The 72,089-nt window shown below is 33.6% G+C and overlaps 3 protein-coding genes and 1 long non-coding RNA gene across 23 annotated transcripts in view; 2 read left to right on the top strand and 2 right to left on the bottom strand.

Annotated features, from left to right (window-relative positions):
- LOC143242423 (uncharacterized) overlaps positions 1-9,258 on the top strand; it is a 13,888-nt gene extending 4,630 nt beyond the window's left edge. For 2 of the 3 annotated variants that reach the window (XR_013022647.1, XR_013022648.1), the window contains exons 2-3: positions 3,277-3,484; positions 6,247-9,258. This is a non-coding gene — a long non-coding RNA (uncharacterized LOC143242423). Of the gene's footprint in view, positions 230-3,276; positions 3,485-6,246 lie in introns of all 3 variants that reach the window. The other variant, XR_013022649.1, reaches the window with a different exon arrangement.
- Positions 9,259-13,414: 4,156 nt separating this feature from the next.
- Positions 13,415-54,418, bottom strand: LOC143242417 (protein ABHD14A-like). 18 transcript variants are annotated; one of them, XR_013022634.1, is made up of 8 exons: positions 54,197-54,418; positions 53,969-54,062; positions 48,394-48,506; positions 39,560-39,619; positions 36,835-36,889; positions 30,652-30,819; positions 18,349-18,817; positions 13,415-15,997 (listed from the first exon to the last, which is right to left on the bottom strand). XR_013022634.1 is itself a non-coding variant. In XM_076485781.1 (7 exons), exons 5-7 carry the CDS (start codon positions 36,883-36,885, stop codon positions 15,653-15,655), a joined length of 564 nt encoding a protein of 187 aa, XP_076341896.1. In that variant the 5' UTR covers positions 36,886-36,889; positions 39,560-39,619; positions 48,394-48,506; positions 53,969-54,062; positions 54,197-54,418; the 3' UTR covers positions 13,415-15,652. The 18 variants fall into 18 exon arrangements, 14 of the variants coding, with proteins under 14 accessions (XP_076341896.1, XP_076341898.1, XP_076341899.1 ...); XR_013022631.1 differs by having other exon boundaries at positions 36,835-36,894; positions 53,966-54,062; positions 54,197-54,354; XR_013022633.1 differs by having other exon boundaries at positions 53,966-54,062; positions 54,197-54,354.
- A 7,336-nt stretch (positions 54,419-61,754) lies between these two features.
- Positions 61,755-72,089, bottom strand: part of LOC143242415 (proliferation-associated protein 2G4-like) — a 35,599-nt gene continuing 25,264 nt past the window's right edge. Inside the window, exon 5 of the transcript XR_013022629.1 lies at positions 61,755-62,512. The gene's annotated coding sequence lies outside the window, so the exon portion shown is untranslated. The remainder of the gene's footprint in view (positions 62,513-72,089) is intronic.
- LOC143242258 (uncharacterized) lies at positions 67,259-68,876 on the top strand. Its single transcript, XM_076485628.1, has 2 exons — positions 67,259-67,399; positions 68,271-68,876. The coding sequence occupies exons 1-2, from the start codon at positions 67,343-67,345 to the stop codon at positions 68,874-68,876; spliced, it is 663 nt and encodes a 220-aa protein (XP_076341743.1). The 5' UTR covers positions 67,259-67,342.

Raw genomic sequence — 72,089 nt, 5'->3', positions numbered from 1 at the left:
CTTTAAAGTAGAAAGCAAATAAATAGAAACCACCCCTAATATTTCTACCAATTATACCTTCAACCTTTCAAAATAAAAGATATTAATTTGAAATATACACCCTACTGTGATATTTGTGTATGATCTTTGATGATTATTCATGGCAACTAACTAGATTGACATCACTGTTTGGATTTTGACTGATAGATGGGATATTCTGAACACATTTCAGTGCTGTTCCATTATGGCAGTAAGTTGGCAGCATGGACTATTAACGACAGTGCAGTATTGATATATATATATATGTAAAGAAACTCAGGAAATAACCAAAATTACATAATAAAGCACATACCTGCACAAATAGAAGTCACACAAAAATAAAACCAGTGTGCAAGTGGTACACAAACACTTATCGTACTGTCACTGGCACCAAGTTGTACATACTTATGAATAATGGTGATTTTCAATTTTTTTATTATTTATATGTGGAAACATTCACAAGTCATGGGTTAACCCCACTGTAAGAGATAAAAGTTAACAATGGTAATTGTTTCAGCTATGTAGGTACATTTGATACAGTAGAGACATGTTTATCCCTATGTGTAAATATTTTCAACTTTTTCACAAACTTCTTCATAGTTTTTTGAAATTGTTTGAAAAATCAACTGAATAAACATTTTTATGTGCTTTTATGTTAACATACCATAACTAAATAGTTCTAGTTATCGTAAAGGTACGTGAATAAAAAAGTTTCATACTTAAAGTTAAACATCAGAAATGTATTTCTGGACAAAAGTATGAAAATTACATGATTATATATTTATAGGTTTTATTTATTACAGAAGCAGTTTTATGTTTATAAATTAGTTTCAGATGCTGATATATTTATATTCAGTCCAGTTATGTTTTAATCATAATATACGTGTAATTATCATCATATTTTGAACTTTTTTGTTAGTTTGTATAATAAAAAATAAAATGATTTATGACATTGTCAGTTCATCACTAGATTGATTTATAACATCTACAAACTAAAAGGTAAACAGAATGTATCTATGATTCACTCTGTTCCTGTGCAGGTACAGTGGTAAATTTATGAATTCTTTATGCTAAAATCGGGGGGTTCAGTTCCATTTGGTGGATACAATAGACAGCCTGATGTGGCTTTGCAATAAGAAAACACACACACTTGTCTCCTTAGTAATGCAATTCTGTGTTTCACCATCAACTATTTCTAGTTTATTCATATAACATTTAATTATTTTCAGGCATATTTTAGTGTTTTTAGTTTCAAATTTTATGCATATTATTTCGTAAAATTTGTGAAGTATAGTTATAATTTATAATGCTGAATTTGGATGTTCCCTTGATAAAAGAACAGATTTTAATTTAAACTTATCAAAACTCCTGTGAATCAGTATTAAGTTTATCAGTCAGAAAAGTCAAATAGCATGAATATTTTGAAGTACAAATGTTGTTTGTAGTAAAAGATCTGTTTATATGATTGCAATGCATGTGGAACTTGTACATGCTTGGTTTAGTTGTATTTTTATAAATGAAAGGTAAGCTATATTACCCACATTAAGCAAGAATAAATTTGTGTCTAAGAGAAATAATCTCAGATTTATAGAACAATGGAAAACATCCAAGAATCATTATAAATTTGTATCGGCACATCTGTCATTAGTAATGTAGTACAAATATTAAGAGTTGTATTTTAGTTATTAACCTTTTTTCTAAATTTGAATCAGGAACAGCAAGATAGTTGTACTATATTTTCTATCCATTTTCCTTGTCGTGTAGAAAATTAAATTTGATAACAGTGCATTAGCTTAGATGTTATGATTTTTATGATATGCATAGTTTATAGTGTACATTCGGTTAGATTTGATTGGTATGTAGCTTTCATAGTTGCAGCCAACAGTATGTAATATTCCACAGTTTTAAAATATATATGGATGAGTGCAAAGTGAATTGTTTTAATTTGACTGTATACATGAAAACCATGTACATACCTTTTCCTGAATTGTAATGACTACGTACACTACTGTACACAGTATTTTGCACGTGATTACATAGTTCAAACTGCATAACTTTAAAAATAAATTTCCAAGACAGACATGTATGCAGTCAAAGTTTAAAATCAACTGTATTATGGTTATCTATTTATTTTCATTTACCTCTACACAAACAAATTGTGTGTAAAACGTTCATCAGATATTTACAACAATGTTATAACAATAACTTGACACACATAAATGTACAGTTATAGTAATATTGTCTTACATGACATATTTTAAACTTGAAGTGACTGAAACAAATCATCTTATTTAAGTTATAATGAACATTAAAATTTTAGCACATACATAAGCTCTTATCATTAGGTTTAATTTAGTTTTACTCTGTTTAGCATTGTTTTGACCAGAATTGTATATTTCTTCTGAATAGGTTTGCCATATATTTTATGTACAATGAGCAGGCTTCATAAATGGTGACCTTCAAGTCATTTGTTAAAAATGGTATGGGGTATTATCCACATTAATGTTTAGAACTCTGTTGTTTTTTGTGTGTTTAACTGTTGGTTATTGTGGAGGACTGAATTTGAACTTGAGTACAAAAACAAAACAGGTTATTGCAGTATTCTAGATGTAAGAAATAGTGTGTTATAAGGAACTTTACAAAATAATACTGTTCACTAAGATTGTGGGAGTTTTAATATTTTCTTACAAAACAGTAAGAATGCTACTATATTTTTGTTTGAAATGTTTCCAGGGTTTTTTGCTCATAATACTGAACTGGTATCTCTCACTTTCTTTAAATGTTGGCTGTGATTAAGTTTTTGTTTGCTATTCTTTGTGTTACTTTCATATTGTTTTAATAATTTCATATTGTGCTTTTTGCTGTTTTTTTTTACCTCATGAATTGTTTGTTTTGTCTTACTGTATGGGTATTGTAGTTTGTAATTTAGTCTGCATATTGCTTGCTGCAGGTGAAGAAGTGCTTACTTCAAGTTTTTCCATTTAAGAACTTTATAAAGATTTATACTGAATACTATTCTGTTTTTTCTCAAAGTTTTTATTGTAACATTAAATGAATAGCAGTAAAACTTGTTAAACAGTTAACTTTCTTATAATTCTATATTTAACTGGAAAAGAAAAACTTGTGCAAATTTTACGTGACTTGAATTTTAATTGTCCAGGAATTAGTAAAACGTTGAAAATAAATTGGGACTAAATTGAGATTTTGTGTTCAGAACAAGATTTAGTGTGAACAAAACTGTATTTTTCTTCTTTACAGATCTATAACATTTTAATCCTTTTTCACTGTGTGAATGGCCTTCAAGTTCAACTTTCCAGCTCCTTGTAGTCATGTCAGTGATGCTGAACAAGGTAACTGTGAAGAAACCTGTGAAGGAAGAATCTGTTCATCAGGAAGAAAGGTACCAATAAACAGTGGAGGTGAAACTATGGGAGTAGAGGTTACAGTCACTCCACAGCACGTTCAGGTTTGTCCATTTCATTTTTTTTAGGTATGTTGCTTTGTTAATTTTAGTTTTGTTGAGGTTTAAAAAAATATTATTAAACATTAAATTTCTTTAAGTGAGCTAAACATATATAGTGTAGCTCCTACAGTAACATTATAAAGGCAGGGAACCATCAACAAAACGGGGGTCACAGAAGGCTGTGGGTTTCCTCTGCTACATAGGGGTTGATCGATGTAGATCTCTCATTCTCTTCAATCAGTCTTACAAACCCTTTTAAAATGTAAAATTGAGCAGCAATTTCTTGTATATCAACATTTGATATGTGTATTTGTGTCAATTATTTTAAAGCTGACATTTGTATTTCCAAGCTCACAGCAGGCAAGATCTAATTATGGACAATGTTTTATCACTAAGAAAAATAACACTTTTGGAGCACAAGAGGAGAAAGGCAGGTACTTTAGTCCATCCATTCACCCACATTTTTTGTATTATTGAGCTCTTATTAAAAACCAAACTGTCAAATGTCTTGTGATGACTGAAATTTCATTCTAGAAGGCTCTGTGACTTATTGTGAGAAAAGAACTAGAGTATTTTTTGTGATTATTCAGTGAGTTGGAAAAGGGGGCATGTTAATGCAGGGTTTGTAACTCCTCCACCCCCATTATTGCTGATATTGAACACTTTGATTAAGTTAGCATTAATTATATTTGTAGATGGTGTCTTGTTCTTCAACTAAAAAGTAAGACACGTTTATACAATTTTCTCTAATATGCATGCACACAGTGTGGGGGAAAGCACACAAACATTTAATATATACATCTCAGAGACTGTGCTGAGCTACCTTTGGAGGAATTAATGAATAAAAATGACCAATTTGTTGCAATAATGCATAAACTGAGATGAAGTTTCCATTTCAACAGCCACTATAAGGCTGGTATGAAAAGCTGTTGTTTGAGTTGTTATAATTTCTTACTTTGACCTGTCTGTAAGACACTTCTGTAGCCATTGGTTTTCTATTAAATAATCATTTAAAATGCTGTAAAAAGATGTGATGAGCTGGGTGTTGAAAGCAGGTAACAGAATGCACCCCTACTGACATTATAATTGATACTACCTCTTTCTACAGGGTCATAATGACCATTATAGAGTCTAGTAAATGAATGTTATAAATGAATTGTATGAAAATCAGGATTTTTCTCATTTATCATATCTTCCACCTCCAGATTTTAAGTTCATGTACAAATAAAAGACAGGTACCTCAGCTTGATAAATATGAAACATAAAATTCTGATTCTGGCTCAGAACTTCTTACTAGGGCATGTGCTAGTTGACTTCTAGGTGTTGCTGTACCTAACATGAGTCATCACAGATGGTATCTGCTGCTTCATGGGATAGTTCACCTGGTATCAACTTGAATGTGAATTTGTATTATTAATGGCACAAAAATAATATGTTCTTCTGAATTATTGCCATTTACGTTGATTGGCCAGCTACAAGGAGAACATAAATCATGTAATTAGTTTCTGTTTTGAAAGAATTGTGACCTGTAAAGTGCAGCATTTTTATCTTGGTATGTGTTGAGTCTGCAGTGCATATTTTAATAATAATTTTTCCTTTTGAGTCTGTTTTAATTTTCATTCCACTTGTCAATTTTATTTTGCAAAGTGGTAAACATGTGAAATAATTATAGATTATCAAAAAGTTAGAACTTGTGTTTGGTAAAGTCCATGTTCTATATAATGTAATATTTTCTCACACTAATCTTCCATCTCAATAAATCATCAAGTCTGTCAGTATGCAGGGTGTGGATTACACAAATGCCTCTATTTTTGTAAACTACAATAACTAATCTCATCAGTACTTCCAAAGTTTATTTTTCATACTATGGATCTCTGATAAATCTGTTTAAAGTTTATTTTATATAGCCTTGACAGAACTAATGGGGGTATTTAGTCAACTGTAAAAGTGTTATCAAAGTAGCCATTATTCTAAACCAAAACATATATGGTTAAGGTAGAATAGAATACTCTTCATCCCTACCATGTCTTGTATTGAGTGAATCATTATGGTCTGCATTTGAAAATAGGTCTTTGTGGTCATCTATTGCACTGTTTCAAGTTATGTTGTTCCTTCAGACTCTCCATTGTGTTTTACTTTTCTTCTAATGAAGATTGATAGCCCTCATTACATTCCAGTTTTCCCATAAGTACCACATCTTTCTTATCTGGGTGAAATGTATACCTGACTCAGTCTCCCACATCAGTTTTCCAAATTTGACTTTCTTGTCTTCAGGTGTGTCCTCTGGATGGCTTTGGAGGATGCTTCTTTCCTTCCCTAAAACTGTTTCTTCCACCTATTCAATGTAAGATTCTCGCTATCTGTTGATATGACATAATGTACTGTATTGGAAGTTGTAACTCACCTAAACTGTAAATGTATTTCTGGAAGGTTCTTACCTCATTTCACACTTTCCATCTTACCTCTTCATTAAAACCTGATACTTCCAAATTCTAAGAGAACTCAAAGTGATATCTGGTAGAATTGAACAGAGGAAGTCATAAGCATGATGAGAATACCTTGCACTATTACTGATGGAGGGTTGTTACATGATAATTTTAATGAATAATTTGCAATCAAGAGGAGACAGAAACTTATGAGATGCTTGAAAACAAGTTTTACAAGTAGATGGCAGCATTGAATGAGAATATCTGTTGATGTAAAAGGATTGTTTGTTTATTTTTTAATTTTGTGAAAGCTACATGAGGTCTATCTGTCTCCACTAGCCATCCTTAATTTAGCAGTGTAAGACAAGAGAGAAGACAGCTAGTCATCACCACCCACTGCCAGCTCTTGGGCTACTTCTCTTCCAGTAAATGTTTGGATTGACTGTAACATTAGAATAGCTCTTACAACTGAAAGCGTGAGCATATTTGGTGTGATGGGGATTGATACTAGCAATCTTCAAATTATGAGTTGAGGGTTTAAACTGCCTGGTTATTCCAGGCCTGTGTAAAAGGAGGTAAGTATTTATTGGAAGTACATTTTTAGTACAGAAAATGATAAATATCACAACAATATTATAGAATACGTGATGCAGATTGAAAATAAATATGCAGGTTAATCATTTGGGTTAGTGTTGTTAATGTTACATTTTAGTTAATTTTTTATTTTTAATCGTACCTGTTATAGAGTGTACACTAACATATTGTCTTACAGTCTTACACTCTCACAGGTTTGCTTTGTTTAAATTGTAGTTGTGAGAAATACGTGACAGTTTTAGTGTGGGAGGTTGCAGCCACATTTGGTTCTCACACAATGACTTTTTTCATTCATTCCATATATAAATAACTTTGAAATAACTTTATACATTTCTATTCTAAGTTTCTACCAGTATGTTATCTCTAACCAGCACTCTTTCATTTTTATCATGCTTGATTCAACTTCATTGTATGTTTCACACACACAGTGTTATGTACATGGTTGTTGAAATTATTTTATTCAAGAAAGGTTGAATTTGTTAAATTATTTGCAGCTTATACAGTTCTCTCAAATGTAGCGTTATTTACAAAACTGTGAACATTGTTTAGTGTGTAATACAATAATTATTAAATTTTCAGTCTCTTTCACACAATCCAATCCAATGTAATCTTTTATAATTGTTGAGAATCAGATTACAGCATTAGTTACCAATATATAAAAAGAGTGTACTTCAAAAAATGAAAAACATCTTTTGAGGTAGGAAAATAAAAGTTATAAATTGAAGAAGTAACTAAAAGTAGAAAAGTGGTATTTGTTAATTCACACTTTCTTAACACTTGAAATTGAGTTTGTAATATTTTTATGAACCACAAATCTTTCTAGATAATAAAAATCTTACATTTAAATAATGTTAAACGACTGTTGTTACCTCAGTTCTAACTTCATGAACAATTGTTTGAAAAACTTCTCTGTTTTTATTAGATATATGATTATTTAGAATATTCTTAAAAGAGGAAAATAAATTATTTTGTTTCGTTATTATGTATAATTTTATTAAATAATAAAATTTAAGTGAAATTTTAAACTTTGTTTTGGTAACAATGGAATATTTAGCAGTTAGCTATATGACTGATGTTCTTGCCCAAACCTGTGTTTATGAAAATGAAATAGCAGCAGTTTATAAAGAAGTAGGTTATATTGATTGTTATTAGTAACTATTATGAGGTTTTTTTAAAGAAGAGATCTTCTTACCAAACTTCTGAATACTTACATAAACTTTTATTTCTCTAGTGATGATAAAAATTTTAAATAACATTAGAGATAGTAATAATGAATTTACATCCAAATGAGAATTTACATCTACAGCAATGAGATGAAGAGTCCAACTAGCATCACATAAAGCTTTTAAGCAAAGTCTCTGATATACTGACAGTTCTCTCTTTCTTTTTGGGCTGTGAAATGATAATGTCATATGTGTGTTATTACTATTTTTATCAAGATTTATTTGTGGATGGCTATTAAATATATTCCTTCTAGCATATACTTGTTCAATATGCTAGATTTTTTCTACACAGTTAAAACATTGTGTGTAGTACAATGACATTTATTTCAGGCCCTAAATTTTATCACTATATTCATTCAAACAGAACCATCATGACATGCCCAAGGTACAAGTGTAGGGAATTCTAAAAACTGAGTGTTCTCACCCCAGCTCATTTAATTGTTAAAAAGTGATCAGTGAATCACTACCATGGTGTTGAAATTTACAATCAGTAATAACATGGAAGAATTAGCCCATAAAATGGAAAGAATGACAAAATATTCTTTTACCCTTACACTTTCACACAGTACTGTATAAAGAAACTAATTAAACAAACTGTATGTGATGCACAGGGTGTTCAGAAAATCACTGTGCAGTTTTGTAATCATATGTCTATTTAGTCTATTTCTAGCCAGCAACTGATAGCGGTATTTAGAAACAAAATAAGATAGGATCTAAGCCTGTATTGATGCCAACAGGGGTCACTTTCAACATTGTTTATAATTGTCGCTCATATTTACCTCCTGCATTCTGTATTGAAACACATCTGTTAATAAATATATAAGTGCACAGTGACTTTCTGAATACCATGTGTAATAAGTACTTTTGTAAAACAAATGTTTTTTATTATTTAACACGGCATCTGTTCATTGAAGTAGCTGACCAGTGAAAACAATACAGGACTCTACAGTGATAACTAGATACACATTAATAGCTCAAAAACCAAATATCCCAATATACATGTTAAAATATATTGGCCATGAAGACTGGCATCATTTTAGGACAAGAAAATTAACAGACTGTATTTTTGAGATTTCTCCAAGAGCAGTAGTATATTGGGTGTCATGACTTCCTATTATTCAGCTTCTTAGATTTTGAAAATAACATCCATTTCTCCTCTATGTAAGAATGTTGTTACGAAATAGGAATAAATAAAACTCTTGCTTAGATCAAATTATTATTTTATTTGCCTCAATGAACATTTTTTTAAAGTTTTTTGATAAAAATGAATAAATGAGAGGAAAGTTGATGTCAAACAGATATGCATTCAGATACATCCTGATATATTTGTGAAATCTACATCATTTAGTGTCAAAACTATGTGTTATGATCTTACATATTGCAATTTCAACTTGCAGTGTGAATTGTGGGTTGAATCCTCGTCCAAACAAACATGGTTGTTTTTTTCAGCCAAGTAATCATCATAATATTATAATCAACCCTACTTTTCTTCAATAAAAAGTAACCCAAAAGTTGACAGTGGGTATTGATGACTAACTGCATTTTCGTTAATTTTTCCTAAGCTAATTTTGGGATACCTTTTGTGTGGCTTGATGAAAAATTTCAAATAAACAAACAGACTTAGATATGTTCATTTTAAGTTAGTTTCCTAATCTGACGCTAAACAAAATCCCTTTAAGTGTTGCTTCTGAAATTGCTGGGAATTCCTCATACAGATACTTGAAACAGTCACCATCTTTGTTTAAGATCATTACAAACTGATCTATCAAGCCCAGTTTTATGCGAAATGAAGGTAATAGGACATTCTTTTGTCAACCAAACTTTCATATTTAATGTTTTTAATTCTGGTATCTGGCTGACTTTGTGTAACCATTACTTCTTATCCAGCATTGATTTTGTGTCATTTATCCCATTTCACACACAAAATGTGAAAACTTTGTCTGACTGGGTGTTTAATACAACAACATTCAAAGGACTTTAAACTTTCCACAAAATAGCCAGCCATGTTCTATGTATTAGACCTTATTAACAAGAATTTTGATAATTTTGTATGTTTCCTTCAAGTGAATCGATTGACTAATAGGAACAGATGCATATATGTTACTGTTTTGAAGGACAACATATTCTGGACCTATATTGAAGGTATCAGTGAACAATATCCACTCTTCATTCACAGGCTGCAACTTGTAGTATTCATCAATATTGTTTCAATAAAGCAGTGAACATTCTTGCTAAATGTACAAAATAAATTGTTTTTTTTTATTTCTAGAAGCTTCGGTCTGGAGTTATTTGGCATTATGGCCATTTTTTTAGAAAGTAAAATTAGAAGTTTTAAAAGACTTGTAGCAACATTTTAATAATTATAACTCACCAGGATGAATAATGAGTAGTTCAAACAGCACAGCATTAGACACTTGAAGTTGGCCTTTCCAGTTCTGGTTTTGAGCTATTTGATGTATTGGCCATTTTTTAATTTCAAATCAAACTACATGGACTTTGATTCTTAAAAGAAAATTACATTAAAAACATGTAATGTATTAATTAAAAATTTAAATGGCATTAAAAAGATTAATGGTCTTTAAAAAACTAAAAATATTTGTAATGTTACTGATAGACCATGGGACAAAACATGTTTAAATTGGTGCCATCATTGAGAGCCGTAAACGACAGCAAGACAGTAAAATGTGGCTTGTTGTGACCTGAATGTTACAGAGACAACACAGTGGTGCATCAGTGCCAGATAAAAGAAAACAGTGAGTTAAAAAACTGTGACCAATGCATAGTCTAATTAAGAAAACTTCCTCTTTTTTGATCCTTATGGAAGCAAGACGGCCAAAGTTCAATAGAGGGTTTTATTTGGAAAAGCTTGTTTTCACGTTGCTCACTCTTAAGCCAACTGGCACAGAGCCGAGTCTTGAATACAGGACCATAGTCCATGTATGGAATGGACACAGTAGTGATAGTGCCAGAGCAGACAGATTTAGCTGCAGTATCAGCAAGCTCATTCCTGTAAATACCAACATGGCCTGGCATCTAGAAAAACTTGATAGAAGTAGATATTAAAAGAGAAATAGGCCAGTTGCTTTTGAATATTGGTGAGAACTGATGTGAAGCAATTCCAGAGTCAGTAGAGAACAAAGCGAGTCAGTACAAATAGTGCAATTTAAGTCCTGCTTTGCTTCTATGTGATCCAGGGCAAGAGAACTGGCATACAGTTCAGCAGAGAACACAGAAAATGTTGAGGGGATTCTGTGTGCAACCACCAAACCACAACAAACTATGGCAGTGCCCATACAGTCACCTGATTTTGAACCATCCTTTTATTCCTATTTATATGGATGGTTTGAAATCAGGTGACTCTGAGAAATATATGTAATAATTTTACAATCTTAGAGTATGTGATGTTACACGTGTTAAGGCACTGATTGTCAGACCAAAATGACAATAAAAGTTGTGCACTTTGAAAACGGAGGAAAACATCGGATTTTTCGCCAAAACGCATGCGTGTCCAATAAATGTATTTGAAAGATCTGCATGTTCTGCAAGTGCAACATGTGCAAAATTCCTATAAAAGTGATGGGTTCTCGGTTTTCATAGCTCAGTGTTAAGCCACCGACACGCAATACAATTATGCCAAGACTGACTGAAGCACAACGCAGCAACGCCATTGGTCGCTTGGAAGCAGGCGAATCTCGATCAGATGTTGCCACAGCTGTGAATGTCCACCAAAGCACCATCACAAGGCTATGGAATCGTCACCAACGACATGGATCAACTCGTGACCGTCCACGATCTGGCAGACCTCGTGTAACCATGCCCGCACAAGATCGCTACATCCGGTTACGTCACCTTCGGAATAGGACTACCACTGCGACGTCTACTGCCTCAAGAGACCTTTTGCACATTCGAGGGAATCTTACGGCTCAACGATACGTCGACGAGATTCTTAGGCCCCATGTGCAACCCATCATGGTGAACGTCAACGACGTTTTTCAACATGACAACGCCCGGCCTCACACAGCCCGACTCACCACTGTCTTCTTGAGACAGGTCACCAGATTTAAACCCCATCGAACATCTTTGGACCGACGTCTGCAACGGCGACAACCTCAACTACAGACTCTACCTCAGCTTGCAGCAGCTTTGCAGGCTAAGTGGACAGCCATTCCACAGGATGTGATTTGTCATCTCATCGCTTCCATGGGCAGGAGATGCCAAGCAGTTATTGATGCTCACGGGGGGCATACTCGTTATTGACATTGAGTGGCGTTAAACTTTAACTAGTGAGCGTGGACTTCGTCTTTGCAGACTTTGGATGTTCAGCAGTGAATGTGCAAAGTTTTACACATGTCATACAGAACTACCCGAAATAAACTTGTTAACAATATGTTTCATATTTTGCCTTTTGCGTTTCTTTTTTGGAAGAATATATATAAAGAATGTGTTTGGCGACTTTGTGAAGACCTAAAGTCTTTTGAATGTTGTTGGATTAACAATACTGTTATACAAAGTTTCTGCGTTTGTGTGAAATGGGACAAGCAAAGTACTAAATCAGCACCGGATAAAGAAGTAATGGCCACCCAGAGTCAGCCTGATAGCAGGATAGAAAACATTGAACGTAAATGTTTGGTTGACACAAAGAAAGTCCTATTAGCTCCACTTCAAATTAAAGTGTTAACTCTTTCAAGTCTCTGTATGGACAATTTCCAACTTTTCCGATACGACACTTAAAGAAAGGACTTTGTTTGACCTCGGATTAGAAAATTGACTTTTGGCATTGTTTCACTTCAAGTATCTATGTGTGTATAAATAGCTTACATACTGTAGAATACATTTATTGTTAATAGGCGATTAAATGAGCAATATAAAAGAATAATGAATTAAATAATTCATTACGATTATTTGTCCAAGTTTTCAAATTATTGTCACAATTGTTAATACCACCCGAATGTACTGGGTATATCCCATCATTCAGAAATAATCCAAAAAACCAATGTCAGTCTAGTCGAACATCATGGAAAATCGTAAAAAAGAAATTAAATTTAGTAATGGTACAAAGCTTAGTGTTCACACTAACAACGATTCAACTTCTACTGTCTTTCACTGTCTAAACCTCGTTTTAGAAACACAGTTACAATTAAATACATTATAAAAGAAAGCAAATGGATAGAAGCCTGCACCTAATATTTCGACTAATTGTACTCCCAACCTCCACCGTTCCAAAACAAAAGATATGTAAAAATGTTTACCCTACCATAATATGTGTGTGTGATTTTTATTTTATCATTATTCATGACAGCTGACTGGATTGACATCACTGTTTGGATTTTGACTGATAGTTGGGATATCCCATAGGCATTATCCATTATGACAATAAGTTGGTAACATGGACCAATAAAATCAATGTGATACTGATATATATAAATAAATTTGGAAATTAACCGAAATTATATAGTAAAGCACATACATACTCAAATAGAAGTTATACAAAAACAAACAAAACCAATACGTAAGTGGTACGCAAACACTAACCATGCTCTTACTAACACCATGTTAAACATAATAATGGATATTTTAATTCTTTTTGTTTATATGTGGAGACATTATTAAATCCTGCGTAACTCCAATGTAAAAGGTAACACTGGCTATGTCGGTATATTTGATATAGTAGAGACACTTTCACCACTATCTGTAAACATTTCAATTTTTTTATTCATATGTGGGGACATTATTAAATCCTGGGTGGCTCCACTGTGAGAGGTAAAATTTAACACTGGTCGTTGTTCCAGCTATGTGGATATATTTGATACAGTAAACACATGGTCACCACTATCTGTATATATTTTCAATTTTTTCACAAGCTTCATAATTTTTCTAATTATTTGAAAAATCAACAGAATAAGCTTTTATGTGCTTTTTCTCAACATATCATAAAGGAATAAAAATGTTTCATACTTTAAATTAAATGTCAGAAATATATTTCCATACATAAGCATAAAAATTACGTGACAATATGTTTATACTTTTATATTATCACAGAACCAGTTTTATGTTTATAATTTAATATAATGTGCTGAAGTATTTACTTACAGCCCAGTTATGTTTTAATCATAATATATATATGTAATTATCATCATATTTTGAACTTTCTCTGTTAATTTGTATAAAAACAAAATTATTTATGGCATTGTCAGTTCATCACTAGATTAATTTATGACGTCTACAAACTAAACGGTAAAAGAATGTTTTTATTATTCGCTCTGCTCCCCGATGGTACAGAGGCGAGCTTACACATTTACATCGCTAAAATCACAGGTTTGATTCTACTTGGTAGACAGTGTAGATAGCCTGATGCGGCTTTGCTATAAGAAAATACATTACAATTCACTTACAAAATCCTTCTTAACTGTATAGATAGCTTTTCTCCAGAGTTACACTATTCACTTCCAATATTCACAAATCTTTTTGAAACAATAAATTTCTTAATTCTACAAATTTTCGTTAAAAGAATAGATAAGCAAACAACTAACTGTAAGCATAAAAAGTGTTTTATTCATGGTGGAACATATTACATGTTTCAAGAATACATTGGTCTGTCTTCTTAAGAAACAGAAAACATATGTTCACTATTTCTTACCATCAGTAAAACACTTCTTTATGTTTATAAATCGTTGTTTGTCAACCTACTGTTATAATTACATGATGTTCTTCACAAATAATGTGTTCAGTTAAAATGTTATTGATCAACTTAAGGTATTATTCAATACTTCCTACCAGTAGTCATATCCAGTTACAGTTTTAACGTCTTTACTTAAACCTAGTTTTTTTTTTAGTTCTTGTTCAACATTTTCAAGTATTTATCTTCATCAATCACCGTTGTTGTACATTTAACTTTTCAAACAGCACTCGAACTACAAGTGTAAAGTTATCTCTTTTTCCCTTTCCTTAAGTTTCTGATAAAACATGAAAATAAGTTAAAAATGATATAATATCGTAATGAAAATAAATGAATTAATGGGGAGTCTGTAAAATATTTTAAATGGAGATTTCATTATATCATACCTTTATCATTAAAGTTAAGTACTTCTAAGTTTATATCGTAAATTCATAATAATATAAACATTTACAATTAAACAATTTCAGCAGGTCAGGGTAATAATCAGGGACTCAAAACTTGTAAAACTATTCACAAACCAAAAGAAGGAACTGTGTCGGCAGAAATGTTTATCAGATTAGGATAAACTTGAGTTTTGTTCTTTGTTCATTGTCTTCATCAGATTTAGAAGTGTTGGTTCCTTCAAACACTAGAACGTTTCTCCAGAGACTCTGTGCACCCAATGTAGCTAGGTAATTACTTTGTGGCACAAGAACTATTTTGATTATAGCTCTTTTGCTTCTTCAAGAAACTAATCAATTCTCCCCTTGTCGTCAGAGATGTATGATGGGAGGTAACTGGTTGCTTTTATTGTTCATCCATTGTCACCAAGAAGAAAAAATTGACAATTTGGTGAAATGTACACTTTTATCGACTAGTGTAGCAAGAGCGGCTCTTTAGAGGTGTCACATAAAGATATTCTATGTTGGGTGAGAAGCTTAAGAAGTATTGTGTTGTTTATGAGAAACATCTTTGTTATAACTTTTAACTGATAACTTTCAGACATTTTCACATTGTAATTGTAGACAGTGCTTGAGATACTAACTCGTCAGCAATGGAAGATGAACCACAAGTGCATCAATTTTAATGTTTACTTGCTTTCAGCGACCCTTTCTTGTTGGTGAAATATAGATAGTTTATACTGTCTCGTCCTTTCAGGCTATAGTTCAACAGAAGTGACCGACATGTTGAGGAACTAGTTTCAAAGCTGAATCAAGTTATGTATAGATAGAGTCGATAATTGGTGTGTCCCTTTAGTAGAATTTGGCATCAGCTAGGAGTATTGTAGTTGTCTGTTGATGTGTGCTTCCCAGTGTGCATGTCGCAGTAGAAATCTAGATTCGTCAGTCCAAACGACGTTTTTCCAATCTTCAATCATCCAGTTTTGGTGATCCCCTGTAGCCTCATCTTCCTGTTCTAAGCTAACAAGAGTAAAACCCGGTGTGGCTTCTTGCTGATGCAGCCCAATATGCTTCTGCACATCATTGCTATAAAGATTGGTTATTGTGGTCTTCCTGTCAGCTTGAACGAGTCTGGCCTTTCTCACTGACAGTGTTATTCCCACCAAACTGTTGCTCACTGAATTTTTTTTATCACCATTCTCTGTAAACTCCGGAGACTGTAATGAGTTAAAATCCCATACTTTTCATATGCAATTAAAATCAACGCTCTGAAACAATAATATATATTGTATAAACCAATAATTTAAAAATATATCTGGAAATGTATTTTAATAGATTTTAATTTCTGAAGAAAGAAAATTGTAACCAGTCATTTAATTTATTACTTGGTTGATCTATTAACGTTTTTAATAAAACTTTGATGTTTCAAATGACTTTATTACAACGTAAACTAATTTTAATTTGCTGATTTGTTGTTCGCCTGCATTGTATCGTGAATAAACTGTTAGGGCCATCTGATCAATGCTTTGAGTATTACTTAGAAACACAATTTGATTTGCTGTATATGTCCAAATTTATATATATATAAGTATGACAGAGAGATGAATTTATTGGTAATAGTAAATTTGAGAAATATTTTCACAAAAGTATCTTTTCTATTTTGAAATAAACTTAATATTAAAGGTAAAATATTTATTAATATTAAGTCTTAGCATATACTAGGGCCGGGCATGGCCAGTTGGTTCAGGCGCTCGACATGTCTCTCTTTCAGCCGTGTGGGCGTCATTATACGATAGTTACTCACTCTATTTCTTGGTAAAAGAGTAGCCCAGGAGATGGCGGTGGGTGGTAATGACTAGCTGGCTTCTCTGTAGCCTTACACTGCTAAATTAAGTACGGCCAACGCAGATAGCCCTTTAAGAGTTTTGCTCGAAAATCCAAAAAACAAACAAACTGTATATTAGAGATTAAAATATTGTGTAAGTTTTGAGTCACACTATTACTACTTCTTGTAAGAAGTAAGAATTATTTTCATTAAACTTGTATAGTTTATATGGTATTTGAATTATTATTGTCAATAACAACTCGGTGAAAATGAATTGAACCGACTATGTATGACAAATATGTAAAAGGCCCCCATTGGCACAGCGGTATGTCTGCAGACTTATATTGCTAAAGACCGTGTTTCAATGGTCGTGATGGGTGGAGCACAAATATCCTTTTGGCTTCTTCCTTACCACGAGTGCGGCGGTAAGTCTATAGATTCACAATGCCAAAAGCAGGGGTTCAATTTCCCTCGGTAGGCTTAACAGATAGCCAGATGTGGCTTTACTATAAAAAACAAACTTTTTGGCCCAGCATGGCTAAGTGTGTTAAGGCATTCGACTCGTAATCCGAGAGTTGCGGATTCGAATCCCGGTCGCAACAAAATGTTCGCCCTTTCAGCCATGGGAGCATTATAATGTGACACTCAATCCCACTATTCGTTAGTAAAAGAGTAGTCCAAAAGTTGGCGGTGGGTGGTGATGACTCGCTATCTTCCCTCTTGTCTTACACTACTAAATTACGGACGGCTAGCGCAGATAGCCTTCGCGTAGCTTTGCGCGAGATTCAAAAGAAACAAAATTCCTTTGTTTTACCCATGTAGGTTAAATTGCACGTGTCACGACGTTTGACGCGTTATTTTCAAAATTTTATGAACTAACATTTTTAACCACTCACGTCAATGAGATTAGCATCAAAACGTAGTTCATAATCTAAATTTTAAAATTATATATGTTTTAATTTCTTAATTTAAGAGGAAATGTAAAGACAAAAGTTAAGTATCTGTTACTGTATGTCACATAATACGTCCAGCTGTCTTGTTACTCAGTTTCTATTTCATCACGCCCACTATTCAACATGTACAAATACATAAAGAATTAGAAACTCGAATTTGAGATTCAGACCTGATAAATATAAAATAAGAACCTCCCTCTTCTATGATTTGTCGAGATAACAATACATTTAGCAAATCAACTTGAGTAACTCCGCCCTTCAAACCAATCATTTGAAAGTTCTTAAGTACTATGACCAATAGAAAGAGTAAGTAGTAAGAACTACGTAAACCTGCTTAGTCAGTTCCCAGTATACAAAAATCATACTTTCACATCGTATCCCCGCTTCAACAGAATTACACATATCTGTTATTATTATTTAAGAACATTTCTGTTACTACGGGTTGCCGTACTTCTCGTATTGTTATGTATTGTGTTTACGTTAATCGTGTTACCAATAGTGCACTGTGTACATGCCACAGTGGAACGTATTGAAGTCAAATACGTATTCCAATTTCATTCAACTACAACTAAAGTTCTCGTAAGTTGTAGATTTACAAATGATTCACAAAGTTTTCACCGGAATTACTGATAAATCAGAACTGAACAGTCAAGATTTAGTTTAAGGTTGTTTTTTTTTATGTAATACTCTGACTGCGACTCTGATAGTGAGATAGGTACCAATAAAACATACGAATACAATTCAAAGTCGATTAGCACCAGACGTATCAAAAAGTGGTTGTTTTACTTACCTTTTAGCCGTTTATTCCTTTCTGTTAGCGCCAGTCGATTAATTAACAGATGTTTCCAGCTTGGTCTTCGTCAAGATATCTCCCAGCATTGTTTGCTTTTTATCTACAGTATTATTATGCCTTCTCTATTATCATTATGATAGCGTTATAAACCTGTCTAACTGAGGCAAGAACGGTTTATGTACAATCATACCAATTATAGAGTTCTCATGCTGTTTGGAAATGGAGCACATGTTACAGCTCAGAGCTTGTCCTCGAATGTTTAGTCAATTACATAAGGTTAACACCCTTAATCCAAACGCTTTTCTAGACTAAAACACTGTAACAGTAACTTGTCTCAAACTCGAGGTAACATACAGTGAGTGAGTGCCAACCGATATTTCAAGAGACATGACGTCATACAGAATAAGGGCCAATGGGATGAGTTTGTTTTTCGGCACGTAGGACGATCGTGACTTCAGAAAGTTATCTGTTAAAGGAAAAAAAAAGTAAGTGCTATTAATGTTCAATTAATACATAATTTTGACGATGTGTTAATATTGACTGAAAATTAATTATGTGTAATGACTAAACATCAGTGACGTGTAGGTGATCACATCGCGCGAACACTTCTTATTTAGTTCCTCATGAAGTGGAAGAATAAACAGTCGTTAATATTAATAATAATGTAATTCCTTGTGTTTGATAAAAATACTATTTGTTGGTCCGTTTCTAGTTTATGAGTGGTACAACGTGATTACCAATTAATTAGTCATATATTCCTTGACTCTTGGTGATGTCACGTGCCCTTATATTAATCGGTCATTGTTCCTAAATGTCAGGTGATTAACCATTAACTGGTGAATTTTTCTTGACACTTTATGGTGTCGGATGAATAAAAATAAACTGATCGCTCGTTTATAGACACTTCGTAGTTTCAGAGGAATGCACATTAATTGGTAATTTGTTCATGGACACTTGGTGGTATCAGTTGAATAAGTGCTAACCGATCATATGTTCCTGGACACTTGGTGGTATCAAGTAATTAACCATTAAATGGTAATGTTTCCTTGGCACTTGATGGTTTCACGTAAAGAAACATTAACTGACCATTTGTTCTTGGACACTTGGTGATACCAGTTGAATGAGTATCAACTGGTATTATATTTCTGGGTATTCGGTGATGTCATCTGATTAAACGTTAACTTATCATATTTTAATGAGTAATATTTCATGATGTTTGACTACATTCGTAAAGTCGTTTGATGAAAAAAGGAACAGTTAATGATGTTTACCCGGATACTTTCTGGTATGGGATGATGAACATCCATTCATCTTGTGACGGATCTTTTCTGGTAAGCAGAGCCTTTACTGAACTAACAGGTTTAATTAAGGTGAAGATTTCCTATATTAAACCGAAAGTTAAAATTCTTAAGTGAAATTTATCAACTTTCCAAATCAAATGTCTCCTATTGGATATATTTGTTCATTGATGAGTCGATTCTGAACAAGTTCATTTGCATAATTAATGATAGCAAACTTTAACAGCTTTGTATATTAAATAATAATAATAAAGACGTTTCTTCCAAATGAAACTTCGTTTTGTTTTCTTTCAAATTAAGTAATACTGTCGTTTTTTATATTTGTTTTTTGAATTTCTCGCAAAGCTATTCGAGGGCTAGCGCAGATAACCCTTCCCAATTTAACAATGTAAAACCAGGGAGAAGGCAATTAATCGTCACCACCTAAAGCCAACTCTTGGGCTACTCTTTTACCAACGAATAGTAGGATTGACCATTACATTATAACGCCCCACGACTTAAAGGGCGAGCATGTTTAGTGCGACGGGGATTTGAATTCGCGATCATAAGATTGCGAGTCAATCGTTCTAACCGCTTGGCTCTGACTGGCCTACATCAATGAGTACAATATGTTGGAAGCACACAACAGAAGTACAATTTTCTGTTAAGTTTAATTGTCTGTTTGTTTGTTTTTGAAAGCTACTCGAGGGCTATCTGTGCTAGCCGTCCCTAATTTAACAGTGTAAGACTAGAGGGAAGGAAGCTAGCCATCACCACCCACCGCCAACTCTTGGGCTACTCTTTTACCAACGAATAGTGAGATTGACCGTTACTAATAACGCACCCACGGTTGAAAAGGCGAGCATGTTTGGCGCGATGGGGATACGAACCCGCGACCCTCAGATTACGAGTCGCATGCCTTAACACGCTTGGCCATGCCGGGCCCGTAGGGTGAGATAACATTATGTTTTGTCTGAGAAACAAAGCAAAAAAAAAACAAAAAACGCCTAATTTTGTTTGGAATAACGCTTTGTTTTAGATATTGTAAAATTCCATTAAAACTATAAAATGTGATAAGAAGTGGTAAATCGAGTGTCAGACTTGTCTTTACGTTAATTATTAATTGTCCGAAATGGCCAGGTGGTTAGGGCGCTCGACTAGTAGTGTCAGAGGCGTGGGTTCGAATTCCTGTCACACCAAACATGCCATTTCAGCCGTGGGAGCATTATTATGTAACAATCAATTTCACTCTACGTTGGTAACAGAGTAGCCCAAGAATTGGCGGTGGGTGGTGATAACTACCTGCCTTCTATCTAGTTTACATTGCCAAATTAAGGACAGCCAGCACAGATAGCCCTCGTGTGGCTTTGCACGAAATTGAAAAGAAACAACCAATAAACAAAATCTTTAACGGTTTTTTGTTAACGGTGATTTTTATTAGAAAGAGAAGTAACGAAAAACTAGAGGTTTTTCAAGTGAGGAAAAAAAACAACAAAAACTAACATTACAATTCAGAACTTACTTATACAAAGTCATGATTTTATATACTGACCAACAAAATTACAAGGCATGCTTGTACTCGTTTAGAATCGGCAATAAAAAAATAGAATGGCCCAGCATGGCCAGATAGTTCAGGCGCTCTACTAGCAATCTGAGGATTACAGGTTCGCATCCCCGTCACACCAAACATGATTGTCATTTCAGCCATGAGGACGTTATTATGTTACGGTCAATTCCACTATTCATTGGTAAAAGAGTAGCCCAAGAGTTGGCGGTGGATGGTAATAACTAACTGTCTTTCCTCTAGTCTTACACTGGAATATTAGGGACGGTTAACGCAGATAGCCCTCGTGTAGCTTTGCGCAAAACAAACAAACAAACAAACCATAACAAAATTAAGTAAAGCTTTTGTGAAGTCAGTTTAGATTTTTTCAGTCAATCCATTCCATAAAATCATAATTCAGAACTTTGCCTTTGATTTTCCACCCACCACAGCTGATCAGCGATAAGTTTATGTGCTTACAGTGCTGAAATCTGCGATTCGATTCCAGCAATAGACAGAGTGCAAACAGTTCATTGTGCAGCTTTGCGCTATAAAACACCACCAGCAACAACGCCTTTGGTCTCGAATACTAGAAAATTACACAGAATTGAGTGTACTGTTCGATATTTAATTTAAACTGTATCATAATACAGTTTTGATACCCCATTCTTCCTGAAACTAATTCTGTAAGCAGACATATTTTGTTCTATTACAAATATTGAAGCATTTCTCTTGGCATAAGAAATAATCCTGACTTTAAAAACTAGTTGTAAACAGACTCTGTTACGTTCACTTTTTATTTGTTTGACTATTAGCTAATAGAACAATGACAAGTATGTTTTTTTCCTATTTCTAGTTTTTATTTTAACGTGAATATCTTACAACTAAGATAACAGATATTATTATAAAACTTCTACTAAACACTTAGATAGAGCAGAATCTTAGTTTTCAGTATATGCTGACAGCTATTTTGTTATTGTATTCTCAAGACACTGGTATAGCTATTAAAACGTAATTAAAATAAAATGCAGAACAACGTTTTGACCTGTTAACCAGAATATCACTTAAGAAGGTCGTAACGTTGTTCAGTATTTCATTTTAATTAAAGTTTTAATACCCATACCAGCTATCTTAAGATACATTTTTACTTCATGTGGGTTGTTGTTCGTGCTCAGTATCAAAACATAATCCTTACTTCAAATTAATTTGTTTAAAAATAGACAACAAAAAACCTCGATATTCCTTCTCTAAATATGAAACTTATTTTATAATGGAGTTGTGACAGTTTATAACGTATATGAACGTTCATATTATTTGCCTATATACTTACTTAGTTTCAACTGTTAGCTTTACATGGCAGGTTATCTACTGTTCAAGTGATGATGTCAGAGTAGTGACAAGATGGCTGTTAATCTTTACTTGAAATAGTACATTTTCTTTTGTTACACAAAAATTAACCAACTACATCATATACTTAACTGAAGCTGCGATAAGTTCCAAGTTCTTTTACATGATTTATTTCAAATTATGTTCCAAACAGATGTTCCGAAACCACAACCTGTAATCATAACCAGTTTTTAACCACATTGTTATAAAATTTTAGATTTTTTGCAATTTAAGCAGTTTAGATTAGCACCATCTATTTTGTCCTGTATTCGTAATGATGCCAATAGGTTTGACAATTATCAACTTACCGGCTGTAATGGTTTTTAACAAGTATAGCTAAAGGATTTTACTAACGGAAACAAGTTTTGGTTTTTGTGTAAAAGTTTAACAAGTTGTAATCAGTCAGTGAAATTCAAGTTATTTATTCAGCATTACAGATTTATTTCCTTCAGACAAATTATTTAAACCCCAGTATTACCGACATACAGTATTGTGCAAAATTGTAAGGACAAAATCAGGGATTAGGTTTTAGGTTTCTGTCAAGGAACATTGGAAGGTAAATCACAGGTGAAACATCAAAATGTTATTAATGTTCCTATTTATTACAACGGAAACTCAGTGAAAGTGTTGAGTTTAGTAAACATAGTTCAACAGAAACTCAGTGGAAGTGTTGAGTTCAGTAAACATAGTTTAACAGAAACTCAGTGGAAGTGTTGAGTTCAGTAAACATAGTTTAACAGAAACTCAGTGGAAGTGTTGAGTTCAGTAAACATAGTTTAACAGAAACTCAGTGGAAGTGTTGAGTTCAGTAAACATCGTACAATAGAAACTCAGTCGAAGTGTTGAGTTCAGTAAACATAGTACAATAGAAACTCAGTGGAAGTGTTGAGTTCAGTAAACATAGTTTAACAGAAACTCAGTAGAAGTGTTGAGTTCGGTAAACATAATACAACAGAAACTCAGTGGAAGTGTTGAGTTCGGTAAACATAGTTCAACAGAAACTCAATGGAAGTGTTGAGTTCAGTAAATAGCTAATATTTTGTGTCCCCCTTTTGGTTTAATAATTGCAGACAGTCTTTCAATCATCGTTACAACACATCTAATAAAAGTGTTTTTTTGGGAATTTACTTCAAATGTCTGTAATACACTTCCATAAAGTTTCTTTAGAAGTAATTTTTGACATGTCAAGTTTTTGATCCATCATGTTCCAGATCTACTTAAGCTGGTTGAGATCGGGGCTCTATGGGGGCCATTGTATCATTAAAATAACTTCAGCAGTTTCTTTCTTAATGTTTGAAAGAGGGTAGTTATTTTCTAGATAGTGGAATTCTTAAACAATTATACACCAACCACTGGATATACCATGGCGGATCAGTATCTGATGGTATCTGTACTGGTTCATTTTTCCATTTATTTTGCAAGTATCTCTTGTTGCATTAACAGAAAAACACCTCCATACCATTATACTGACTCCACCTATATTTCATGGTTGGTGCTATGTACTGAGGTAAGTATCTTTCACCTTTCCTCCGTCGGACGTACGACCTACATTTTGAACCAAATATTTCAAAATTGGACTTATCCACTCATAAAGCCATTTACCAATCATTAGCCGTCCAGCTTTTGTATTTTTTAACAGATTTCAGTCTTTTCATGATGATTGGAGGTTATAAGTAAAAGTTTTCTAACTGCTTCACAACCAAATATTTCATTCTCATTGAGTATTCTTGACACTGTATATCAGGACACTTTTCTGTCATTAGGTTCATGGCTGTTTATCTCGTGTAGTCTTCTTTCTGTCCTGAAAGCTGCATGAACAAAGATACTTAACATCAGTATAACTGAGTTCCTCTTCCTTTCCTATTTTCTAATTTACCTGTCTCAGTCTCATGATCTAGGGTGTACTTGACAGTTCTAGGAGAACATTTCCATTCTGAAAAAACTTTACGTTGAGACTCCAATCAGCAAATTGTTTTCAGAATGGAAATGTTCTCCTAGACAATTCTCTAAGCTTTTGGGCAATGAAAATAAAACTTAATATAATGTGTTAAACACACTCTGTATGAAGGTTTATTTGTGAAGTTTTATGAAATTTATTTCTAACATACACCGGTACCATATGTTAATTCCTTACTAGCTTCTTTCTATATAGTTAACACACTGCATCGGGCACCATGACAGTTATTTCAGACCTTAAATTTAATCAGTATGTTCATTCAAGCAAAACCCTTATGATATGTCCTTGGTACAAGTTTACGGAAATTCTAAAGAATGACAAGTATTCTCATACTGATTCATCGGTTGTCAACAGTAAAGTATTACCATGTTGATTTTGGTATAAAATATTTGAGTTTTCTTACGTGGTGACATGGAAGAATTAGCCCCACAAAATGGAAAGAATGACAAAATATTTTCTCGTCTTAACACTTTTGTGTTTGTGTTTTATTATAGCAAAGCTACATCGGACTATCTGTTGAGTCCACCGAGGGGAATCGAACCCCTGATTTCAGCATTGTAACTCCGTAGACTTTCCACTGTAACAGCGGGAGACAACACTTTTGTTCAGTAGTGTAATTGAATACTTGTTAGATATGATTTTGGTTTGTTTTGTTTTAAATTTCACGCAAAGCTACTCGAGGGCTCTCTGCACTAGCCATCCTTAATTTAGCAGTGCAAAAATAGAGGGAAGGCAGCTAGTCACCACTAACCACCGCCAACTCTTGGGCTACTCTTTTAATAACGAATAGTGTGATTGGTCGGTCACATTATAACGTACCCACGACTGAAAGGGCGAGCATGTTTGGTGTGATGGGGGGTTCGAACCCAAGATTTTCAGATTGCGAGTCGAGTGCCTTAACCGCCTGGCCATGCTGGGCTCACTCGGGAGTTACAAATTTACTTAAAATTTAGAGATTTATAGAAATATCTGAGACAAAACAGAAACAACGATAACACCCAGAACAATATTTATTAGAAATACAGGGTATTCGGAAAGTCACTGTGCACTTGTATATTTATTAACAGACATGTTTCAGTATCGAATAGGAGGTAAATATGAATGATAATTGCAAAAAATGTTGAAAGTCACTCCAGTTGGCATCAATACAGGCTTGGATCCTTCTTATTTTGTTTCTAAACACCGCTATCAGTTGCTGGCTTGAAATAGACTGAATGAATGCTGTTATCGCTGTTTTCAAAACTACACAGTGACTTTCCGAATACCCTGTATAATCTCACAAAAAAAGCAGATTACAATTGTAGTGTGTTATAAAATAGAAGGACAGATAGTTTCACTTGATAACGAACCAGTAGACAGTGGAGATCAAACTTTAACAGAAACTGAAGGGCGGTCTTTAACAGGATAATTACAATGTGGTTGGCACAGAGAAATAGCAAGCTTTTCGTGGAACTGTTAACAGTTTAATCCACACTGAAATACAAGGATGAAGGTAATATTGACAACAGTAAGATACACATTTAGAACGAAGTAATCCAAATGGGTGTATAGCCACTACAAAACTACCACTGACAACAGGTGACAGGATGAAAGGTTTTAAGTGACAATGAAATACACACAACGAGATGACCAAAGTTAGAAACGTGTACTTTTAGCAGGTGCATTCTATATCGCATTATCTGGTAAGGATGAAAGACATTTTGTTTGATGGGATAGAGAAAAATGGATCAATGGAATATTCACAACAATGGTTTGGATTTCACAATTAACATGTTTTACGCTGAATAGTCTTATATAAAAACTGAGAAAGTTAATTAAAAGGCTTAGCTGAACTGTGGAGAGAAATACGGGACATTTGTTACGATAATCCACAATTACATATTGACAAACGGTAGAGCAGCATGAGTCAGTTCATCAGCACCATGGGCCATTCTTTAAGTAGTTTATTTACGTCAGCAGTTCATTGACCTCGGACAATGACACCGCCTTAAGGTAAAACGCTTGACACCAGCTGTTTCAACATCTGGTTTACATCTGGTAACTTCCGCTGCTTGTTGCGGTTGATTATATGTGCCAGGCTCGCCTCAATAATAATAGAATATTTGGGTGTTTTGTTTTAAGTGGTGTATTTTTTGGTTGTGTAGTTTCATTTTGTAATGAATTTCAACTTTTTTTTTCGACACTACCAGAGTAAACTCTTGGTTTTCATTTGTTTGTTCTAGATTTTTTCTTCTTCATTAGTTTCTGCGTTATCAACATCCAAGGCTTTGTTTAAGTTAGTAACATAATCCGTATTATTTTTAGTGTAGGAAGGAACTATCTCCACCTCTGTATGAGAAGTTTCTTCACCTTCATCTTCAGAATTTTCACTTGAATTACGTAACTCTCTTCTCATTCAACTGGTGCTGTTTCTTACAGTAATTAGTTTTATCCAAGTGAGTATAGTAATTTATCTTTGTTCAGATAACTGAAGGTGGTTGTCGCTGGTTATAAGTTTTTCCTTCACTATTCATATAAACTCAAGAGTTTGCAGAAAACTCTCCTATATCTCAGCTCACACTCGCTAAAAGTCCCCGGCGTTCGACTCGTAAACTTTGTGCCGCGAGTTCGAATCCTGGTCGTACCAAACATACTTTGACTGGAAACGTATTGACCTCTTTTTTTTTTTTTACTTCAGGGTTACATAGTGTATAACTTGTTGTTGTTAATCTATCCACATTCATTTGTTAAAACACGCTGTGCAGAAATCTGTACAAATTGGCTTGTGATAATACACGTACTTAGAAGGCTCGGCATGGCCAGGTGGGTTGAAGGGTTCGACTCGTAATCTAAGGGTCGCAGGTTGAATTATGGTCGCACCAAACATGCTCGCACTTTCGGCCGTGATGGCGTTATAATTTTCGGTCAACCGCATTATTCGCTGGTAAAAGAATCGCCCAAGAGTTGGCGGTGGGTGGTGATGACTGCCTGCCGTCTCTCCAGTCTTAAACTGCAAAATTAGGGACGGCTAGCGCAGATAGTCCTCATGTAGCTTTGCTCGAAATTCAAAAATAAACAAACTTGCTTTGAACCTGAACTGAGGAATATGTAATGAAAATACAGCCGAAGTAAACAACCAGCACTTACATGCGGTATTGGCAAAATGCCTGAAATTCAAACGATACGCCAACAAGGAAGTGTAAAAATAATACAGAAAATCATAATTGCGAAGAATTTTCACAAATATCAAGGCAAGTATTTAATAACAATGATAAACATTATTTTGTTTCATCACATATAAAAACAAAACACGTTTATTTCAAAAGTGTTTCAGTAAATAACCATACGTTAATTGCAAATGCTTTGTTACATCACAAGTGTTTTAGAAAATTACCTCACGTTTATTACAAGTACGGTTTTATGTCATAAATGTTTCAATTAAATATTGTTGCTCTTTGCTTGCCCTTCAAGAAGAGAAACTATCTTAGAATTATAGCGTTTTGTGTTACAGTTTAGAAAAAGGTTCAGAGAGACTGTATCATAGATTAAATCTCTGATAGATTTTATCCCAGTATGGAAATTGAAGTCCAGTCATGTTATGTGCTGTTACAGTACGTATAGATACCGTACACCGCAGTTCAGAAACAGTTGAATTTTGTACCAGTAAAGAATATTCAGATACATTTTATCCCAGTACAGAAAGTTCAGAGATATTGTACTACTATATAAGAAACGTGAATTAAGACACACGTTAGTTAGTCTTGCAGACAAAACAAGCTCTATGGTGCGTCCAATAATTATTTCTTATTTACTTAATGTTCTATGTTTCACAATTAAGACAACTGATCCAGTGGTGGACTCAGCAGATAGCTCGATGTGGCTTTGCCATCGTGAAAACTCACATACAACTGAATATAAATAAACTTACCGAACGCTATTTTCTACAGCCACATACTTGTATCGTAACAATATTTTCTCAGTTGGCACTTCATGTATGCTTAACAACTCATGTTCTCATGAAATAAGTTCCTTTACCCACTTTATTTTTTCAATTAACAGCTCTTGAAGAATGTATAAATAAATCTCAAATCAATTCAAGTGTTTGATATATTTTACTATCATGTTACTGAGCATAGGTGTGTTCTTCTAATATATGTTTCAATTTTTTTAAGGTTACTTTAAGTAACTTTATTGATTAAAATGTCTGTAATATATTTAATTTATAATATGTATAATGTATGTTGTATTAAATAGCTAACTTAAATAGCATTCCGCAAACTATGTTTGCCGTATATAAGACTGTATATATAGAAACTTGCTTAGAGTGTGGTTGTAATAATATTATGATGAACACTTCTACTTGTTCAAAATCTTTAAAGAACTATTTGGAATATGTAACGGTTTACAATGTAATAGATCAAACATTAATGTCTCATGTGAAGTGTAAATCTATGTTATTATGTTTATCAGTTTTTCGTTTTATTCACTTTTTCATTATGATTATTCAACAATATAAGTTTGATATCTTGTTTGGAAACAACCTAAATTTTATGGGAAATTGTCGACATTATGACTGATAATAACTATAAAAGTTATTCTCAATTACCTTTATTAGTCACTCAATTAATTATCAAATTCTTATCCCCATTGGTTGATAAGATCAGAAGCTACTGAATATAACAAACTGCTATACTTTTAACAGTTTTGATGAATCTTATTAAACTCGACAATAAAGTGTGGTATTGTTTTCCTATATCACAATAAAACATTAAAAATGCAGAAAACCTGGAAATGTTACGTAAAGTAAAGCCAGTGAGTTCGTTCCTCCATACTGTTTCAAATAACTAATAAAAAGGAAACGATGAAAATAGATCAATGAATCAATAGATAAATAATCTGAAACCATGATTTAATTTGATAAATGTAAGTTTCCTATCAAAAATTTTCTGGAATATAGCGTCATGTAGTTTTACTCAAACAGTATGTGCCTGTCGATTAATGAGATTTTAAATTAAAATTATGATAACATCACATCTAATAATGGTTTCTGACTGTAGATATAGTAAAGCATCAATTGTGAACTTTATTAGACTGACAACTGCTGCTTTCATTTGTTGAAATAAAAATAGGTTGTTAGATATTATAGTATCCAATAAAAAAGCTGTATTATGAAAGAGAGCTTTTACTCTAATTAATCTTACTTCATATCCCGTAAAAGAACTTGGGGAATTGGTTAATTACCTAACAAAATTCATCTGTTAGTGTCACGTGATAATGTGACCCAATAATATCATTGCATAAGGAGTTTTGAATACTGTTCCTGAGATCTTTTGCAATATTACTTTGACCTAATAACTTAAATTCCATACAAGTTATTTTGCTTTTACAAATAGATTTTCCATAAGATACGCAGACTTCGAAATTAATATTCATTTTTTTTCTATCACATAGAAATTGTTTACAAATTGGTAAAAAAACAAATTCTTACTTAGTTTAATTTATTATTTCCTTTATCACAATGAATACTTTTTATTGTAATGTTTCTGAAGAAAAATATAAACTGATGAAAAGAGAATAGCATTAATAACAAATAAATTTATATCTTTATTCATCTAGAATTTTTTTGGAAATACTCGTTTCTTGTTTTTAAAACTATATGTTGTCATGAAACCTACCTCTAAATGTTGTAATGTTAAGTTAGTAATGAACTGACGCCTACCTCTAAATGTTGTAATGTTAAATCAGTAATGAACTGACGCCTACCTCTAAATGTTGTAATGTTAAGTCAGTAATGAACTGACGCCTACCTCTAAATGTTGTAATGTTAAGTCAGTAATGAACTGACGCCTACCTCTAAATGTTGTTATGTCAAGTTAGTAATGAACTGACATCTACCTCTAAATGTTCTAATGTTAAGTTAGTAATAAACTGACGCCTACCTCTAAATGTTGTAATGTTAAGTTAGTAATGAACGACGTTTACCTCTAAATTTTGTAATGTTAAGTTCGTAATGAACGACGTTTACCTCTAAATTTTGTAATGTTAAGTTCGTAATGAACTGACGCCTACCTCAAAATGTTGTAATGTTAAGTTGGTAATGTAATGACACCTATCTCTAAATGTTGTAATGTTATGTTAGTAATGAACAGAAAGCCCACCAGGTACACCATTGCCACAGTCCGGTAGCCCATTGCAGCCAGTACTTGTATTGTGCCCAGGTCCAGCCAGGTTTTGGAAGAAAACGCTGCTCCGTTCAGTAGAAGGATGGAGATGTGGAAATTGGAAGTGTCCTTAGGTAAAGCTTCACGGTAGAAAACTTTGACATTCTGGTTACAGTTATGAAAAAAACATGATTACAAAAAATAAAACAATAACGGAATATTAACCACAAACACGTTTCGTTTTTTTCTTTTTTAGAAAATCGTAACAAAACGTCAAATTGATACGATTACCAACTACTGTTTCCTTTTAAATATAAATATTATATGTAAATTACACACTATGTATATATTATATACGGTGGTTTATAATTTCTAACAATATTTTAGTGGTTCTAACAAATGTAAAACTTGAGGCAAAATGTTAATTCTAAAAACATTTTCCGGTTCAACTTGAACCAGAAATAAAAATAACTGTGTGAATAATGTATTAATTTTTACATATTGACAAGTAGTTTCTAAGTAACAACAGGTCTATACAAATTGACAAGTAAAGTTGTAATTTCTAATTAACAAAAGAAATTCACATCTCACGAAAATTTATTACACATACCTATCCATGCAGTAATGAATGATGAGGCTACATAATATATTCATAAACAAAATACAATACTCACTTAGAATCTCAGGTTTAATTCAGTTTTCAATTCACACAATAAAAATAAATAAATGTTGTGTTTCAAATTATTTTATTAAAGAGTATATTTGTTTGAAGTGAAGACCAAAGTTCAATAAGATGTCTGTGTTCTGTTCACTACGGGTGTTGAAACCTGGTTTCTGACGTTGTGAGTCCGCAGAGGTACCGCTGTGTCACCCAGTCATAAAAAAGTAAAGATCTATAATTTATTTTGCAAATGTTCCTTGCAACGGGGCGTAAGCAGTGGGGGGGGAATTGTCTCTAGCTGTGGGGGGTAAGCAGAGAGAGATATGTTCCTAAGAACGGGTGGTAAACAGTGTTCGAAATGTACATAGCAACAGGGGTTAGGCAGTGTGCGAAATGTTCCTAGCAACGGGAGATTCAGTGGGGAAAATTTCCCTAGCAACGGGGGGTAAGTAGTGAGGGAAATTACCCAAGCAACGAGGGGTAAACAGTAGGGGAAATGTCCCTAGAAACGGGGGATAAGCAGTGGGGGAAATGTCCCTAGCAACTAGGATTGCTGGGAATTCCTCATACAGATACTTGAAACAGTCACCATCTTTCCATTCTTCTATTCCTATTTATGTGGATGGTTTGAAATCAGGTGACTGTGGGCTCTGCCATGGTTTGTTGTGGCTCAGTTGTTGCACGTAGAATCCGCTCAACATTTTATGTGTTCACTGCTGAACTGTACGCCATTTTTCTTGTCCTGGAGTACATGCTTTTCTCAAATGATTTAAAGAAAGACCACATTTGGGGACTGTAATAAGCCATGGTGAGATCTGCTGACAGTAAATACTGCTATGTTATCCAAAAACAAACCCAATGCTTTTTGTAGCTCTATAACCATTGTAGCACTGGCATCTTTTGATTCAGTTGTATGGTGGAAATGCATATATATGGATGTGAAGTTTGTAATTTTCCTGATGCTTGGTGCTAAGCTGTTGCGCTCCCTTTTCTTAAACCTGGGAAGGATACAAAGATTCCTTCGAATTAACGTCCCATTACTTTGACGAGTTGTCTCAGTAAGACCTTAGAGAGGATGATTAATGCTTGTCTTGTTTGGTTCCTTGAATCAAAGAACTTTCTCTCACCCACTCAATGCAGTTTCTGAAGGTAATGCTCCATGATAGACCACTTAATTTGACTTGAAACATCAGTTAGAGAAGCGTTTTTGAAGTGACAAAATCTTGTTTTTATTTTCTTTGATTTAGAGAAAGCTTATGATACAACATGGAGATATGGCATCGTGCAAGACCTTCACTCATAGAAATTGTATGGCAACTTGCCACATTTTATTAAGCATTTTTAATGAACAGCCGATTCCAGGTCGGTGTGGGCTCAACACTTTCCAGTTTTTTCCCACAAAAACTTGGAGTCCCTCAGAGCTGTGTTCTGTGTGCCACTCTTTTCATTACAAAGATTAATGCCATCAGTGAACAGCTACCCCTACACTTGCAAATGGTGTTTTTGTTGATGACTTTCACATCTTATGTCAGTCATCAAACATGAGGTTTATCGAGTGGCAGCTACAAACTGCAATCAATCATGTAATCAGTTATGTCGAGAAAACCCAGTTGTAGGGAAATATATATGCAAAAACGGCTCGTTTGGGTTGAGAAAATCAATCAACTTAATCATAAAGCCTTAATGGCCAGTTTCGATGTTATATCCTTCTTTACAGAAGTCCCAACCACTGAAGCTTGCAAGATAGCCTTAGAACTCTATATCCGAGACCCTAACCCAACTATAGACATTCACAGCAATCAATTGGCAACCCTCCTAGAATTCACCACGATAAAGACAAACTTCATGTTCAACAACCACAACTATGTAGAAACAAATGGCCTGAGCATGGGCATCCCAGTATCACCAGTTCTGGCCAATATTTTCATGACACAAGTTGAAATACAAGCAATTAACACAGCATTACATCCACCACTATACTGGAACAGATATGTAGATGACACGGTTGCAGGATTCAGATCTATAGAACACATACTTATTTTTTTCAATCACATTAAATCTATACATCCCAACATTAACTTCACGTGTGAACAGGGAAAAAAAAATCAAATATCATTTCTTAACCTCAAAATTACAAGAACCGACACACAATTTAAAACAGAAATCCACCAAAAAATCACCCATACTGGACTATACGTTCCTTGGGACTCAACACATGAAACAAAACAAAAACTCAATATACTAAGAAACCAAATAAACACAGCCATAAAACTATGCTCACCAGATAAAATTAACGATGAATTAGACAAAATAAAACAATACTTCATCAACATCAATAAGTTTCCTCCACAAACCGAAGAAAACATTATACGCACACACCTAGACAGAAAGCAAAATTAACCAACAAAAGTAAATATATCTCGCGAATCAAAAAATCACGAAACCATATACTGCTGCATTCCATATATTCCTAACATCAGCAGATAAATAACCAACATTTGGCAAAAACTAGTAACAAAATATGACATTCCAGCTAATACCAAATTTATTCAAAAACCAGGCACAATACTGAGGTCTGTACTATGTAAAAACTACACTGACAAGCACCACACCAACATTATTTATAAAGTACAATGTGATAACTGCCATGACTTCTATATTGGAGAAACAAGTAGAAAAATGGAAACAAGATTCAAAGTCACCTTCACACGTTTTCGAACACTGCAAGTCAAATAAACACAATATAACCATAGAAAACACTCTAATACTAAATAAAGAAACAAACATAAACAAATGCAAAATTAAAGAAGCTTTACTTATACAATAACTTAAACCCAAAATAAACCAATACAAAGGAACGCCTTTATATTTATATTAAATATAATAAAATAAAATTATATATTCAAACATCTAACACCCCCTCTACATTCCAACACTCAGTCACACAACCCCTTCCAAACATGTGGTCAGCTTCTGGTCAGTTACCTCTTTCTTTCTTTGTTAACCTGATGATGACCAAAGAAGGTTGAAATGTTGTTCGCTCTTTTACGTAAAATATTTTCTCAACCCAAACAAGCCGTTTTTGCGTATGTAATCAATCATATACTTAAGTAGACCACAGCAAATAGTTTTCAACTTTCTCTCTCTAAAACTGTTTGTGTACGTTTCGGCCACCAATCAGATCCAGAACTTTGTATTGATGATGATGTACTTCATGTCATTCATGATGCAAAGCTCTTAGGTTTTATATTTGACTGTAAATTAAACTTTATTTCCCATATCAAGCCACTTTGTGTAAAATGTATCAGAGCATTGAACATCCTCTGTGTCCTCTCTTTCACCTCTTGGAGAGCAGATCGATAATTCATGCTTAAAATTTAGTGTGCCCTTATCCGATCCAAACTTGACCATGGGTCTGTGGTTTATGGTTCTGCCATAACCTCAGCACTGAAATGCTGGATCCTATCCACCATCAGGGGCTTTGGCTTTGCACTGGGGCCTTTCATACTTTTTCAGTCCAAAGTTTGTATGTGAAGTCCCATGAACCCCATCTGTATATTTGCTGTTTGCAACTTTCTCTTATGTATGCTTCCAAACTTTGCTCTTTACCACAGCATCCTACTTGGGGTTGTGTTTTCCATTCTCAGTGGGACACATTTTTTTATAATAAAAAATCTGCTGTTGTTCCTTTTGGCCGTTGTATTTTGGCACAATAAGAAAAATATGATATCTTTAAATAACATTGCACTATCAACAGTTTAGGTTTTTTCACCATGGCTAATTACTACCCCCAACTGTGACCTATCTTTGAGTTATCTGAAGAAGGCCAGTGCTCCTGATTGGAAATATCACTTTTTATACGTTGAACATTTTTCAAACAATCCATCCATTGTCATATATACAGATGGCTCAAAATCAGGTGACTGTAGGTTCTGCCCTGGGTTGTTACAGTTTGGTTGTAGTACACAGAGTCCCCTCTACACTTTCTGTGTTCACTGCTGAATTGTATGCCATTTCTCTTGCCCTGAATCATATTGAAACTATGCAATATACAAATTGTATGATCTATACTGATTCATTCAGCTGGCTATTGGCCCTGACATCATTCCACGACAGTTTCATCCTATTCTTAACAATATCCAAAACAAACTGGCCCATCTCTCTCTATCATCTATCTCTGTCCAGTTTTTTGGATAATGGGTCATGTTGGTATTCATGAGAATAAACTAGCTGACAGAATGGCAAAGTCCATCTGCTCTGGCTCTATCACCACTGTCCCTGTTCCATACATGGACTATGATCCAGTTATCAAAACCAGACTATATACCAGTTGGCAGTTGACCTGGAGTGAGCAACAAAATAATGAGCTTTTTCAAATCAAGCTTTCTTTAGCTCTTTGGCCATCTTGTTTCTGTAAAGATTGAAGGGAGGAAGTTGTTTTCACTTGGCGACACATTGGTCACAGTTTTATAACTTACCACTTCCTTTTATCTGGTACTGATGCACCAATGTGTGGTCTGTGTGGCACTCAGGTCACAGACATACATATTTTATTATCATGCCATCTTTACAACCAAGGATGGTGATGCCATTTTAAACATTTTTAAGGTCGGTTCACCCTTGACATTAGCTAATGTCATACATGATACTGGCTGTCTCACTCATGTTTTTACATTTTTAAGGTAGGTTCACCCTTGACATTAGCTAATGTCATACATGATACTGGCTGTCTCACTCATGTTTTTACATTTTTAAGGTAGGTTCACCCTTAACATTAGCTTATGTCATATGTGATACTGGCTGTCTCAATCATGTTTTTACATTTTTAAGAACCATTGGCATTTTTAACTTAATTTGAGGTTTTTCTTGGACTATATACTGTTTTAGCATGATATCTTTCACACATTTTAATTTTATTTTGACCTGAACCCAGGACTGGAAAGGCCAACTTCAGGTGACTGACAGCAAGTTTGAACTTCATGCTTCAGTCTTCCTGGCAGGTCTTAATTTTACACATTTTTACCTTAATTTCCATATACCATTATGGTGCACTTCACCTTGTTTGACACAGTAGCTTTGTGCCAATAAACATGAAATATCTACCCACTGTGTTCATCAAAATAAAAAGTTGGGTTTAAACCAGGTTTTTAAAAGGCCATTTCCAAGTATGTTTCAAGACACTATTCAGAAACTGCTTCTTCATACAGTAAAGGTATATATTTGGTGTATCTGGATTTTCAGCAAACATTTGACAAGGTACCATGCAAAAAAATATCTCTGTGTCAAGGATAAGTTAGCTTATTGGGTAAAAGAGTGGCTGGATTGAAGAAGGCAGTGTTTTTATATTTGAAATTCAGTCAAACTGGATTAATGTCACAAATGGGGTATCTCAAGGTACAGTCTTAAGACCTGTATTCATTTTTATTTAATAAAATAAATACTTTTATGTTAGTTATTTTTATTAAAACATAGAAAAGTAAATGGAAAATATTTTAAGAACAATTATTTTTAATGCTTACGATTCTGTGAAGTCCATTTTTCACTCCTGAGTCATACCTGCTAACCCTCATTCAACTTCACTTGTGGAAATGAAAAAAAAACCTTTTGTAGACTTTATATATATTGAAATACCAAAAAGTTATAACTGACATAATTCTATATTAATACTCGAAAAATCTACTGTAATTTAGCAAGCCTCCTAACTAAACTGTATTTAGATCTAAAAATATTTACTTTCTGTTTATTAAATAGCATTGATAATAATTCTTCAAACTTTCCTATGATATAAGAGACTTTCTCTTCTAAATAACTTAGGAAAAGGGACAGAATTATGTATTGCTTTCAGTTGGTTATGAAGTTATTGATATACAAAAGTAGTCATTGTCTTCTCCAATGGTGAAGTCAATCCAGTGTTAGTGGATATATTGTGATATCTCAGCAGATAGAAAATATAGGAAATTCTAATATTATATACTCTTGCTTGCTAGTTTTGAAGATTTGAGTGTCTTATGGATAAGAAACCATAGACATATCATGGGTACCATAAAATGTAATATAACTAAACCCATCAGGTGGTGTACCATGTGACACACAAAAATTCATATTTAACTCTCTTCTTTTTTTACTTTCAAATTAAGAAATTCTCTAATGTATAATATTTAAATCAGAATTATAATTTATAGTTTGATGCAAATGTTAATAACATGTATTTATAAAATAATAAATAACATACATGGTGACGTGCCCTCTAAGTCTTATCCATGTCGGCAGTATAAAATAATAAATAATAAACATGGTGATGTGCTCTCTAAGTCTTATCCATGTCAACAGTATAAAATAATAAATAACAAACATGGTGATGTGCCCTCTAAGTCTTATCCATGTCAACAGTATAAAATAATAAATAACAAACATGGTGACATGCCCTCTAAGTCTTATCCATGTCGACAGTATAAAATAATAAATAACAAACATGGTGACGTGCCATCTAAGTCTTATCCATGTCGACAGTATAAAATAATAAATAACAAACATGGTGACGTGCCATCTAAGTCTTATCCATTTTGACAGTATAAAATAATAAATAACAAACATGGTGACGTGCCCTCTAAGTCTTATCCATGTTGACAGTGCTAAGATTGTTAATGAAATTGATAATTTTGATGCAACTCCCCTTTTTTTTTTACATTTAATGGTGGGACTAGAGGATACAGTTACAAATATTGGTAAGGTGGGAGTTGTCTTAAGCTAAGACAGTTTTATTTTTCTTACAGGGTCATTAGCCTTTGGAAAGGTTTATCTTTGGATGTTGTAGAGACAGTAAATGTAAGAAAGCTTTATAACTATATAAGTGATAATAGCTGGCTTTGAAGTTTGCTTTATGTTTAAGTTCTCTCATAGTATAGAGAATAAGACAGCATAAAAGGACAAATCAATCTCTTGTTGTCCTTAAATGTTATATGACTTGAAATGATTTCAGATATCCAGCCTGTGCTATATATATATATTAGTGCATATATATTATTTGTCCCTTTAAAGTGGATTACAGATTCGAAATTTTCAAAACAGTTCATAAACCAGGATTAGAACTTCAAAGAATATGGATGATTTGCTCATTTAGAAAGTCAATGGATGCACGGAAAATAGCCAGTGACAGTAAGCTGTTGCATCTGGGTTTGAAAAGTTTAGTTATTTTCTTACTAATAGTATGGTTTTTTGAAATCACCCATTCACAAAGGCCATTATCCTGAACATATTCTGTTGACAATCTCCTTTGTTGATTTTACTTTGATAGCTGAATCAGTTACTTTGTCATGTACAGGAGATTGTACTTAGACTCTACAAGACCATCGTGTATGCAGGATGCTCAGTGGTGTGCATTCCACTCATTTGAAACAAAACAACTCTTCTGTGATGGTGTCAAAAACATACGAGTGGTATTCTTTGTGTAGATATGTCACATTTTGCCCTGCTTTTTGCCATTTTTGTGTTAAATATCTGGTCTTGTAATAATAAAACATTTTAAATAATAACCAAGAAACCTATAATAATTATCTAAGAAAGTAAAATAAGAATAAGTTGATTCAATCACTGTCCAACAAAATCTTGACTTGTGTATTGACTGATGTTGGAAAACAACAAGCATATGTAATTGTGTTTGTCTATACTCCATCTACAAGTCACAGAGATGCTAATGATCAATCAGTTTGTTGCACTACTGCAGGATCTGCAAATAGTAATAAATATTTCATGAGATTTTTCCAAAGAAAACACAAGTGGTGTTAGTATGACAGAAGCTGTTTTGAGTAAGTTTGAAGAAGTGGTTTTATCCCCAAAAGGCTTGTAAGGCTAAGAATATGGCAATGGAACCAATATGAAAGGTAAAAATAATAGCCTTAAAAATTGAAGTCTTAATTTCAAGAGCTTTTTTTTTTATGTCATGCAATGCAACAAGTACTCAATGAAAGCAAAAAAAGTTAAATTTCTGAAACTAAAATATTGGATTAAACACAAGCAACTATCAAAGAACTTCACCCACAGTGATGTTTAAATGCTTGTTTTCAAATAACTCTGTGTTAAACTATATACACATCAATACTAATTTTATAAAAATATTAGAATTATTTAGTTTTACATTAAAGTACTCACAATCATAAATAATTTTAAAAAGACAAGTAGCTTAAAATCCTATGAACATATAGAATATAAGACAGACAAAAAAAATAATGAAAAATAACAAACTACCTTTTCCTCCAGCACCTGGTTGTTTGGCAACTTCATATTCTCTACTCACTAGTTTCCAAGCTGTAATGATTATAAAGTGGATTAGGTAATTTTTTTTAAGCAGCTAAAATCACACAAATAATTCAAGTTATGAAAATAAAAACAAATGGACAACATAGTCAACTCATATACTGTTCTTCACTCACACACACAAAAAAACTACAGTAAAATAATATGATTTTAAATTAGCCATTCTCCACAATGTTTTGTGCTAAACCTACCCTTTAAACATTAAAAAAAGGTTTAAAACTAAGCCTTTCCTTCACCTGTAAATAAAAAAAGTTTTGATACCAAATCTGCTCTTCACTTGAAAACGTCTCATATTAAATATTCATTTACATTTTTTTAAACCTACTTTACAGAAAAGTTTCAGAGTAGAAAATCAAGGATGGTTTTGTTCTAATATCAAAAAGTGTTAGGGTAATAAAGAAAGATCTCTCCAATGCAAAAATAAGACACTTGGAAAACCACCATTAAAAAAGTTATTTATAAAAATTTTATTATTCCATTGCCCTTTGACCCATGCCTAACTAATAGTCTCACCACACAAGATGTAATCACTCAGTGAAAATGTAGCTCAAACCACCATATTAAAATAAGTACACAAGCAGCACACAAGCATACCTCATAAAGAATTAATTTTATTTCATTTTCACCTACTCTAACCTAATAAAATTTTCTAATTTTTACACTTTAGTTAGTTTTATAATACAAAATAAAGAATATACACAATAAACAAGAAATATAGTACATACCTGTGTCATTTTTTTGTTGTTGATTGTCAATGAAAGTTAAGCCTACTTTTTATTTTCTTTATACTAACAATACCAGTATACTAAATTTTTATTTAATTAAATAATGCAAATGAAAACACAGGATAATAACATGAACAAAGGGAACAATACTCCATAATTATAAATTACCTGGGTTTCTAACTACATGATAAGAGTTTAAAAATAAATAAAACATTAAATTTACCAAAAAAGAGAATGACACAAATATTATGAAAACAATTCAAACCACATATGCACAAAATCATATTCTGTTTCAAATAATAGTTTTTTTTATAATTTTCTGCTCATAAATTTTGTCCTTCATAAGCAGCTTTTTTGTGTGTCACTATTTTAATATTTATATCAAATATGTTTTGGAACTCAAACCATAATATTATTTATTATCTCCTCTTGAAAAAACAATGTACATGAAAAACTTTTAAATCCTGTTGTGTTAGTATGTTATAACAGCAAAATTACCTTACTTCTCCAACATTAATAAAGGAATACAACAGAATACAGAATTTTCTTTGTATAATTTACAATGATAACTCCTAATGTGAAAATTCTGTTTTAAAAGTGCTGTGAGTAAGGCATTGGCACAAGAACAAGTCAAGATATTCAATTGTAAAATCATCATTAAAATGTCAAATTAATACAGTGGTATCTCACTTCTCAAACAATTTGTTTTTCAAACATATTGTTTGAGAAAAAAAATATCTCGGTTGTTGAACATAAACTCTGTTCCCAAATTAAGCTGTTGTGGCCCGAACTCCTGAAATAACCCGACTGATGACCCAAACGACCCTTCAATCATTTTTGGCCCATGCCAAGCTTGCCCAAAACATTTTACCAGCACCTGTCACTCAGTCCACACCCCTGCTAAAATCTGCTGTGAATGTTCTCATTTTTCTTTTTGTTTTCCTAAATATTCTGATTAAATTAGCCACCATGAGGTCAAAGAGGGATAATGAAAGCAACAAACCAAAAAGAAAAGTTGTTAGAGCCACAATAGAGGTGAAAAAATATCTCATAGCGAAGTACGAGAGTGGTGTTCGCAAGTCTGACCTTGTTACACAGTTTAGTATGGCGAAGTCTACAGTCTGTACCATACTGAAAAATAAAAAGGTCATCAAAGGAGCTGATGTTGCAAAAGGAGTAGCAGTGCTTATGAAACAAAGATCACAAACAATGGAAGAGGTAGAAAAACTGTTGTTGATTTGGATAAACAAAAAACAGTTAGCTGTTGATAGCATTTCTGAGACCATCATTTGTGAGAAAGCAAAGCAGTTGCATGCTGACCTCCTGAAAAACATCCCTGGAATGAGTGCTGATACAAGTGATGCCTTTAAAGCTAGTGGGGGGTGGTTTGAAAAATTTAGGAAGAAAAGTCAGGCAGAAACAAACCTCGTTAGGCAAGTTTTTATGGAGAAATAGGTCCAGTGAGTCTCAAACATGTTGTAGCAGTGCAAAGAGACAGAAAAGAGAAAGAACCTCAGTAGGAGAGCTACCCGATGTTTTTATGGAAGGAGACTCCCCTTCCAAACAATAATAACCCTCCTACTCTCCACGTTCCTCACCACCCCTCACTTATGCCATCAGCTCTCCTCAGCGCAGGTAAAATGCAGTTAAATTTCATTTATTGTTTTTTTTGTTTATAGTTTTTGTGGTCGACTTTATGGGTGTAAGTATTATTATACAAGTATAAATAAGCAAATACAGTCAAAAGACTTTTCATTTGGTTTGAGAATGATTCTTTTGGAGGCACAGAGAGATCCGTCTGCACTCGCACTGTAGCAGTGGAATGAAGTGCAGCATCATAGTCCAAGATGAAGTGATGGACAACAACTTTCAAGCCTCAAGGTAAGTAACATTATGAATTGTTTTCAAACGCTGCACCTCTTTTTCTTCCAACCGTTTAGGGCAAGAACAAAAGCAAGATGGGTGAAAGCCATTGCAACTGATGCAATGAGGGTCCATTTTACACTCATAGGAATTGTGGTCCTTGCCACCATAACATGCACACATCAAGGAACCATGACATGACATCTTCGAGTGACTGACCCGTTGACACTGGAAACATCTGAGAGGGTGTGGAATGTAAGGCCATACCTTGTAATTAAGATAACCTGCCTTGATGGTGGCAGGTGGACATTGTGATGTAAATGTCAGAATGAGGACATTGGTCTGCATCATTATTCCATCTTTGCGAGTGGAGATACGCCTCACTATAGTAACTCCTTGAGTGGAGAAATCAGTGAGATTCTCTGACTCGGGATGTTCTTCAAATCCTTCTCAACAATAACTTCCCGTGATGAATTCAAAGTAGCACCAGGTGTAACCTCAATAGGTATATCCCCAATCGCCTTTGAATGCAAGAGTAGTTCACTGTGTTGAGATATGGATGTTTCCACCAATATATCACAAGAGCGAAACTTCTTTACTGACTTTGGAGAGCCAGCAAGTCCCTCTAGTCCCTTCTGAAAAAAAAAAAAAAAAAGAGATATCTGCCCTAAAGGTTTGTCTGAAAGAGAATGTAGTATAAGAAAATGAGGTACAACAGGTGTTACAGATGTTGAAGATTGCTGCTCAGAATCTTCAATACGTGGTCATTTACCTATGGACTGTTTCTTCACTATTTTATTTAGTATTTCTTTGGAGGATCCATAAAAAAATGAATATTTCAGTGCCCACTGATCTCACCCACCATGAAGCCCTACAAGGGGATGCACTACAATGCTAAACAAGGACACTGCAGCAATGCCAGGGTTTTGTGAGCACTATACCCAAACACCAGCATCAGATACAATGTCCACAACACCTGTTGAGAACATCCAACACTAGTACTTGGTTGACCCTTGCCCCAGTGAACCAGCCGACCAACCCGAGAGGGGCCAACCCAAGGGCACTTGTCTACAGGAATTAAAGGCCAAAGTGGTGTGTTAGAGTTAGACCCCTCAACCACCAGGATCCTCTCCTCCCCTTCACGGGTCACCACGTACAGCAAACATGAGTGGATGTTTAGATCCCAGAGGAGGTGAACTGAAAGAACAGAACCTTCCCTGGGAGAACCCCTCACCATGTACAGGAATACACACCAAGGGGGTAAGGTAAAGAAGTACAAAAGTTTAAATTTAGTGTCAAAGCTCAACATTGATAGTTACCTGATCACCCTGGCCAAGCAGAAATTTTCTTTAGAGAAATGTATTTATACATGCAATTGTCTAAATCGACAAGTTTAAATTCAATGCTCTAAGCTTTATTCTTATCCATAATATGTTAAACAAATGATTCACAGAGCATAATTTACAAAAGTAAGCTATGGTTTGTTGTTATTTTCCATTGTGGGTACCACAGTACCACCACTTCTAGTACTGGTTGAGTTTGTTTTTTTGCATTTTTATTGGTTGGATTTGTATTACAGGCACTGCTAAGATGTAAGTTTCAACTTATGGCTTATCTTGTAGTACGATAAGACTTAATTTAAGATCAACTTTTATCATGTTTCAGTCATTTGTATTCATAGAACCAATCTATTTTGACAGTTCTCCTTGGCTATAATTCTGCACTTTTCAATTCAGGTTTCTGAATCTTAAGCCTAACAGAACTACTGCCAAAGAAATGAGAAAGTGTATTGTGGTTCACCAGCTTTATCAATTCCAACTTCAAGAAAGTTCAAAATGTAATGAATTGTTCTAGTAATTTAAATATTTATGTATGTCAAGTTCTAAGTGTTATGATGTCTACCAAGTTGACCAATATTTTGTTGCTACTTAATTCTCATGTGATGTGCATAAAATAGTACTAATAACTTAAGTTGTATGATTACAGTATATGATCAGGGTAATCATTGGTTATACAGAGATCCTGAAATGCTTGATACATAGATATGGATAGGGACTCCATAAACTATCAGTCAAAGCAACAGAATTTGGGAATTAAATTACTGGCAGCACAAGGTTATTTACTTAACTTCTGGCAAAGATATTTACTGCTAACTATAAATAGCCATGATCAATTCAGAAAGGGTTACGAGATTAACTTTCATCGAAAATATCATCATACTGATTTTATTTTTTATCATATTAGTCTATTATTAGTTTTCAGTGAAGTAGCAAATATATATGTAGGTTAGTTCTGTCCAGTTATTAATTACTAATAAGCTGTAATAATAAGTTAATAGTTAAAAATTAGACACAGATGAGAATATAAGCTACCAATCATGACAACTCTTTAAAGAATTGGATTCCATATGACTCCCAGAGTCCTTAGAACCAGTTGCTTATTCACACATTCTTAACACACAGTTTACCAACTTTAATGACATTGACAAGTAAGAATATTTATATTTTGAAAACATTTGTATCCTCTGATATAATGGTTCATTGCTGAGGATAATTAAGTATTTGTGTGAAAATAATATAAAATACTTTTCCTATTTGCTAAAAAACTAATAATAATAATCAACACTGTGAGATGGATAGATTGTCTCGCTGCACAGTGAGACATTGTATGGTTAGTTGATTGTTCTAATCTTGTACATTACATGGTAATTGAATCATTTTGCCAATAGCAACATCAAGTCATGAAGTAAGAGTTCCCATAAGAGCATGGATCTCATATGGGTACTCCTTAACATGCAACAAGGTAAAGCTCAGTCAGCACAAACAGTAACATACTCAAACCATTTTATGGTATTTTTATGGCCAATTATAAGTGCACTTAAGTGTGCTGTTCTTATCAACCACTGAGGCACAATTTTCAAACTACAATGCAGCTAGTGGCCTCCAAAATCAAAGGTAAAAGATTATTCAGACTTTACTCAAAAGTTGGAGAGCACCAAGATATTAACTGCACTTGTATTAAGACATTGTTGACTTGTGTTGTGTCAAGTAAAGATTGTTCTAATTGTATGTCACATCATATGTTCAGTCCATTCATTTCTTAGCACAGACTCAGCTAACTGTAGCATAACTCAGTATAACCTCACAAATTATCTTGCCTAAGTTACTCTTTCAGAAAATCAGTTGACCTGAAAGTACCATAAGAAGAACAGTCATAAATTAAAGTAAAATAACATAGGAACTCACAACGAGGCATTGCAGAAAAGGATTACCAGAAACAATTTGCAAACAGTGGAGGCTCTGCATGTCAGTTTTAATGAATTAAAGATAAAGTGAATAGTTTATAGATGTATTAAAATATACAGATGACATGTAGTGATGGATGTGCAGATTAGATGTAATGAATTATACAAATAGGGACTTGGTATCCAGAAGGTAATGATACTGTGAACAATGTACTACTTTTGACATGACTTATTATTTTTCCCTGCACATTATTTATAAATGCACAGTTTAGTCATTATTTATATTTTAATGAAATATTAATGGTGATATGTTAAATATAAAAAATAATATTAGTTATTAGCTAGTAAACAATTTCACTTTAATTTCTGTTGTTGATCAATGGACTGAAATGAATAGCTTGAAAATGTAAATAAATGCTCTTTACTTTCTAAGCACAAGTTGATTCATTGTAGAACTTGGAATAAATAATGTCCAGATAATTATATGACTATCAATTTTATATCATCACTAGGAAAAGTTTCTGAAAGTCTGATAAAATATGTTTTGTAAATACATTTAACAAATTATAAAATTTTGTTGAATAGTCAATATAGCTCAGCATACAAAAATCTTGCCTTACTGATCTTTTTTACATTTTTTGAAGAAGTTACAGTTTATACTGCTGAGGGTAAAGTTGTGGATTTGGAGCATATGGATTTTCAGAAAGCATCTGACAAGTTGTTACATGAAAGGTTTGTAAAGAAAATTATAGGTGTGGAGGATAATATGACCCCTTGGATTGAAAAATAGCTGAATGGAAGAAAGCAGCAGGTTGTTGTAAATTGAGTTCAGTCAAATTGAATTAAGGTGAGGTTTCTCAGAGCTTTGTGTTAGAATCATTGTTTTTTTATTATTTACACCACTGACATAGATGAAATAATGCTCAATATATTGTTTAAAGTTGCTGATGGTAATAAGATCTTAGCTGTTGCTGGCTGTAATACAGATACTGCTGGTTTATAAAGGATTTAGAATATTCAGTAGGTTAAACAAATAAATGTGAGATGGCTTCTGATGATGATAAATGTAAGGTACTTCATGTGGGTTAACTATCTAAATGAAAAGTATAGTTTTGCTGGGAATAACCTGAAACACACACACAGACACAAAAAGGATCTTAGTGTTCTGGTTGGTCAATCTCTTTAGCCATCCAAGCAGCGTGCTGCCATTAAAAAGACAAAAAATAGGATTTTAGGTTGTATCTACAGAAATATTAAATGTCTGAAAAGACCATAATTTCATTGTCTAGGATATTGGTTAGGCTTCACTTAGGGTATTGTTTTCAGTATCAGGTTTCTTATCTTAAAAAAGGACATTGAATTAGTAGAAAGGGTTCAAAGGAGGGCAACTAGAAAATACAATGAATGAAAAAACTGTTACATGAGGACAAGTTAAATTCTCTGAAGTTGTTTCTTCTAGAAAACAGCTAAAGGAAGCTGATAAAGACATTTAACATTTTAAGGGGATTTACAATTTTTGTACTTAATGGTGAAAATGGTAAGACAAAATATAAATTTTGGCAGGTATTAGTCATCTTCAGATAATAGTTTTGTTTGTTTTTTTTAACAGAGTGTTTGGCCTTTGGGATGGGTTGCCTTCAAATGTGGTGGATACTGTAAATTTAAGAAAGTTTTAAGGGAGAAATTTCATAATATTAATATAAAGGCTAGCTTTGTGGGATTTGTTTTTTAAAGTTTAGTTTAGTTGATGGGACAACCCTGATGGACCAACAAACCCACTGTTCTTGAATGTTGTCACAACTGTTAAATAAAAATATTGTTTGCAACTCTGAGGTATTACTTTGACAACTATTTCATAAATTAATGTACTTCTAAAAATGTTATAATGCAAAATTACACCATTCATCACTTTATATTCTTCTTCAGTTCATTATGGTACAGTTACAGAATTTCTAATTTGTTCATGCTACACACAAAAAACTTCATATCAATCATATCTATGATTACAAATTAATATTCATCAAACAAATGGTACAGGAAACATTAAGGGAGCTTCACAATGAGACAAAACTGTTTGACAACATTAGTAGAGCTTCATAATGGGAACTGTTTGACTTTTGCATGTTATTAATTTTGAAAAATGCATGTGATTCTGGTAATCAAAATTCTGTGACACAATTGGAGTTAAGGAGTCTGAAAATATTTTTAAAAGGCTGATGAACTAGTACAAAACTGCAAAAGATAAACAGACTTGTACCAAATCATTTATTAGTAAATACATGAGGCAGACTAGGGGGACATAAGTAAGGAAGATCCATTAAAAAAAAACATTTCAGAAAGCCTAATGTCCTCGCAAAAGATAAAACCAGTCATTCAGAAAAAAACTGATATGCAGAAAAAAAATACATTAATATACATAATAAGATGTACAATCATCATTATTAGAATGCATCTTTAATAATAAATGTTCAGCCATATCATCCAGGTCAGTAATTCCAAATATACAATGTAACAAGTAACGACAAGTTTTTAAATTTCCCAATATAATTAATATTTTTTTTATTATTTTAAAAAATAATCTAACTTTATGAAAAAAAAAAATGAAAATGCTGCAAAAATGTTTTGTACCAAAAAGAAATAAAGCAGATACTTGCAACTAAAATAACTTGTAATTTCATCAGTAAGCACATTTGTAGCTAGTGAAAACTTTGTGGGTCTACTAAACTATGTTCACTACATTTAATGCAAATTTAACATTTCATTACTGATAAATGGTCTATGTGATGAATCATTAAACTAACAACAATTTCCTTCTTCATACATCATAAATGCACAAGATCTGTTCTATGTATATCTCAAATTAATACAGATCTTGGAATAGATCAGTTCCTCAGGTAAAGTAAAACTATACAAGAAAATGTATGAATACTTACTATCATGAATGTATCGAGTTATTTCTTCATGCTGTGGCGTTATGTTTTCTTGATTGCTCTTTTGAATGTGAGATCTCCTGCCATTCACTTGTTGGAAATCTGGCTTAGGAGAGCTGCAAACATGAATTATAAAATAATACAATATGATTAAAATACTGTATCTATGGGGTTTAAATATTAAAATGTTACAAATATCAAAGTAAGAACTTTGACCTTACATACATACCTTATCAGATCTTACAGGAACCAATACAACACTTATATCATTATAAAATAATTTAAGATACATAATTAGAAACTGTCAGGCATAACAAAAAATTATTTACAAATTAAGAAAACATCTCATCACTATTAATCTTCTAATGATGTTACTCAAACAGAAAGTAATGTACCAAGTGACAAACACCACAAAGATTGATAACAAGATACTGAATTAAACATTTTAAACCAACAATTATTACCTTTGTGACAAATTGATAAGACATCACATCCATATAACAACACTAATAATAAAATTAAAAACTGTTGAAAGTATGTTTAGTACTATGACTTGTTAAACATTTGAGTTTATATAAAGTTGAATAAGTAAGAACTTTTACTGATACATTTTAACAGACCTACTAAGGAGTGTTAGAAAAATAGTGAAATATGTTAAGTTTTCAGAAAATGTAATCAATATTTTAGTAATATAAGGGACAGTTATTCGAAGCTTCATTGATGTTTTTAGTTCTGTGTATTATTTGGAATTAAGCACAAAGCTACACACTTGGCTGTCGGTACTCTGACCACCACAGGTATCAAAACCTGGTTTCTAGCAGTGCGAGTCTAAAGATATAACCACTGTGCCATGGATGTGACTGTTCTGTATAAAAAGATCTTGTGTACATGTAATGGCATATTTCTTTGTAATCATGACATACTTTCAAACAGGACAAACTCTAGTCATGCTCATAGCATGATTTAAGTGCTCCTTTCCTTTAGCCAGACCACCACAATCAAACATGGTGGCTAGTCTATCTAGATTCTAGACTTAAATGACAAGTTGATGAGTTGAAATTATCGTCATGTTTTGATGATTCTACAAACAAAATTAAGTATTAATTAAAATGAAATAACATAATGCTTCCAAGTATTTTGGAGAAACAAATCATTTAAAGTTCACATCTTTTCCGTCATCCAGATAAAATGTAACATCCTTAATAAAAGTTAACAGACAATTAAAGCATGATTTTTCTTCCATGAATCCATGTTGGATTTCATTTATGATATATTTCACTAAATCATTTTGTAAAGCTTCTTTCATTTGACTCTCTACAATCTATTCCTATAAAGAAATAAAATTAAATGGTTTATAACTTACAATGCAACCATTACAACTCCTTTAGACTCTTTTTCTATGGCTAGTTCAAAGTGCATATGTAGTGATCTTTTGCAGTGTTAGGTTCAAATTTAAATAACTTACTTTATTATCAATATATATAAATAACCTTTACATCGAAATATACATTAGAGCCCTGTTACAACATGATTCATAGGGTCCATACTCCAAGAATGCATTATAGGTGAAATCATATGTTATATATTTTAATGAAGTATTATTCAAAGCACCAAGGCAATTTCATTGGATAAGCTTCTCAATTAGTCACAAAGCTGCCATCTCACTGACTGGTTCTAAGTCTAATTATATGTTTTATTATCAAAAACTGCTATTAAAGAACAGTGAAAGCATAACTGATAATGCAGTGGTTAATAAAGAATAGTTTTCTGAATATTAAACACTTTGCTTATTTAAATTCATATTCTCAGAAGAAGTGTCATCTAAAATGAGAAATTTGATAAAAAGTTTCATTTTATGGAACTGCTCATTGGGTGGCAATGAGTAATATCTGTCAGAAGTTTGTCATTCGGGGAGCACTTGTGCATCAACAATGTTCAACACATCACAACAACAACAAAAAAGGATCAGAAATATAATCTGAAAGGATAAATTTAAATAAAAATGTTTGGGTTCATATTAATGTTTTTAATTACACTTTCAAAACAAGCTCACCAGCACTAGACTATTTAATTCCATATTCAAGCTTTTCACGACAAAGGTATCTCTGGTTCTTTAAAAATAGTCAGCTTTTACAGTTCTGATAATTTTAAATTTCTTGATAATTACTGGGCTATCACTACAGTATCACATGCTTAAGAATGTTTGACACTTTCACATACCTTGGTAAATTGTATCCCACAATTCTACCTGCTAGTCTTCTTATAATAGATCCTACATACATACTCTAGAGTATTTATACATGTAGATAATATTCGAGCAACTTGGTTCACCCATTCTATCTTTAAACATAAAAGAACTTATTCTGACAGTGGGTTTTACGATGACTCAAAGTCCTACTTGTGAATAAATTATGCAAGATTTCAGTTGTTTGTTGATTTCTGAGTCATGCTTACTCATTAATGGTAGTGTTAAGTATTTTTAGTTCATTTTACACCTCTTGTTTGAGGATGGAAGCTTTTCAATGTACTAGTTGATTATGCTGGTGGTCATTTTCATTGGAAAATCACTCTTTAGTACTTGTATGTTAACTGACTCTGTGTACCAAAATTATTATAAGATTTTCTTTGAGCTTCTTTCACTGGAGTTGAAATATAAACTAAAAAAGTAGATTTATAGTATGTTCCACTTCCAAACTTTTTACTTTTTTTTTAATGACCACAGTGTCCAGAGATGACTAAGCAAGTTTTTTCATTTTTCCACAGTGAATTTAATATTTTCATGCTATTTATTTAAATAATGAAGAAACTTATCCACTTGTTTCTTCATTCTTAAATACAGTAAATGCATCATCCACTTATCTTTTACATACTAATGAGTTAAATCCATGAGAATATTTTTGTAAAGTGATCTTTTCAAGGTAACAAATAAACACATATGTTAGTACAGTACTGCCTCATAATAATGGAATCAAATATAATTTGTCTCCCCAAAATTTAGTATCACTTGCTGATTAGCTCTTTTATACATGGCTTCAGTGGCTAAAGTCATTACATTGTGTCACAAAATAAGGGGGGAGTAAATCAAGTTCAAAGCCCAGAGATGAGAATATAAAGTTGAGATATGAACTTGATATTGGGATGTCAGGAATTAAGGTAAGAAACAAGTTTAGAAATGTGACTTGACTGTTGAAATAGCAAGAAGGTGTCAATGATACAACATTTGTAAATAACAAGTTTCAAGTCACATGGACCTTTTTCTAACCACTTGCATTCATAGTAGCATAGAAAACTACTGACTATCACTGGACTCAATGGGGATTCCATCCATCTGGTCAAAAATGACAGCATAAAAAAGAAAATGGTTTAACTTTGTGGGAAAGGTAAAAAGTTCCAAGAACTCTTTATACTGAAAGATACTGCTCAATGTCAGAAGGAGGTAGAGATGTTAATGAACATATTCAGGGTAGTGTAAGCAGATTAAAGTACCAGACTTTTAAAGTAAATAATTGAACATGATTGTGCTCTGTTTTACAAATATCAGAAAGTTTGTATTCATATTTCATCTGATATCATTGTACCTTATTTTATCTTATCAATCTTTTATATCTATTTTTTCTTTGTGAATAAACAGTTATTTTGTTCAATTGATAGCTTTAGTATTCTGTTGAATCTATGCTCATTTAGTACAAGTGCCTTATTGATAAGATGGTTATAATGAGGCAGAACTTTATAGGGACAAAACTGCATCCCACACAGTTTACCAAATACTTCTTTAGGTAAACCATCAAAACCACCTTCATTATTATGATAATTTAAGTTTTATTCTTAATATTATCAACAAACTCCAAACTATCTTTCAACATATAATTATTGAACAGAAATTCTTTTAAACCATTGCATAAGAAGTTTGCTTGTTCATAATTATCCAATAATAAGGTATGATAGGTCTCACTGGCACTTTTTCAAATAAATACCTACTTAGTTTTGTTACTGTAGATGCAGTTGGATCTTTATCTGCTATACAATAATATAGTGGTACAAGTTATAATTTCAAGAACCTTACTGCTGTAATATTATTTAAAATTACTTTCCTCTTTCCTTTATCAGGCATGGTGATCACAATATCCTTTGTTTTACTTATTGTCCTTAATATTCCAAGGTTATGGGTTAAAATTATAAATGCATAAACCATTCAAACCTATACCAAAAATGTGTGTTCATACATTGTCAAAAGTAAATTGTGCTGAACTGATGGATTAATCACACAGTCTTTAAGGTCCTTTAAAAAATGAACAACTCAAATCCAAGTTGATAATTACAAAACTCAAAGAGAAAATCTTAATCCCTAAGACAATACCTTTAACACACTTAATTGTTAATTTCACCATCATCAATTAGTTGTTTCTTGTAAAATCATTTTAATCTCCTAGTTTATTTTTCACCAAATCTTTATCTTTTCTATAGTTTTTAAATTTTTCATACTAATCTATCAATCTAAATTTCTTAAACTTAAGGAATTTATCCAATTAGGGTTTACCCTCCTTCTTATCATTTTATTTGTTTCAAGAATATTGCTATCTAGCATTAAAGCAATCTATTTCAAAAATTTCTCTTATCTGTCCCAAATCACCTTTTAACTCATTATCTCACTTCACTAATAATAAATCTTATAAATTGGATTTCTGAAAATCAAGAATTAAAAAAATAAAAAATTTCTCTGGTTGGCTCACTGACCATTTGGTACAAATTATAGTCTTCCATTTCAACTTGAACCTTGAATTCATTCACTTTTTCAAATACTCCTAACACTCAAATAATAGCACCCAAGCTTATTCTTGAAATTACTTCATCTATGAATATGAGATATATCTTGTGCTACTAAGCCTACTACTTCTCATCTCCTAGTTGCACTAGCTATTCTATTAATTTGTTTATTCCCAATTACCCAAATTCATTCATCACTAAGCAAGTTAAGTTTAAATACTTTCAATTAACACAATTAGACCTCCAAATATCCTATTACCTATCCTACTTACATGGAACTCAACTAGCATGTAATTCACTCTATGTAATACAGCCTATGTATGTCCAGTAGTTTAGTTTCACAACCTAATTTTGAATTTAAGCTACAATCATCTCATACTACAAAATGTTACACTGAGGAAGAGTGAAAGAAACTACTGTTAATTTCTAACCACCATTTATAAAAATTAAATTAAACTTCTTTATCAGGTTTCAAAAATAAATTTTAAACTTAATCAATTAATGTTGTTTATGCATGGTTTCAAATGTTACTTGCTTATTACAAATAATCTTGGATAAAACTAAAATTTAAACCCCAAACAGAAGCTAAGAATGTATCATGTATCACGATAATGAAGACTGAAGAGGCTTCATTATGCCTCGATATCGCACGATAAGCCAAAGCTTATGTACTTCATATATATACACTAATATAGGTAGGCCTAGGCTTGTAACTTATAATACTGTCATTAGACTATGATAACTTATACTACACTAACACCACAGATGGATTTGTAAAACTACATTTTAAAAATAATAAAACTGTTTGCACCACCTCATATCAGTTGGGCCGTTGATGTCTCCGTAGCGTTTGCTTGCACAATGAATATCTCTCGGACTTTCAAGACTATCCACCTTTTGAGTATACCCTGTGTAAGTCAACATATCAAGATATTATTGTTAATATTAATGAATTTGATGATTAATTAACAAATAATATACATACGTGTTTCAAACACTTTAGAATCTCATTCGAAAGCTAGATCACAGATGTCTAACTTACCCCGCCTCGTCTTTCCTAAGAGTTTACTTGACCCTTTAGACAACGCATACATTCCTCTATTTCAATTCACAAACATACTAATTACCACAGTAAAGTGTATTCTGTCAACATAGAAATTACATAAACTACTCCCTCGCGCAATGATCCATGGGAATTATAGGTTATCATTTCAGAGTAGGACAACTACAATCTCTGTTCATATATGAAATAATAGGTTTTAGGTTCGTATTGCTATTAACTAATAAAATAATTTTACAAAATTATTTCACTATTGGTGACAGTTATTAAAACGATTCACCAAACTGAATTTTATTTTATCGCAAATGGGTACTTTAAAAAGTCAACATAATGATAATAAGTTTTAATCTATTTGTGGATTTTTCTTTTCTTCATCAAAACCAGTAATTTCGGTGAAATGAAAAAATAAAAGATTGTTTGTAATAAATCGAAAAGATACACAATCTGTATTGTGCCCATCAGTAGTATCGAAACCCAATTTTTAGCTTATAAGTTTTTAGATTTACCGTTGATTGCGCCACCGGAAGCGAAAAAAGAAAGTTAGCATATTAGGTCATTTGTAAGTAAGCAAAGGACATTACATCAAAACCTATAAACTTTTTAGTCGTTACATACTTAATATGCAAATTTAATAATTATTTACAATAAACAAGAATACACTAAGTAATTAAAACTCAGCTTAATAACAACGATTTATTCTCCTCAACGAAGGCAGCATTATAGTAAAAGGGGAAGTGTGTGTGTGTCTGGGTGTTTTTCTTATAGCAAAGCCATATCGGGCTATCTGCTGAGCCCACCGAAGGGAATCGAGTCCCTGATTTTAGCGTTGTAGATCCGAAGACTTGCCGCTATTACAGCGGAGAATAAAAGAGGAAATAAATATAAGTAATAAATTAAACTTTTCACCGAAACCGAGCAAACAAGCAATGTTCTAATAACCCTATAAGGCAATACTTGAAAATATGCTTTAACTATCGAATAATATCTTGTTGTAACGTCTTTTATTGTTAAGCAGGTCTCGGATTATTCTGTTTAAAAAATTTCAAAAGATATATTGTATAAAAACGTTTAATTTCCCCAATTACAAGTTCTACAGCGTTATTACGCAACTACCCGAGATATCAGACCAAGATTGCGACTACGTTGGTTGATGAGTGATTTGTCGGTACATCACTGGCTTTGATGAAGCTATGATGACCCAAAGTCGGCTCATTATCGAGTAAATGAATACTGCGTAACTTACAGCATAGACAGTAATAAATATAGGGCTGATGTTGGCCAAAGGCAATTTGTACGTTTCTCCTGAGATGTTGATTAATCGTTGGCCCAATATAAGCATCGACTTCTTAACTTGGCTCAATGTTCTGATAACACTGGTTAAAGAAATCAGAAAAGATACATACTCAAAGTACAAGCATATTAATTAATATAAGTTAAGGATTTTCTATATATAATGTTTTCTTCTTCCTCTCCTTGTAAGTCTTCTTTTACCAGTAGCAGAAGCAGAACGGTAAATCTGAAGGATTGTAATGCTAAAAATCAGGTTTAGATACTCATGGTCAGCACAACAGAGACAGCCCCTTTTGTAACTTTGTGCATAACTACAAACAATCAAAATTATTCTTCTCTTTATTATTAAAATCCTTTCATTTTACCAAACAAAGTACGTTAGTAAAACAATATAATAGGTACTTAGAAAATGACTGTCAGATATTGAGATGTGAGAAGTAATAAGGTCGTTAATTTAAATCGCCCAGCTGTTCTAGAGCATCATTTAGAATACAATTAATAAGTATTTATTAGTTTTTATAAAAGCCACTGTTCACTGCAAATACTTCAACACCTTTATTTAGGTGTATATTTATATATATAAATATATATGCTTTGATAGATTGATTGATTTAGTGTTTTATGGCACAAAGCAGCGAGGCTATCTGCGCCAGACATTTGGTAAAAATGTAAAAAAAATAAAAATAAATAAATAAATGTAGTAATAGACATAAATGGAAATGAAGGTAAAACAAAAAAGTATAACACCAATGTTGACACCAAGTCTACAATGTTAAGATAGAAGGCAGAGTATAAGAAGTTGTAAGGTATTTACTCTAGCAAAAAGGTAATGATCATAACCCGCCAGGAAGATTAACAGGTAAGTTCAAGAACCACCGTCAATCACCTGAAGTTGGCCTTTCCAGTCCTGGTTCTGGGTTATGTGTCATAGCAGCTATTATCAAAATGTAAAAGAATAAAAGTTTTAAAAGACACTCCGCAAAATCGTAATAATGAGTAGCCAAATGTCCAGTAAAAAGATAAAGTCAAGTAAATGGAGTAAAATTTGTAAAAGTAAATGAAGGTAAAAACAAAACAGCAATTAAAACAGAAAATGGTGTAAAAACCAATGATGACATCCAGTCTTCGAAGTTGTAAAATATTTACTCTAGCAAAATGTTAATGATCATAACCCGCCAGGAAGACTAACAGGTAAGTTCAAGAACCACCGTCAATCACCTGAAGTTGGCCTTTCCAGTCCTGGTTCCTGGTTATGTGTCATAGCAGCTATTATCAAAATGTAAAAGAATAAAAGTTTTAAAAGACACTCCGCAAAATCGTAATAATGAGTAGCCAAATGTCCAGTAAAAAGATAAAAGTCAAGTAAATGGAGTAAAATTTGTAAAAGTAATTGAAGATAAAAGCAAAACGGCAATTAAAACAGAAAATGGCGTAAAAAACCAATGTTGACATCCATTGTCAACTACCTGTAGCAGAATGGTAATGATCATAACCCGCCAGGAAGTCTAACAGGTAAGTATAAAAACCACCGTCAGTCACCTGAAGTTGGTCTTTCCAGTCCTGGTTCCGGGTTATGAGTCAATATGGCCTGTACTAAAAAGTTAAGTAGTAAAAGTGTGAAATGATATGCAGCAAAAGTATAATAACAACTCGCCAGGATGACTAACGAGTAGTTCAAACGGATAGTTCAAACAGGAGCGTTAGTCACCTGAAGTTGGCCTTTCCAGTCCTGGTGTCGAGTTATTTAATGTTCTGGCCATTGTCCAATGTCAAATTGAAGGAGAGAGATTAAAACTGTAAAAAAGGAACCACAATTAAAAAGGTGTAATGAATAAATATGCAACACTTAAATGAGATTAAAAAGGTTAATGGCCATTAAAAAATTAAAAACATTATCAAGGTGGACAGAGTCACCATCACCAATAACTCTGTCCAATGTTACAGATTGACCCTGGGAAAAAATATGTTTAAAATATTGCCGTCGTTGAGAATTGTAACGATGGCAAGAAAGTAAAACGTGGCTGATAGTGATTTGAGTGTTACACAAACTACACATTGGTGCATCAGTTCCAGATAAAAGAAAATGATGAGTTAAAAAAACTGTGATCAATGCGTAGCCTAGTGAGAACAACTTCCTCCTTCCGAGCTTTACGGAAGCTAGATGGCCAAAGTCCAATTTTGGGTTTGATTTGAAAAAGTTTGTTGTCACGTTGCTCATTCCAAGTGGACTGCCAGCTGGCACGGAGCCGAGCCTTGAAGACAACACCATAGTCCATGTACGGAATAGGCATAGGAGTGATGGTGCTGAAGCAGACATATTTAGCTGCCATGTCTGCAAGCTCGTTCCCGCGAATACCAACATGGCCTGGTATCCAGAAAAACTGGATTGAAGTAGCTGCTAATGAGAAATGGGCCAGTCGGTTTCGAATATCAGCGAGAATAGGATGTGAGCTAACGTGTAGCGATTCCAAGGCAAGTATAGAACTAAGCGAATCAGTATAAATAGTGCAGTTGGAGTACTGCTCAGCTGCAATATGATCCAGGGCAAGAGATATGGCATACAGTTCAGCAGTGAACACAGAAGCTGTAGAAGGGATTCTGTGCGCAACTACTGACCCATAGCAAACCATAGCAGAGCCCACTGAATTACCTGATTTGGAACCATCTGTATAAATAGGAACTGAATGATTGTTTGAAAGATATTCATTGAATAAAAGACGGTACTTCCAATCTGGAGTATCTGCCTTTTTTAGGTGACTGAAAGAAAGGTCACATTTGGGGGCTGTAATAAGCCATGGTGGGATGGGCCGACCTATGGAATCTGCAATGTTATCCAAGGACAGACCCAATTCATCCAATTGCTCCCGGATGCGAAGGCCAAACGGAGCAATGACAGATCGTCTGTTCTGAAAAAAGTACTGCCCACCGAGGAAGGAAAACACATTTCCAGGTGGGATGCTTTGGTAAGGAATGAAGTTTCGAAGTATATTGTAAAGATAGTTGCAAACGGCGAAGGTGTAGAGAAGGTTCATGAGATTCAATGTATATACTTTGAACTGGAGAGGTACGGAAAGCCCCAGTGCAGAGCCGAAGTCCTTGGTGTTGAACGGGGTCCAGCATCTTTAAGGCCGAGGGTCTGGCAGAGCCATAGACCATTGATCCATAATCAAGTTTCGATCTAATAAGAGCACGATATACCTTTAACATTGAACAGCGATCTGCCCCCCCAACTGGTAGAAGAGAGAACACGGAGGATGTTCAGTGCTCTTGTGCATTTGACCCGAAGCTGCTTTAAGTGTGGTATAAAGGTCAGTTTACGATCAAAGATAAGCCCCAAGAACTTGGTCTCCGGGACCACTGGCAGCAAAACTTCACCGATATGAAGTTCAGGATCAGGGTGAATACCCCGTCGACGGCAAAAGTGCATGCATACAGTTTTGGAAAGAGAGAAATTAAAGCCGTTCGCCATAGTCCACTTCCGTACACAATTGAGGGCGGTTTGTAGTTGCCGCTCAATATATCTCATGTTTGACGACTGACATGAGATGTGAAAGTCGTCGACATACAGCCCATTCGCAACAGTGAGAGGGAGTTGTTCAGTGATGGCATTTATCTTTATACTGAAGAGTGTAACACTCAATACACAGCCTTGAGGGACTCCAAGTTCCTGTACAAAAGAACGGGAAAGTGTCGAACCCACACGAACTTGAAATCTCCTGTCCATTAAAATTTTTTTAATAAACATGGGTAGATGGCCACGTAACCCATATGTATGGAGGTCTCGCAAAACGCCATACCTCCATGTTGTGTCGTAAGCCTTCTCTATGTCAAAGAATATTGATACAAGGTGTTGGCGGTTGAGAAAGGCTTCTCTGATGGATGTTTCAAGACGAATTAGGTGGTCTGGGGTGGAGTGCTGTCGACGGAACCCACACTGGGTGGGCGAGAGGAGGTTGTTTGATTCAAGGAACCAAACAAGACGAGCATTAACCATCCTTTCTAATGTTTTACAGAGACAGCTCGTCAAAGCAATTGGACGGTAGTTTGAAGGAATCTTGGGATCTTTCCCTGGCTTAGAGAAAGGTAAAATAATAGCCTGGCGCCAGGCATCAGGAAAAACATTATCCTGCCAGATCCGGTTGAAAACAATCAGAAGGACATCAAGAGAAGCAGGAGATAGATGGTGCAGCATGTCATAATGAATATCATCAGGTCCAACAGACGTACTGGCAGACCGATGAAGGGCCATTTTTAGTTCCACCAGGGTAAAGGGACAATTATAGTCAAAGAAACAGTCAGTTCAAAAGGAAAGAGGTGATCGCTCTGCCCGAGTCTTGATGGCCAGGAAGGTGGAGGAACAAGCAGAAGTGCTAGATACCCGGCAAAAGCTTTCACCTAGAGTGTTAGCGATGTTCCGAACATCAGTCACCTCCTGACCATAAATACATATGCAATTACGTAACTAAACAAATCGACTAGGTCATTAACAACAGATAATGTACAAGTTTAAGATCTTGATCATTTGACATTTTCGAATTACAGTGGATATTAGTTGGCCCTGCAGTAGAGCCCTAGATTACAGGGTATCAGGATTTTATAGGGCCACGCGATTCTTTACAGTAGGTGTCTGTGATGAACAGCAGAAATAATCCGATTATTTTAAAATAATATATCAAAAGCAATTCAAACTTATATCACATGCTCATTACACAATTAATCACCAATGTTATATCCAGAGATTTAAATATACGTCTCTTTTCATCATGAGTCCACACGGGCTGGTTCAGTTACTTTATAAACCAACTGGCAAAATGTATAATTTATCTCTACTCTGTTATTACAATATGATATGTGATTATTATACTTTAAAAGTTGCCACTATATATTTTTTATGGCTACATATACAAACACAGTCTGGACCTGTTTAATTACATCTCTTATTAACGTATATAACTTTCACTAACTTACTTCTCTCTATTAATTTGGTTGCATAAATATACACTGCTGGCCAGAAAAATTAGCACATATACTACTGGCCAAAATTTTAAGGCCAATGAACATAAAGAAAAAAATGTGCATTTTGCATTGCTAGACTCAACCACTTATTTGAGTTGAGCTTCGAAAGACGTAAATAAGAAAAGGGAAAATAAAAATAAAAAACTTTTTAGGATTAATAGGGAAAATGTGAATACTATGAAATTAGTATTCCAACGTTACTGACACGATAAGGATATCCCACCAGAGACATTTTCTACACGACACAGTGGAGGAGGTTCCATCATAAATTGGGGTGTTTTATCCTCCCATGGAACAATGGAGCTTCAGGTTATATTGGGGCGTCAAACAGCAGCTTGCTACATTGGCATGTTGGAGAGAGCATCTTTGTTGACTGAAGGCCCTCGCTTGTGTGGAAATGACTGGATCTTTCAGCAGGAGAACGCTGCAATCCACAATGCCCGCAGGACAAAGGACTTTTTTGTGTCGAATAACGTGATTCTTTTAGACCATCCAGTGTGTTCTCTCGAAATGAACCACATTGAAAATGATTGTGGATGGATGACAAGGAAACTCTATAGAAATGGACGTCAACTTCAAACAGTGCATAATCTTCGTGAAGCCATCTTCACCACTTGGAATAACATTCCAGCGAACCTTCTGCAAACGCTTATATCGACCATGCCAAAGCGAATGTTTCAAGGTATTCACTATGACGGCCGTGCAACTCACTGTTGAGACCTCTTGTTGGGCATTTCCTACCCTGTTTAGGACTTTCTTTGGTATGGTCTTAAACTTTTGACCAGTTAGTATTTCGGCTAATTTCATAGTGTTCACATTTTTCCTATTAAATGCAAAAAACGTTTTTGATTTTTATTTTGCCTTTTTTATTTTCATCTTTCGAAGCTCTACTCAAATAAGTGGTTGAGTCTAATAACGCAAAATCCATATTTTTTCTTTATGTTCATTGGCCTTACAATTTTGGCCAGCAGTGTATATTGGTTGGCTAAGACCTAGAACTTTCTACAAACTACGAGACATTATGATGTGGCAATACTCACTTAAAGAACGAGAAAAATTCAGAAGTCTTAGTAACATGACATAAATTTACAACAATTGAACATTGCAATAAATAACTCGTAAACAGTTTCATAAGCAAACCATAACTATCGCTTCTAAAAATAACTTACTTTAATGCTCGCACAGTACAAAATAAAAAATACTTTCGTAATAAAATTAAAACAAACAGTGCGTATATCTCACAACAAGCCCCTCTTAGAAAAAAATTAAATCTTTTATATATATAATATATACACAGCCTGTTTTCAGTTCATCCACAAAATCTACTCTCACAATCTGAACCAATATTTGCAGTCTCCTTGATGGTCTCTCAATGCATAGAGTAGACTTCGCCGTTACTGAATCCTTGTTCATGTCTTGATCTTACGTTGCACAAAGTATGTCTTACCTGGTCTATCTGTGAATACATCTTTCTGGAAGAGTAGATCTTATAGTTCTTTTTTTCTGCTTGCTAGTCAGTTCTTCACTTATATTGACGTCCTTGTATGTCTTATCTCTACCCAGTAGTCTTATATCTAATGGGTCTTCATCTCCTATGACAAAGCCACTATCTTCTGGTACTACATCTATGACATCAATACTTGCCATATCCATACGTGCCTCAATAACTGCATTCATTAGATTTTCTTTCATCACAAAGTAATTCCTCAATGGATTGACGTAGTAGATTTTGCTCTTCTGATTACTTTCACCCTACAGTCCAGTCTGGTGGGCATTTCTTGCACTTCAAATGGTCCTTTCCAATTCAGGGTGAGTTTGCTGTTGCTTGTAAATAGCAAAATAAAGACCTCGAGAGAGCTGACAGATTTTCTTTAGTTAGTTTTTGAGGTCTAACATAAACCTTTGTGTGTTCTTAACTTCTGATTCTTTTTATCCATTCTCATCGTTTTTAATGTCTGCATCAGAATTCATATTGTTCTTCTGTTTAGCCATCTAAACGATCAGATATTGGACCAACTTTAAAAAAAAATTGCTTGTGTTGGAGTAACATTGCTCTATTATCTATTTATTATTAGAAGCTGAAATATTGTTAGCATCATGTTGGCTATAATCGTTTAGTCAATGTAAGGTTGATGAGCAATAAATAAATAAATAATAAACTGTTGACTCAAAATTTGTGTAACATATACTTACTGTTTGGGCGATGATAGGTCTAATGTCACAGCTATGTAATGCCTCAATAGAGAATTATTAATGTTTAGTACATACAATGTCACGGTTATGTAATGCCTCAAAAGAGAAGTATTTATGTTTTCTACATACGACACTTTTTTATCCGTAGTACATTGTTAAAAGCATGATTTAAATTTCAAAACACTGAACTTTGCAATTAAATGAAATAATAATCAATTAACAATCTCAACAACATATACTCACCTAATTCAGAAAATATGGGACATTAATTTTAGTGCTTACATTTGACATCAACATTCCCTCTGGTAAAAAAGGAAAAAATACAAGTGTCTTAGCTGGAAAACATAACCTACAACACCGCCCTTTCTCTGCACCATGAAGTCTCTTGAACAATCCTATTTCCAAAAAGTAGTATTTAAAATTAAATTTCCATAGTTATCACTAAAATAACATTGATAGTTAATTACTTTAATATTCTTATTTCAATTATTAATCAATTTCAATGTGTCTGTTGAATCTGCTGTCACACCAAACTGTGGCCAGGATTATGACATTGAGAAAATGAATATATTTCCTCAAATATGCCATGAAAACTCATCCACGTTATCATGCAGCCTATCAAGTGGTTGTGATGTACTTTTTCGAGTCATGATGCGACATACTCATGACCTATATTTATTTGAAATGATTTCTGTTGACGAATTCTCAACAATACGAACAGTGCTCGATGAAGTGAAAAATGGCTTGTGCTTTTTCGTTTCGCAGTAAACGTTTTCAGTATAAGCCGCAAGCACACGACTCCAAAATATTGGATGTCTGTAATATAACCATTATTATATTCATAACACTCGTGTCAAAGGCAAACAGAAACTTGCAGTCTTTGCTTTAATAATTTATCACTAGAGCATTAACTAGGGGCATACTTCAATGACTAAAAGGCATTTGGACAATATAGTAGTGATGAAAGCACCAACAATGGCAATTCCAGTTTTCTGATTTTATAAACACCTTACCTGTGATTTTTCCAAATTTATCTAAAGACGAATGTTCTAGAAAATTTCCTTAATACATGTTCATCATTTGGTTGTACATTTGTAACACCATCCTAATGAATCGGTTATTATAAATGTTAATTAACCTTGGGAACAAACTAATTAACAGCGGTGAGTCTATGAACTTATAATGCCACAGGCCCTCTCTGATACAGCGATAAGTTTACGGATTTAGAACGGTAAAATCAGAAGTTCGATTCCTCTCGGTGGACACAGCAGATAGCTCGATGTGGTTTTGCTGAAATAAAAAAAAAAAACAACACACACACAACGCCATAATTCGGTATTCCTCTAGGTAGTCATAGCAAACAGTCCATTGTGGTTTTACTATAAAAACACAAACAAACAAAATGACTAATTGACAAAATTTCAAACATTTTAAACTGAATATGTCAATGATTTGGTTTACATAAGAAACGAACATTAACGTATACAACTCAGCCCCATATGAATATTACGGTCATATTGATCTTCATATATATTTATATCTTTATTTATTTTATTCAATATTTTGACCTACAAATAGTCAAATGTTGTTTTCAGTTTGTTTGGAGCTAAGAACAGTGGTACACCACGGTTTGTCTGTGCTATGCCCATCACGTATATCGACACCCGGTTTCTAGTTTTATCATAATTCCGTAGATATACCCATGTGCCATTGGGGAACGTCAAGTTTTATACTAATTATATATATAATTATACATATCCAGTCTTTCCAACACAAATTCGAGTTATAATATCGGCAGTGGGAAGAGCACAGATAGCCCATGATGTAACTTTGTTCTTAACAATAAACAAAGTTTTCCTTCTCTAATGTCCCTCTCTTGTATTGCGATAAGTCTAGGATTTACAACGCTAAAATCAGGGTTTTGATTCTCTTCGGTGGACTCAACAGATAGAAAAACATACACATAGAGTATAGCCAGGTGGTTAAGGCACTCGACTCGTAATACGAGGGTCACGGGTTCGAATCCCTGTCACATCAAACATGCTCGCCCTCTCAGCAGTGGGGGCGTTATAATGTGACGGTTAGTCATACTATTCGTTGGTAAAACAGTAGCCCAAGAGTTGGCGGTGGGCAGTGATGACTCGCTGCCTTCTCTCTACTTTTTACGCTTCTAAATTAGGGACGGCTAGCGCAGATAACACTCGTGCAGCGCGAAATAAAAAACAACAACAACAAAAAACCTTCTCTAATACTGTAACACAGAATGTGCGTCTGTCTGTCTATTGGTCATGCACTGATGTCATAGCAAAATACTGGGTGACTTAAATAGTTTGGCTTCCTCTCACTTACAGTAGTTTAGTGTTTATTGAAAATTAAAGACATATTTGGACTAAAATATACAAAAAATTGCGACATTATAAGAACAGAAAGCTACTGTATTTTGTAACAGTAACTTACAAGTTTAGTTTATATTTGAATGTCTCTACTGTTTTAATTATCTCAATAATAATTCATTGATGAAACCATGCCACACTACTAGTCTAAAACCTAATATTCAGTCAGTTCTGAATTATCGTACAAGCAAATCAACAGACAGACACGCACGCGCGTCATTGCGAATGATTTTAATGAGACAATCTATGGAAAGAAAAACAAAGTGATTCCCTATATAACAATGTATATTTAGGCGAGCCAGCGAGTTTTAGTAACAGTGCGTTCATCAATAGTCTATACGTCATGTTGCCTAGCAATTATGATTAATTTGATATTGTTGTTAAGAGAGAGGCTGAGAATATCGAATTAAAACTTGAGCTACGAATTTGAAAAAAATATTTGCTGTTTGCTACTATAAAGAGTCCGTTGGTTACTGAGGTTTGTTTTCATTATTTGTTTCCATTTTTTAAGTTTAAAATCGTAGAACAAGTAAGAGTAAAGGTTACCTTTATAAACGTATAACGTCCCATAAAAGACGAAGTGCATAAACCTAATAATCCGCGCGAGGCCTAATACTTTCGCTAGCAAACATACGAGGGTAGCTTTGGGCCCAAAGTGTGAAGACAAAATTTTTCTGTTAGATGCCGCTTATTTTTTTCTACTCTGGTTACTGTCCACAGCGACTAAATGATTTTCTCTCGTAGCATTTCAGTAAAAGTTTACAATGCCAATAAACGCTTCCTCTACAGTCGCGCAGATAGCCAAGTGATTTCCGCAATAGAACACCAAATCACCCTCTTACAGTCTATCAGAGAAATGGCTGTCTTATTATAAACCATATTTACAAGAAATTTATCGAAACTGAATAAAAAGGTATTAGTGTCTCAATTTTGTCGTAGAAAGAGAATCGCTTCCTTCAATATATAAATTACAAGATCTCCTGTGTAAAGGTGCAGTTTCCAACATTACAAAAATATATATGTTGTGTTGCGTAAATATAAAGAACGAAAACGAAGATTGGAATACAGCCGATATATTTATTATTAACACAAAGTTTCTGTCCTTTTACTCTTCACACAGTGTAACACTAATTCTCGTATTATCTCTATCACTTCAAAGTGGTGCAGGAGTTCGATTTCGATGTGGCTTTGCTGAAAGAAAAAAAAACAACACACACACACAACGCCATAGTCCGGGATTCCTCTAGGTTGCCATAGCAGATAATCAATTGTGGTTTTACTATAAAAACACAAACAAAATGACTTACCGACAAAATTTCAAACATTATAAATTGAATATGTCAATAATTTGGTTTACATAAGAAACGAAGAATTAACGTATACCGCTCAGCCCCATATGAATATTACGGTCATATTGATCTTTATATATTTATATCTTCATTTATTTTATTCAATATACCGCCCTCGAAAGAGTGAAATGTTGTTTTTAGTTTGTTGGAAGCTAAGAACAGTGGTACACCATGGTTTATCTGTGCTCTGCCCATCACGTGTATCGAAACACGGTTTCTAGCTTTATCGTAAGTCCGTAGATATACCCTTGTGTCACTGGAGAACTTCAAATTTTATACTAATTATATGTATAATTGTACATACCCAGTCTTTCCAACACAAATTTCGGTTCTAATATCGGCAGTTGGCAGAGCACAGATAGACCATGATTTAACTTCGTTCTTAATAATAAACAAAGCTTTTCTTCTCTAATGTCTCCTTCTGGTATAGCGGGAAGTCTAGGATTTACAACGCTAAAATTAGGGTTTTCATTCCGCTCGATAGACTCAGCAAAAGCCAGATGTGGCTTTGAGAAAAAAAACAAAAAACCACACATACACACACACACATGGGATATAGCCAGGTTGGTAAGGCACTTGACTCGTAATCCGAGGGTCGCGGTTTCGAATCCCCGTCACACCAAATACTGTAAAACTTCAGTGTTATCGTACTAGCAAATCGACAGACAGACACGCATGTGCAAGATCGCGCATGTTTTTAATAAATGAGTCTGTGTAAAGAGAAAACAAAGTGTTCCCAATATAACGATGCATACATAAGCGAGAGAGCGCGTTTTAGTAACAATGCCTTCCAACAATAGTCTATACGTCATGTTGCCTAGTAATTATTATTAACCTAATGCTGTTGTTAAGAAAGAGACTGAAAGTATCGAATTAAAACTTGAGCCATGAAGTTGATCAAATATTTGCTGTTTGCTACTACAGAGAGTCCATCAATTAAAGAGGTTTGTTTTTTATTATTTGTTTTGTTTTTAAGTTTAAAATTCCCTCTAGTCTTACACTACTAAATTAGGGACAGCTAGCACAGATAGCCCTCGAGTAGCTTTGTGCGAAATTCAAAAACAAACTAACAAACTAAATGCCGACATAGTTATCAACCTAATAATCCACGCGAAACCTAATACTTTAGTTAGCAAACATACGAGGACAGCTTTGAGTAATATATTATTAATTGTTCCCTTATTTATACACAAGTTTTAACACTTCCAACACCTTGTCAGTGTTTTCTTAAATAATCGATACGTTTCATTTTCTCTCCGTTATATATATCATTTTAATGTTTTACATTAGGTTTAATCTTAGTTTAAACAAGTCTTTTGACAAACATTTAGTTTTCTCTTACACGTATGGGGTGGCACGAAGTAACGTGTTTTTGGCTTCTTTATCTCATGGTCCCAATGGATATGAATCCTTGGGGTGGCTATCCTTAAATATATAGCACTATTCGCTGATACTTTTATAACACACCACAACATGAAACGCAGATCGTGTTTGTCAGCATCATATCTCGAACTCGAGATCCTCGATTCCCTAATCTGCTATGGTAACGACAATGCCACACTCAGGCCACTTTACGTTAGTGTAATGTATTTAGTGATCTATTAAACACTGTGCTAGCGACCACCAGCTTCTGCAACGTGCTACATTATACACTCAAGTCTTAAAGGTTCGTGTTATATTATAAGAAACAAAAACTCGAATATTATTGTCGTATTACACTCATCATTGTTTTTTTATTAAATCTTTTATTACTATTATGAAAAGAAAGGTGATTATCATCACTAATATTTATCTATTTGTTCACTTTATTTTCAGAATTACAAACCCATGTTTTGGCAACGTATTCTTAGATTTGCTTGCCTGGTTTTGGTTGCCACAGTGGTGGAAGGACAGAAGATATATGACAATCTTTATCCTGACAAGTCTTCTTCCACTGATAAAAACGAACTACCGAAAATACCAAATCAAGGGTACAATAAGCAGAATGACATCCCTGCAGTAACGCATAAAAATAAACTAATGTATCAATATTTAGGCAATTGGATAATGAATACTTCAAAAAAATATCTTGATTTCGTTGGATCTGATCGTAATAATCCTGAACAGTATAACCACGATTACAGACTAGATCAGCGGCCATCCTACGGAAGTAGTTCTGAATTAAAGAAAATTGATATACCCATGAAAGATCAAAGTATATACAAATTTCTAAACAAAACTCATAATAAACATTACAAAAAGTTTAATTACGGAGACGCCGACAAAGAAGAGCACACTAAAAACAATTTCAGTTATAATGGGACAATCCAGAAACTTTTTTGGGATAAAATCGAACTACTGAAAAGAGCAAATCAAGGGTACAATAAACAGAATGGCATCCCTCCAGTAACGCATAAAATAAACAAATGTATCAATATTTAGCCAATTGGATAATGAATGCTTCAAAAAAATATCGTGATTTAGTTGGATCTAATCGTAATAATCCTGAAAAGTATAACCACGATTACAGACTAGACCAGCGGCCTTCGTACGGAAGTAGTTCTGAATTAAAGAAAATTGATATACCCGTGAACAAAGACGCCAACAAAGAAGAGCACACTAAAACAATTCACAATTTTCCTTTCGCTCAAGAAAGAAATTTATGCATGAAATTATACTCAAAGAAACTCTTAATTATATTATGAAACGTTTAATTAATGAAATGGCTAAAGAGCGAAGCGTTACTGGTATCAATCATACAAGAAGCACAGAAGAGCACACTAAAAACAATTCACAATTTTCCTTTCGCTCAAGAAAGAAATTTATGCATGATATTGTACTGAAAGAAACTCTTAATTATATTATGAAAGGTTTAATTAATGAAATGGCTAAAGAGCGAAGCGTTACTGGTATCAAACATACAAGAAGCACATCAACTGAGATTCCTACTACTGTTACACCATTGAAGTAAGTATGATTTTCTGCCCAATGTACGTGTATGTTAAATATTTAGCTGCATGACAAGTTTAAAACTTTAAACAGGTACTTTATAGACGTATCATATATACTATGTTTAGATAATTAGTTGTGAGCACAAAGGAAATTCTCTGGTTTAGGTTTACGATTGCAGACTAGGTAGACTAATTGTGTTTTTTTTTTAAACCTAACGTTTAAAAGAATAGAAAAATCAATAACCCAGACGCTTTTGGAAAGTGGACTTTCTTTCATCGGGAGTATTTATTTTATTACTGTTTATTTTACTGCCCGTAGATTTTCATCTGTTATAAAACACCTCATTTTGCTTACAACGGCTTGTATGCGATTTGTTGAAGGTTTCTACAGCAGGCTAACTTTTCAACATCTAAATCATAGCTTCAACATTATGATCATTAAATATACGAGGGGTCCGTGTGGCCCCAGGTGTGAGGTGGATATTTTAACGTGTACTAACAAATGTTAAAACTAATAAATTTAATTTATCTGATTTAGCATTGATATTTGACATTTTTCATCTTTAACAAACAAATGATTTAATTAGGGATACCTGCTCCACAAAGCTTCATTAAATGCCTATGGTAAACTGAGTCCTTTTTCTTTTCTTAAAATAGTTTGCCTTTTTAACACAGTCTTAGTCCTATTCTTTGTTTTCATGTGTAAGAAGTTTCCCACTAATCTAAAGTACTGTAGAATCACATACAATATTCCTCTTTTTTATTTTTCCTTGTAGGTAATGTAGTATTAACAATTTGTTTACTGTCAAGGTTTTTTATTTATCATGTCTTCATGGACTGTTCCTGTGTTAGATATTTAAAATATCAATTCTTTGTAATAATTTTCATCGATGTAGGTATTTTGTAAAAAAAAAAAATACATTTTTGGCATTTTTGTTTATTTATTACTTAGGAGGAAAAGGGCGAATTTCAATGAAGACTTACTAAACCAGCCGAGGAAGCAAGGATAGCCAACCTATCATGAATGGTCATCACATGCAGAAAAAAAAAGTGTACATTACTTGATCTTATCCTTGCTGTACCCTGTGACATGATGTTGCCTTTGTTCTTTGTATTTTGACACTGACTTTCTCAAATTAATGTTTATATTTGTTGATCTTGGTTAATATCATCACACTTGACACAATATGAGAATATTTTTTTCTTCATCTTATTAGTGTTTATTATTATTATTATTATAATACTTCTTTCTGCAATTTTTTTATTTGAAGTAGAAAATTTCAAAAGATGTCTTGGTTTGAGAAACATTTAATGAAAGTAAGTTATTTCAGTCTTTTGGTTATGGGAAAGAAATAACAGGTTCTATTTGTGTTTAGTAGTATTTTTTGGAAGCCTAAGTTATGAAGGTAATTGTTTAGATGTCTAAATCTGCAGATGTCCATTCTGTTTTGTAAATAATATGAACATTCAGTGGAGGATATTTTTTGTGTGCATATAATTTAAAACATTTTCTGTCGGTGTGTTATGGTTGTGGTTATCTTTCAAAATTTATTTTATCAGTAAAAAAATGACTAAGTGTGTAGTTTGAATGATACTTTTGTCTTTACAAAATTAAACGCCCTTTTGGAAAAAATGAATGGCATTATAAGTTATTTCAAGGATACCATGCACTGAAATTATGTCAGACCAACCATTTTTCTTGTCATAATTACTTTGATATCAGCTGTGGTAACTTTACAAAGAAACACATTCTGATTTGTTTACATTGTTCAGGTAACCAAGAGTAATGTGCAGTGGTGTAATTAAAGAAGAATGCTAACATTCAAGGATATTTTATTTTTAAATTGTACTTTTAAATTAAATCCTTCTTTTACATCATTGACAGGTCAAGACTACATTAATTTTTTGGGGTAAAATCTCTGGATAAGCAAAAAAAAAAAAAAAAAACATAAATGAAGTCGTTTAATTTTGAAGCATCATTTAACAAGGGAATGAAATTTGAAAGCCTTCTGTACACATTTTGAATTTTTAAAAGTACAAGTATTATTGCAAAAGAATAAATATATGAAAACTGACTCATTTTTACCAAACCAAACAACGAACTGGCATATGGCTCTACAAGGTGTCTTAATAACAACAAGATCAAAGCATAGTTCCATAATCATCATTATTGTTATTTGTATATTCTGTGGCACCTTAAATTGTTATTTTTTCATGCTACATTTTACTTGTCGATGTGTAAAACGTCAGAGATAATATTCTTCTAAAAAATGTATATACATTTTACCTGTAACATTCTGATGTACATTAATATTCTAACACGTATAAAATGAGAAAAAACGTAAACAGATGGCCAGTAGAAGACTTAGAAATAGGAGGTACTAACGTCGACACGATGGACGAAAATTGCGATAGTTTCAAAAGTAAAGAATATAAAGAAACTTAAATATAATGAATGTTAAAAAAAGAAATAATTTGAATATATGAGGCCCTGAATCTCTAAACTCAATACTTCAAAACCTTTATTTACATATACACCTTCAACGTATGTAAATTATTCTTTATTCAGACCGAGCCTCTCAGTGGCTCAGCAGTAAACTGAGGGATTTTAACACTATAAGTTTGTTGCTCTTTCCGTTGTGGATGGCATGCTCAGTGCAGATTTCTGGATATGTGAGTTTCCACCAAAATTCGTGTTATAGGA

The sequence above is a fragment of the Tachypleus tridentatus genome, unplaced genomic scaffold, assembly GCF_004210375.1.
Source record: "Tachypleus tridentatus isolate NWPU-2018 unplaced genomic scaffold, ASM421037v1 Hic_cluster_2, whole genome shotgun sequence".
In the NCBI taxonomy this organism is placed as follows: Eukaryota; Metazoa; Arthropoda; class Merostomata; order Xiphosura; family Limulidae; genus Tachypleus; species Tachypleus tridentatus.
This window is presented reverse-complemented; position numbering and strand designations above follow the sequence as displayed.

Coding starts and splice junctions, on each gene's coding strand:
- LOC143242417 (XM_076485781.1), bottom strand. CDS start 36,885: ATGAGGGTTAGCAGGTATGACTCAGGAGTGAAAAATGGACTTCACAGA. Junction 30,820..36,834: donor AAAATGGACTTCACAGAATC/GTAAGCATTAAA, acceptor AACTGTAACCAG/AATGTCAAAGTTTTCTACCG. Junction 15,998..30,651: donor CTGTGGCAATGGTGTACCTG/GTGGGCTTTCTG, acceptor AACTCATTACAG/TCTCCGGAGTTTACAGAGAA.
- LOC143242258 (XM_076485628.1), top strand. CDS start 67,343: ATGAAGTTGATCAAATATTTGCTGTTTGCTACTACAGAGAGTCCATCA. Junction 67,400..68,270: donor AGAGTCCATCAATTAAAGAG/GTTTGTTTTTTA, acceptor CTTTATTTTCAG/AATTACAAACCCATGTTTTG.